Source organism: Chelonia mydas, chromosome 14 (genome assembly GCF_015237465.2).
Source record: "Chelonia mydas isolate rCheMyd1 chromosome 14, rCheMyd1.pri.v2, whole genome shotgun sequence".
In the NCBI taxonomy this organism is placed as follows: domain Eukaryota; kingdom Metazoa; phylum Chordata; order Testudines; family Cheloniidae; genus Chelonia; species Chelonia mydas.
This window is the reverse complement of record NC_051254.2, coordinates 11,795,319-11,867,407: the sequence shown is the minus strand read 5'-3', so window position 1 is coordinate 11,867,407 and position 72,089 is coordinate 11,795,319.

Sequence of the window (72,089 nt, the reverse complement as noted above, 5' to 3'; positions counted from 1 at the left end):
GCTGTAGCAGTTTATCTGCCCAGTCTAGAGGCTCTGGCAGACGGGGGCCCCAAGCACAGTCTGTGGGGCTCAGGTGGGGGTGAGTGCCAAGGACAGTCTATGGGCTCCAGTAGGGACACCCGAGGAGCACAGGCCTCCCGTCCTAAGGAGGGGGAGTTCTGCCACCCCAGCTGATAACTGGGTTAACATAGGTAAAAGAGGAAAAGGAAGAGTTGGTATCCAATTAAGATGAAAAGCCCTCCAGAGATACTGTCAGATAGCAATCAACTATCTACGGGGGTAAGGGTGATGATGAATGTTCAGTGGAGATGGGGAAATGCCATGTGTGATGTGCCCTTATCCATGATGAGAAAGTGGCACAAGGCAGAGATTGTTAATTCATCAGTGTATCATCAGAATATCATTGGAGGCTAATGTATGGGAGTCAGTAAGTGAAACTGCCATGTAAAAATCATGTACAGTGATGGGTAGGGTAAAGACCATAGTGTGCAACTCCAAACAAGATAGACAGTACCTTCTCAAGCACAGAACTTTGAACTGGAGCCAAAATTGGTCTGGATTTCAGAATGCAAGCACGGATGTGATGCCTTTTTGCCACTCTCCCATGTGGTCACCGCTCAGGGCTGGCTGGAGTTAGAGCAAGAGATTCGGAAGTAAGATGAAGACAAGACTAAAATGAGGACATGAACTGTGTCTGAAGTTATACCAGCACCACGCTGGGAAGCCAGCAGATAATAGCTGATTAGTATTCTGACTATGGCCGAAGAATTGATACAGACAGGAGAGTCTTAGTTTGGTGGGGCATGTTCAGGTACAAGAGGCAATATCTTAAAAGAAGGGATGCTAAGCGAATGGATAAGAGAATAGACATATCTTTGGGGGAGTAATTAAATTAGAGATGGAGCGATACACAATATGCAGGAGTTTGTATAGCAGCCAGTCATGAGGGGAGAGATTACCTACAATAAATACAGAGGGAGAAGGTGGAAATTAAAATAAATCAGATTGTTACACTGATGTCTTACTTTCCAGTACCTTTCCTTAAAGGTAGCATAAAAGAGTATCTCGTGCTATCAGAATCTTACTTCTCATAGCACAGACAATTGTTGTTTCATTTTTTTTACTATAGCTCTCTTGCTAAAGTTCATGTGATGTGTACAGTAAAGCACGTGAGGCCCTGATTCTGTACAGCCTTAGCATGTGCTTTACTTCATGCGTAGGAGTCGTCCCATTGATTTCAGAGGGGCTACTTGCATGCTTAAAAGGAAGCACATGCAGGTACAGGGCATAAGAGCAGCAATGCATGCAGAACAGGCTGTGACATGCCCGTTGTGGATTTAAAGGAGGGGGAACAGGCCCACCAATCGGGGGGACAAAGGGGGCAATTGCCCAGGGGCCCAGGCAACGTAAAAGGGCCCCGGGGTCCCCAGCTGCTGGTGTGGTAGCAGCGGCAGCAGCTGGAAGCCACGGGCCCTTTTAAATTGCTCGGGCTGGCCGAAGGACTCCTAGGCACGCGTGAGGTGGTACCAGCAGCGGCGAAGGCAGATGGGCGGGCATGTGGAAGCCCTGATCGTGCCAGAAGAGCGCACCCAGCAACGCAGCTGGCAGCTCGCCGGGCCCCAGCAATGCAGCCGGCAGCAGCTCGCTGGGCACCAGCCAGCACCCCCGCGCGCATGTACACGCACGATTCAGTGAATGTCATTGTCACTTCACATATTTGTATTGTAAAAAATATCTAGCTATATTCAGGAAGGAATCTTTGGCTATGATGTTTTCAGGCAGTTCAGTATATCATTATCAATAAGATTGGTCTCTGTCCAAAGATACAAAGCCCCACATTCAGCACATGCATACAAATGACTTTTTTCCTTTCAAGATCAGATAAAGTCCAATATTTTACCTAGCAATGAACATTTGTGTTGTATGTTTTATTTCAGCTTCCTTTTTTTTAGCATATGTACTGTATGCGATCCTTCGTATCCTATAAAGAATTAATTTTGTACCAGATAGTTGAAGGCTGCTATCAAATCCTCCCAAGAAGATTAATGCTTGTTGCACCTTGGCTGAAACGCCCGGGTGTCAGTGTGAACAAAGTGTTGCATTACTGCACTCTGATCAGCCTCTGGAAACATCCCATAATTCCCTTAAATCAAGTGGCCACTCTTCTCATTGTTTTGGAATCACTGCAGGAATGCAGATATGCCCTTTGAAAGCTCTGTTTCTGACAGCCGGCATGCTTATCTGCTCTGGAACAAAGCAACCATTACTGTGGAATTCTGTGTGTGTGTGAAAGAGAGAGAGGGTGGGGGGAGTGGGGTCTGCTGCTGTCTGAACTTACCAGACAGCACACTGACATGCTCTCAGCCCCCCGAAAACCCACTCTTTCTCCCCCCACATACACACAACACACTCCCTGTCACACTCCACCCCACCCCACCCCACTTTCACCCCATTTGAAAAGCACGTTGCAGCCACTTGCATCCTGGGATAGCTACCACAATGCACAGCTCTCTGTGGCCGTTGCAAGAGCTGTGAATGTGGCCACGCCAGTGCGCTTGTAGCTATCAGTGTGGACAGACTGCAGTGCTTTCCCTACTGTGCTCTACGAAGGCTGGTTTAACTCAAAGTGCTCTACATCTGCAAGTGGCGCCATGCCCTAAAACTTTTCTCAGAGGAAAATGCAGGTTTGGCAACACCCAAACATTTTGCAAATTGATATTGATTTCACTGAATTATTTATTTTGGGGAGGGAAAAACCCCTTAAACGCCAGAAAAAATTGAAATATTTTGACTAAACATTTTCAAAATGAAATGCTTTGATTTTTTGGGTTTGTAATAAATGTTTTTCAAAATGTCCCTTGATTTTATTTATATAAACGCTCAATGTGCAATCAAAATGAAACCTTTCATTTTGGGATGAACAAAACATTTCATTTGACCTGAAAGGATTTTTTTTTTTTTAATTTTTGAAATTCTCAACAAATCTGTTTTCAATTCTAAAGAAGAGGGATTTTAAAAAAAGCAATTAATAAGTACTATTATTGAATATGACTCAATTACATGACTCTGTTGGTTCAGTCTCGTTGTACCATGCTTAATTTAAATCTCCATTGGGGTATCTGAGAAGAGCAGGTGAACTTGGCATTAGAGTGGCCATAGAGAACTGTACCCAAATGATCAGAAGCTAGATCTGTTCCTTTAGTCACCGGTAATTCTTCTTCCTGTCAACATCTACAAATGTATTACAACTGAACACTATGACAAATACAATATAGCACTTCAATGTATCATTAAGTACATTAATTTTAATCTGTATTCTTTTACTTCATTCAGTGGAGCCAAGTAATTGGGTTTCAGTGTCAGTCCTGCTGCTTTTGAACAGTAATTCTCTTAAAAAGAAAATTTCAGGTTGGATGTTTAGTTAGTGAAGCAAAAAACAATTTAATCTATAAGTAGATCTCTTCTGTAAATTAGTGACAAGCTGGCTCATTCGTTAATTTAACTTCAAATTGAGTGAGTTTTGATGAGTCACATGAATAAGTTGCAAGTAGAACACGGTAAACATTCCAGAGGTTCTAGGTAGAGTGCTGTGAAGTTCAGTAAAAGTAGTTTTATAGTAAACTCTTTGTGGATAGAAAAGGAGGACTTGTGGCACCTTAGAGGCTAACAAATTTATTTGAGCATAAGCTTTCGTGAGCTCACGAAAGCTTATGCTCTAATAAATTTGTTAGTCTCTAAGGTGCCACAAGTATTCCTTTTCTTTTTGCGAATACAGACTAACACAGCTGCTACTCTGAAACCTGTCTTTGTGGATAGTTGAACTCTAAACTAAGCACCTTTAAAACTCCCATACCATGTTCACATATGAGACTCAATACTAAGCTCTGAACAATCTAATTTCTAAAGGTAAAACAGAGCTCCTTCCAAAATTGTACTCTAAAGGGTGATCTTAGCAAGTCACTAGTGAAAAGACAATTCTATGCAAACGGCAGATGGAGAGAAGGAGGTAGTTGGAGGAAAGCATAGGAATACAGCTGTCTTTGTCAACATTAGATCAACTCACTTACTGTAGCTATTGACGTTAATAGGCTTTGCATCAGGCCCTAAATATCTACAGCATATATTATGCCTTTTATCAAATGTCCTCCTTAAGACCTACTTCTTTCAAGAATGCTTCCTACCATGTTTTCCTTCCTATTACAGATGCATCCACATCAATAATCCCATAATTTATTACTTGCAATTTTCAAGGAAGTTCCATTTGAGATCCTGGCTTTAGGTAAAACTTGCAAAAGTGTTGAGGTGATTTAGGGCCATCTCTGTTCACCATTAATCTCACTCCATTTGAACTTGTCTTGTCTTCTCTTCTTAAGATTTTAAACTGTTTGTGTCAGGTAATGAGTCATATTCTCTTTATAACAATGCCATGTAGATTTACAATGCTATAAAATTTCTTGATGATGATGATGATGAGCCGCATACCTCATAATCAGAACTCCTGACCTCCACTGCTTTGCTAAGACCTTACCTTGAACAGTATGTGAGGCAGTACTCATGGACAGTTATTTGACCTACATTTGTGAATTGGATACATAAATTATTGGATCTCAATTTTAAAACAACCTCTGTATGTGTAGACCCCAGCACCCACACATTGACGGGCTCCATGTATGTGCATATAAGCCAATCCATAGAGTTGAAACCCTAATTTCCATGTAGGTTAAGAATATCTTAAAAATGTGTACAACATCAGGTTCAGATTCAGAGGCCCCCGAAAAAGAAAACTATTTCTATGAGTATGTAAAATGCAAACACCATGACATCTGCAAGCTGTAACTATGCTACCGTGTCTTTAATTAGTTTCGACTTCACATTTTTCTCTCTCACTTTCTGTTTAACAAACCTATGAATAGATGATAGAAAAAAATAGTCTATGGGAAAAAAACCATGGGAATGAACTAATTCTCCTGTCACTCAAGTAGTTACAAAACAAGCCAAGCATTTATTGAAGGTGAATGTTAATGACTAAGGAGGCAGACAGATGGTTCAACTTTTCTTTAGGTGGTTCATCACGCTTTATTATTCACAGAAAATTGTCTTTGATAAATGGATGCAATGTTAAATGGATATTCAGGCAACACACTGCCACCTTTAATTACGGTCAAACAGGATATCTTTGTCTGATACATTTCTGTCACTGCAAAGACAACTTCATTACCATACCAGAGGCTGTTGGAGTATATTAAAGTGTAGCCTATTTCATTGAACTCCAAAGTGGAGTGTAGTTCAACAATAATCCAGGTGTGTATTAGGGCAAAGTTTTAATGTTTTATTGTTACTCTGTAGCTAAGACCTTTTCTTAGTATGGGCACTGAAGCCGCAAGATCCTGAACATCTGCAGCCCAGTGGCATATTAGGGGGCAAGCAGGGGAACACCAATAATTGGGTTATTAGGCTGTGCTGTGGTTAAAAGTCTACTGTATTAGTGTGAAGCCTTGTGGACATAGTTCTGCTAAATGCCGAGTTTTAGTTAAAAGCTTGCGGGCCCAAGAAGTTAGCCCTAGGTCATGAATTCTGCACTCTCATTTTGAGAGACAAAGTGACAAGTGTATAGTACACTGCAGTATTACAAAAGTAATTCTGCCATGAAGGGGCTTTGGCAATCTGGTAACTAAGCAGTTAGGCCGCCCTAACATATAGGAATAAAAGAAAAGTTTATTAATAGTAATTATTAGAGGTGTGATCATGGACACCGAGAGTGTCACATATGGATAACAGGCAGGTATTGATCTTGTTATGGTCAAGGAAATTGCTCAAATGTGGCTGTATATCCAGTAAGTTATATAAAGAAAGGGTATAAAAGATCCAATCTAGTTCCATAATTTTCAGGTTCCTTGGACTCTTGAATTGGTATCAACTGATCTGTGTCCTCCTGTGATGCTCCACTGACTATGTATTCATCTTCTAATTGTTGTAAGTTTTCTATGATACCTTACAGCTTCAGAGTATTTGCTATGTATGAGGCTTTTCTCTGTTTGGTCATATTGATGAGTGGAATTATATGGTTTGTTTGTAAGGGTGGAATTGAATACATATAGCTCACTCACAAAACAGGTCAATCCAGCAATGAAAGAAAAACATTTCTTAGAGAATCTGCTGTGTGGGAAAGAATCTGTGTTAATCAATGGATAGTATAGGAGTATAATTATTAATATACAGTGTGGAAAATTATATTTTCTTTATTTGATCAGGCTACAGGGGAACAGGTGAAGGGTCTGTGACCAGTAGATAACAGTCCCTTCCAGATGGTTGAATGGAAACTAAGATTCCTGAGTCTCACTATTCCTTTGCTGAAACCCACTAGCAAACTTAGTGTGTCTCATCCCCGAATAGTGCTGGTCAGGATGACAACCTACTATTGCTATCAGCTCCACCCTTATCTCAAGTGGCAGAAGTCTATGCAGTGAATCTGAATGTTCTAACCTTGCTGATATGAATCACATGGGTGCTAATATGATGCCATGTGATGGAATTTCTGATTTTTTTTAGTTTGCTCTTTTTTTAAACCTAGGAAAATCACACACAAAGTGACACTAAAAGACCTTATTAAGATTGCAAAATCAAACACAAAAGTTAGAAAATGCCAAAATTAAGGATGCCGGTGCAAGCTTAATATGCCCCCCTTGTGCATATGCAGTATGATGCAGTCTTTAATTACATAATCACATACTATTTTTCCCACAGAACCCCTGCCTCATTACTGCACAGCTGAATGTGCTTTGATAATGAATTAGGGTTGTGAAGTGATGGAGGCTGTTTGTCTGTAGGACCCTTGCTTCAAATAACCTTAATTCTGGCACTTCCTAACTTTACTTTTGAGTGCTTCATGTTCTTTTAACATAGTTTTTTCTGTGTAATTGAATTAAAATGTAAAGGAATAAAAGAAAGGAATCCCCTGTTGTTTCGTGTGATGGTTAAATTTAATTTATGTAATGTCACCACTGATTTTTTGACTGTCATTTGGAAGTTTGGATTCTGGAATACAGTTGTGCAGAAAGCAATGGAATTATGATGTGTGCTGAGCCTCTGGAATCATCGGGTACATGGGGCCCTGATTAAGATAAACCTAGGGTATTGCTCAGTCTTCCTCAGCAGCAATATTGATGCTGAGTAGCAGGTTCGCCTACACAAGATAGCTGAAACATTTCTCCATGCCTAGAATTACTGAAAAATTACCATTTTCAGACAATGATATAACAAAACACAGTAAGGCAGATCCTCAGCTGGTGTAAGTTATCGTAAGACCACTGATGACAAATATTACATGAAATAACACAGGGTAGATACACTGTAGTTACTGTATTTTTCCTTTTCCTGGTAATGAAGAAATATATACTGGGGCAGATTTTCATAGCTCCTTTGACTTCAGTTACAAAGCAATACTAATTGAGATGTGGTGTGTTCAGAGCCTGGTTTTCCTATAGACACACTGGAGATGCACCAGTGTAATGAACACAGGTGGAATTGCATTGGCTGGCAAAGAGAGCAGAATTTGGCCCCAGCGAAACAAGAAAGAAGTATATTTTCTCAGTGTTTCCAAATTATTTTACTATTCTTTTATCCCCTGCATTCTGACAGCCACAATTAGAATTTAGCTCTAAATCAAGGAGATATCTTACTTATAACTTCTCATTTCTCGGTGACCCTATTTGTGTCAGTCTCAAGTGCTTTGTGCTTTTGCTCTGGATCATGAATCTTTTTCTTTTTTTATAACTACCTATTAAGAGAAACTCAACCTTTAACTTGTTGCACTCCTGTGGCATAAGGTACTAAGCTGTATTAATGCCTAACTGTGTGAAATGTGATTTTTATTTTCTCATTTTTCACCTATTCCTTAACCAACTGCAGCAGATATTTGCTGGCATTGAGCTGCAGCAGTAATATCTGCAGGCAATTTTCACTTTCTTCTTACACCTCTTATTAAAGGCAATCAGTTCTGGATCCATCAGGCAACTCCTAGTCTGGCATTACAGTGAATATGATGAGATATTTAATGTGTATTTCAAAACCCATTGCCTTCATATTAAGTCCAGGACCATTTTCAGCTACCTGATCTCCATTTGCAAGGCAGCATGCACCCCTAAAAAATCCCCCATACAATTGAATTGAAAGCACAAGTCTGAGTATCTACCTTACTTCAGGTGGAAATTAGGTTTTTAGAGGGTGTAAGTGCTCAGATTTGTACCCACAGTTGATTTTGTGAGTGAAAAGCAGGTGGCAAATTTGCAGATGCAAATTGTGCTTGCAGAAAGGGAAGTGAAACCTTAGCTCTTTTACAAGTTTACCCCATCTAAATATGCACACCCACATCTTCAGATTTATAACCAATTTGATTTGGTGAAATATGCTGTGATGCACAAATGAGATATGTGCTATTTGTCCTTTTAAGCAATCAATAACACATAGTGGAGGAAATATTCTGGTTGAGATTTTTCAAAACTCACATTGGCCTAACACTGATTTCATTGAAGTAAATAATTAAACTCCCACAGATTTCAATGGGAGCAGCGTTAGACCAGTGGTGAAAATCCCACCCCCTACACCTGACACAGTTGTGGATGACGCTTTATGTGGACACCCTTAAAAAAAAATCTGGACACCCTGGTATCCAGTACCCATGAATCTTCCACTAGATGAAGAAAAATCCTGCCTTTCCTATATTTATTATGAGGAAGAGAAATTGAATGGTTCCTGTGAGGTCTCCTGGCTAAAATGAACTGACTGAAACGAAAAGAAAAGGTAGCCTTTCCCATTGGATAGAAGATCAGGAGAGCTAGATTTATATGTGCTATCTCTGAAGCGTAAATGAACCAGTTTGCTCACTGCCATAAGGTGATATGATTCAGTTTTCTTCAACTGGGTTGTGCTTGCTTATTCCAATGGGAAATTTTCAGACAGAGCTTCTGCGCCGAGTTTCTTTATAGAAGTCTTTATGCCCATGAAGACTTCAGCATGTTAAAATTCAAGCAAACCTTGCTGCATTTGTCTGTAGATTAAAACAGTTGTTCTACTGTGAAAATAGTTTCTTTGAGGTTGGTCTATACAGGCAGTCCTCAGAACTTATGACACAATTAGTTCCTGAAAATTGTGTCAAAACATCGTAACTCGGAACCGCAGTCGACTCCGTTGAGGGACCAAGCATCGTAAAGTCGAAAACAATGGTTGTAAGTCGATTCAGAGTGTCAATCTAGAAGCATCATAAGTGCCATTCACTGTAAGTCAAATACCATAAAGTCAAGGACTGCCTGTAATCTTCAGTAGTTCTGGACAACATAACAAAGTCCCAGGAACTACTATCTTCCTTAGTGATGTTATTGCTGCCTTGAGAGATGCATTTGCTATTTGTATAATATGTGGAACAGATACACCAATTTGGATAAAGTCAGAAAACCTGTTGAACTTTTGGACCAAACTTTGAATCGCTGCTGAACCAAAGGGGTGTATTGTTAGAATATCACGGCTGGAAGGGACCTCAGGAGGTCATCTAGTCCAAACCCCTGCTCAAAGCAGGACCAATCCCCAACTAAATCATCTCAGTCAGGGCTTTGTCAAGCCTGACCTTAAAAACCTCCAAGGAAGACGATTCCACCACCTCCCTAGGTAACCCATTCCAGTGCTTTTTGTTGTTTCTGTTAGGTTTGAAATAGGTATTTCTTCCCATTATTTTTGATTTTTTTGCACAAAAATGTTTCCAGATTCCTCAATGCTTCCATGTTCTGGAAACGAAATTAAATCGTTCATAGATTTTTAAGGCAAGAAGGGGCCATTATGATTATTATTGCTAAATTTTTTGAAAGCACCTAAAGTGACTTAGCCTATGACCAATTTTCAAAAGTGACTTATGGACTTAGGCTCCTAAGTCACGCCAAAAGTTAACCCTAGGAGTTTGAATAAGTTTCAGATAATCTTTCAGATTTTTGGGTGGTTCTGTGAATCAGGCCTCTAAATCTTTGCTGGTATGCTCATCATCACTAATGTATATTAGGTTAAATGGATATCTATAGAACTGCTAGATGATATTTAATTTAGTTATTTCCATATACATATGATTTTTTTAAAAATAAGTTGTTTTCAATAGCATTCCTTCTGTGCATCTACAACTTAATTTCAAAATAGATCTCCATTTGTTTGCAGTGAAAAATATACATCCCTGATACTAAAATATATTTTTCATGTTAAGGCATATACCAAAATTGTAAAACTGTCCACGCAACCCCTACTGCATAATGTATAACCTCCACTTAATGCATAATATTGAGTTTTGCATACTACAATTTGACTTCTTTTATTAGTCCTCCTATGTAACTGCTCAGCATCTCGTGGGTACCGTATTTCAGACAAGCTGCTCTTTTTCAAGCTGGACAGGTAGATATTTCTAGCTAATTTCATTTATAAGTGGGAATTCAGTTTCCAAGCAATACATTGTCAGAATTACTTCAGAGAGTTGTGTATATAATTGTCTTGTATCATCTTTTCATGGTTATTTTTCCTTTGTTGCACAAATAAAAATGAAACAATTTACAATATATTGGTCATATTTGAGAAAACTAAATGAAGTAGATACATTTTTCAAATTTCTTTTGTCCAGCGTATAGGACACTGGTCGGGAAGTCAGGAGGCATTGGTTTTGCTCATGGCTCTTCAGTCTTCCACTGGAGAATTTGTGTGGCCTTATGAAAAACTCCCATATAATTTAATAGAAAATAACTTTTTAAAGGTATTTGGCATCATTCAAAAATATAATTAACTATTTCATCAGTACATTTGTACTGTAAAATCCTGTGATCGTTTTTTTTTAAATCTTGCTATAAAGGGTGCAATTTTCTAATAAAATCTGTAAGTTCTTCCTTTCTACAGAATCCTTTAAAAATTCTATACTTTATTAGAAGTAATGAAGATATAAATGTCAGCATTTCTATAACTTATAAAAAGAAATTTGTGTGTGAGAAATTCTCTTCTGGTATTTTTAAAATACTTTGCACTAGACCAAAAGTTACATTTTTCTCCTCTAGTGAAACTTGTTCTTTCAAACAAACAAAACAACCATCTCCCCTCCCAATTACACACACAAACACCCTCAACCAAACCAACCAACAACAGAGGAATTGTACTACTAGATATCTGTTTAATATTTTTGAAAATCCCACCTGTAAAACTCTAAAATGCCTAAGACACTTAGGAAAATATGTCCTATTGAAATTCAGTTGGACATCGTTCCTAAGCCATTCTGGGAGAGTTGAAAATCCCACCCTCGGGCACATGGATATGAATTTTGGAGTTTATCTTTAGTCTCCTATTTTTGAAAATGTTGATCTTGAAACCTAAGGGTGAAATTCTCTTGTCACTTACTGTGTTATTCCATTACCTGTAATGAGGTTACATATGTAAATGAAAGCATGTTTTGTTGCAATGAATTTTCCTTCCTTTTTTTATTGTTGTCATACTATCTTTCTCAAGCTACTTGTACTTGACATATTTAACATGGGTAGGATTTTTGATGTGCTTAAGTAACTTAGCTGCACAAGTGCCATTGCAAATTAAATGAAATGGAACTTTTCTTCCTAAGTCTCTTAATTGTTTTTGAAACCACCTCACCAGTTTTTTTGGGGGGAAGGGGTAGACTGGTGGTAGAGCAGAAACCTTTCAAGTCATTTCTATCACAATATTCTAGACCTCTGTGGTAACGTAATACACAAGCACTAATACAGGTAAACTTTTGCTCAAAGTAGACTCATCTCTGCCACTCAATTTTTTAATTTTTAAAGTTTGGTTTAATTAGCACATAATTTCTCTTTTTGAAAGATTTCCTGAAAGTCATTTCCAAACTCTCATATTTATAACTTCAGGTCTCATTCTCAAGGAGTGATGGTAATCATAATGATAAGTCCAGAGTTTGTAACATATCCCTACAGCTTTGGGTGTTATAAAGTCATAAAATATCTTCATATTTCCATTTTTATAGTATGAACAAATCTTTCTGCAGTGCAGGACAGCTCATAGGCAATCATCCCTTCTCATGTTCTCAATCAGCAAATGGACTTGTATAAGTCTTCAAAAGGCTAGAACATAATGCAAATTTACAGGAGAGAATTTCTAACTGCCATGATCAATAATGAATGTGATTTCCCATTGGGACTGAATCCACTGATCCCCTCAGTTTGATGCATCATGTATTCTATTCCACCGCTGATCACATTTTCAATCAACAAAGTACTATACTACAGTGATTAGCAAATGTCAAAAGGGTTGGTCTGGATAAGTCTGGAAGTTAGGATGCTTAGACAGACATCATATGGGATATAAATCCGATAAGTATTTTCTTTTAAGGAGTCATTCTTCCGCTGCCAGCACAACTATCTCTAATTATAGTCTCGGCTCAAATCAGTCTGACACATCTATAATTACTTGCTTGCCTATAACTACCTAATCTGTTTTTTCTAATCTGTCATATCTGTATATTTTATGCATGGGATGGCCATTTGTGAAGTTACTCTTAAAAATGATGATTCATTATTCACTGAAATTACCTCTTCGTTAGTAGAATCCGTTTCGAGAAGCAGTGTAGTTGGTGCCTAAGCATTGGCCTGAGTCAAGAGAGGTTTTTTTCCTGGCCGTGTCACTTTGTGCAAGTCACTTCACCTTTCTGTGCCACTTCCCCCCCACTTCCAACCCCCTCTGTTTGTCCTGTCTGTTTAGATTGTAAACTGTCTTTACGGCAGGGATTGTCTCTCCTTTTCTTTTTGTACAGTGCTTAGCACAACGGGACCGCAATATAAATTGAAGACTCTATTTGCCATTGTACCACAAATACTAAATAACGTAACAAACCATCATAGTCTTATTTACCCACAGTCTCAGTTCCCTAATGACGATGATTATTGTAAAAGCCTGATGATATGAAATCAGTGGGAGTTGAGGATACTTAACACTGTGTGGGAGATAATCTGGACCTTGAAGTGTTGGACCAAACTAATCATTGTGGGCCAGCTTGTGATACCCTCACTCACTTTGATTAGCACCCTACTCCATATGCAGTCCTATTTACTTCAGTGGGGCTATTTCTGAATAAGATACTACTTAGTTCTTTTCTATCAATGATAAAAAGGTCTCATATGGGCAACGGACAATTAGTGCTAATTCAGGTTCTCAAATTAAACTGACCTTCCTAAACCCATTGAAAGAACACCCTCAACTTTTCTCTATCTGGGTCATTTGTAAGAGTATTTTTGACTGAACGAAATCCTGGCATGATCACTCTTTTTTTCCTATCCGGACCATTTTTCCTCTTTCATGCTCCTTTTTTCAGTTTCACACCAATAAGCAGCACAGTACTGAAAGGGGGATTGTGGAAATCTTAGTCTTCATGAATATGTGCCAGAAAAGGCTTTTAAAGTTCAAGGCTCAAATACATGTCAAGTAAGGCTTAATGGCTTATTTTAGGCTTTTTAAATTAAAAAAAACCCTCTTATATACTGTATACAATATATTACTTAAAATATACTGCAACAATTTCCAGGGATAAGACTCCCTGAATTATTTCTCTTTAATGAAAGTTTGTGCCTTAAGGTAATTGTTGTGATGATTCCTTCTTGGTTCCTCCTCTAAGATAACCACAAATAAAGGGTAACAAGTAAGACTTGATTAGGGATTTCAGCCAAAACCCACCAACACAAGATAAGGACACCTTTCAGTATCATTCCAGAGGGTAGGACTGGCAGATTTACAGGCAAAGGAACCGTCAAGAGAGGATACAAATTTGGGGACAAAGGTTAACGTAGCTCAGCCTGTTTGCAAAATTAAGATCAAGTTCAAGGAAGATAGTAGCGTAGACACAGGCACAATGTCAAAAGGCCTTCTTACTAGAGCTGGGCTAATTTTGGCCAAAATTTTGGCCATATTTCGGTTGACTGAAAAAATTCACAAATTCGGGTTGTTTTTTGCTGAATTGTTTTAGTTGAAGGGGAAAGGTTTGATTTCTACATTTTTTTAAAAATGAAATGTTTTGATTTAAAAAATATTTGAAATACCTTTTTTGTTTTGAATTTTACTGTAACCTTTTAAAAATAAAATTGAAGAATCTGAAAACAAAATGGGACATTATTTTTCAGGTCAAACAAAACAGTTTTTGTTTGACAGGAAGCTATTCTAATTTTCTTTTTTTTTTTTTGGTTCACCAAATTTTTTTAAAAACATTTGTTATGGGTCAACCTGAAACAATTTTTTTGTTTGGTTTGACCACTGAACGAAAAAATCTTCCCACCATCCCTCCAAAGCCCCCCAGTTATTTGCATAGCTCTACTTCTTACTTAGGCTGTGAAGCATTCAGTACTAGGAAGTAATAATTAAAGCTGCAAAAATAATTTATTTAATGAATTTAGCCTCTCTTTATGCTTGTGGAATATGTTTGAACATATTGCAGTTTTCTTGAATGCATTCATTATTTGAATATTTGTCTGAATTCTGAACTCTTTATTGATCATGATTATTCAAAATGTTAGCCTCATTGCTTATCTTTGATTGGTCATATCAGTCACATGGGGGTGTGTTTATTTTTTTCAAAGAGCAGTCAAGTAATTCTGTCTTGAATAGTTACATAGGCAATTTTAAATTCTGGTTTCCATGAGTTTTTGCACATGACAGAATTAAGACTTCCTGCATAAGTGTCTTGGAAAAGTGTTTAGGGCCCAATTTAATTTGTGCCTTCAGTTCCCATTGAGCTAATAGGAGATCCTTAGTGTCTGAGAGTATTGGCTCTTAATTTGTATGTCAGACATTTCTTTCCTGTGTTAATTTTGATGATCATTCAAATAATATACCTGTTTCTATGTAACTATCCCTTATAGTGTCTGTTTGTAAAAATCAAGACCTTAATGCCTAGACAGTGTGACGACTGACCCTCTTTAATACTGAGAATCAATAGATATCACCTACCCAGTTTGTGCCTCAGTTTACCTAGGCTTTAATACTATTTACCTCATTTGGCATTTTGACTCTTCAGTATCTACATAAAGTTAAATATTAAACAAGCTACTTCCATACTTGGCTGCATTATAAATAACATACAACCCAAATCAGAATTTAAAAATCCATTTCGTAGTTATGAACAATACAAATAAACCGCCCACAAAAGTGAACTGCATCCGCTTCGCAGGTATAATCTGGAATGAGATGGTTACTTTTATTTTACCTTAAAAAAAAATCACATCACTATTTGTTTGATTCATATTTTTTTTTAAAGTCTCATAACATTTTAATTTTTGTGGATAATAGCATAATTAAAATCAGGCAATGAACCATAAGATAATTATTTTCTTATTGGTTTAAAGTTTCTATCACTTTATTATTATTATTATTATTTATTATTTATTATTTATTTTATTATTGTTGTTTATATTGTAGTAGCATCTATAGGCCCCAGTTGAAATCAGGGTCCCATTGTGCTGTAAGAAAACAAATAAGTAAGAGACAGTCCCTTTCCTGAAGTGCTTACACGACAATAGAAAGGACAGATATTGGGTGGGAGGAAAAAAAAAAGAAGCACAGACAGATTAGGTAACTTCCCTGAGGTCACACAGCTGTTTAGTGGCAGAGGCATGAACAAAATTCGGGTTTCCTGACTCCCGTTCCAGCACACTATCTATCAGACCATGCTGCCTTCTTTCACCAATCCAAATAAAGGCAGATATTGAATTCCTGGTATTTTTGTAATGTTATTGCTAGAGACATTTTCAAGTAACAGAGAGAGTCACAAAAAGAAAAGGAGGACTTGTGGCACCTTAGAGACTAACAAATTTATTTGAGCATAAGCTTTCGTGAGCTACAGCTCACTTCATCGGATGCATACTGTGGAAAATACAGAAGATGTTTGTTTTTATACACACAAATCATGAAAAAATGGGTGTTTATCACTACAAAAGGTTTTCTCTCCCCAGCAGTGGGGGGGGGAGGGGGGATAAACATGGAGAAATAGTTTTTTCCCTATGTTTATCCCCCCCGCCCACTGTTCCTCAGACGTTCTTGTCAACTGCTGGAAATGGCCCACCTTGATTATCACTACAAAAGGTTTCGCCCCCCTCCCCGCTCTCCTGCTGGTAATAGCTCACCTTAAGTGATCACTCTGGTTACAGAGTGTATGGTAACACCCATTGTCTCATGTTCTCTATGTATATAAATCTCCCCACTGTATTTTCCACTGAATGCATCCGATGAAGTGAGCTGTAGCTCACAAAAGCTTATGCTCAAATAAATTTGTTAGTCTCTAAGGTGCCACAAGTACTCCTTTTCTTTTTGCGAATACAGACTAACACGGCTGCTACTCTGAAACCTTAAATTTTAGATGGCATCTGGTGAATAATGCACTTTCTGATGCAAATTTTTCAATGCATATTATGTTAAAACGAATGAAACTTCTTGGCTTTGCACACACTTTCGTGAATAGCTTGGTAGCTGACTGAACACTCGCAATGAGTAATATGACCCCATGAATAAAAGTAGCGAATTCACCACCTTTAGTCATAAAAATATTACCGACTCACTCTTTTTGTACCATTCAGCCAGTACCAGTTCTTATCAAGGTTTTTTAGTCATATTTATCTTAAATTAGAAGGGAAGGAAAATTTATGGAGAGGTTTACTTCCTACGACAAATGGAAATAAAGGAGTATATATCGTGGTGTTTTTGAAATGTATGGTAGTATTGATTTAAGCAACCAGCCCAGGCAGTAATTGTATGTTTAGTCTAAATTGCCTGTGTCTGCTTCTGAAAATTCATAACCTGTAGTAGAAATGAACAATGTCAGAGAAAAGCCAAGCATGTAAAATCAATTGACGTGCTGGCTAGCTACCAAAACATCTTTATTTTCAACAGCATTGTTCAGCCATGTTTTACACCTATTTGTCAATGAACTGATGAGGCACAGCATAGAGGGTGCTGATGTTAATACCTTATGAATATGCATACAATGAGATATATCTAGAGAAGATTCCCTTTTGGTAAAATACCAACATTTATATTTAGGGAGCCTTTTTGGTCTCTTGTATTTAGTAAGAATGACAGTTGGTGAAGTGGGCTAAAAGCACTTATCCACAATGTTCTTCTAGGTATTTTTGACACTAAATATTGATCTTCCTAGACACATGTTAATTGAATGAGATACTTTAATTTTAGCCTATTAAATATTCTTTAATAAGATAGTGGTAAAGTATGTAACACTTGGAAAAAATATCATATGTTTGTTTGAAAGTCAGACCCTTGTTTACAGTGGTATTTATGGGCATTTTGGCAATATCATTTAAAATTACTTGTAGGCAAAGGGCCAGACTCTGTACTGATATACACTAATGTGAACCTAGACTAGCTCTACTGGCTTCAATGGGCTCTTTTTGTATTTACAGCAGCATATGTGGAAATAGAATCTGGCCCCAAACTGAATTGCTGCTAAGCGATGTACTCATATTCAAAATCATATGGCCCAAAGTCCCTGATCAACTGGCTTGCTAAACTGAAATCATTTTCTGACAGTGTTGTTTTTCTTTAACTTTATTGTTTTAAATTTAAATGTTTTTTTAAAGAATGCTTTATTTTATTGGGCTTTAACACTGAGAGAGTCCCATCAACAGGCAGGCTATTTTGCAATGCCTTCATGTAGCATTGTTATGATGCTAACAGCAATGAAGTTGGTATTCTGCTCAATTTGATCTGAGAAAAACATGATGCGACCAGGTGATCCTTTTCGGGGTTAAAAGATAGGAGGAGCTGTTGAAGGAAACACGGTCTGTGTCAAGGTTCCTTCCCCACTCTGAACTCTGGGGTACAGATGTGGAGACCTGCATGAAAACCCCCCTAAGCTTATTTTTACCAGCTTAGGTTAAAACTTCCCCAAGGTACAAACTATTTTACCTTTTTGCCCTTGGACTTTATTGCTGCCACCACCAAGCATCTAACAAATATATAACAGGGAAAGAGCCCGCTTGGAAACGTCTTTCCCCCCAAATCCTACACCCCCTTTTCTGGGGAAGGCTTGATAAAAATCCTCACCAATTTGCATAGGTGAACACAGACCCAAACCCTTGGATCTTAAGAACAATGAAAAAGCAATCAGGTTCTTAAAAGAAGAATTTTAATTGAAGAAAAAAAGTAAAAGAATCACCTCTGTAAAATCAGGATGGTAAATACCTTACAGGGTAATCAGATTCAAAACATAGAGAATCCCTCTAGGCAAAACCTTAAGTTACAAAAAGACACAAAAACAGGAATATACATTCCATTCAGCACAACTTATTTTATCAGCCATTTAAACCAAACAGAATCTAACGCATATCTAACTAGATTGCTTATTAACACTTTACAGGAGTTCTAACCTGCATTCCTGCTCTGGTCCCGGCAAAAGCAACACACAGACCGAGAGAGTCTTTGTTTCTTCCCCCCTCCAGCTTTGAAAGTATCTCGTCTCCTCATTGGTCATTTTGGTCAGGTGCCAGCGAGGTTATCCTAGCTTCTTAACCCTTTACAGGTGAAAGGGTTTTTTCTCTGGCCAGGAGGGATTTAAAGGTATTTACCCTTCCCTTTATATTTATGACAGTCTGTACGTGAAATATTCTGAGTTCACACTGGCAAATATCACACCTCTGAGAATCAGCTGGTGAACAACTGGGAAAATTGTCAAAGAGGACTGTAACAGGGCCTGCCTCCTGATTGCCTCCTTCTTGCCGGAGGCCACTCTGCAGCACCCTGCCTTTGTTTCCTCCTCTTCAAGGCCCTTAAGAACAGTACCTTTCACAGTATTTCAAACAAAAATACCCCTTCTGGATGGGGGCTAGTTTATTTAATCTTGCGATCAGTCTCCAGTGGCCCTCAAGGCCCCAAACCCTTGCCATCTTGACTAATGGAACCCCATGGCCCTCCTTCTGGGGCTTTTGCTGTTCTTCACCCTGGTCCCTTTGATTTGCCCTTCACCAGTTCAATTCAAGCTGGCAAAAAAGTCAGTCATGAACAGATCTCAATGGTGTCTCTTCCCTGATAGCCCAAAACAAACATCAAGTCTATGCCAATTTTAAACTGGGCCCCGCCCAGTCCTTCATTTCCCAAGATGGTCTGCTTTCCTTCCTTTCTTTCAACCACCATTCTCAGGCTTTATGGGACTGAATCTCAGCCTTCTGGCTCTTCCTTCCAAACTCCCCTGGTGTCAGGGACTTCCCTGCAAGAGCCTTTCCCGCTCTCTGCCGTTTCCTGATCCCCACCCCCCCACAGCTTCCTGCTTTTTGTTACAGGGAAATCACCTGATCTCTCTTAGGTGTGGCTTTTTCAGTAATGAGGGTTGGCTAGCCCCAGGCCCTCCAGCCAATAAGGGGCAAGCCACCCTGTTATAAGATCATTCTGCAGTGAGCTCCTTGTGGGCAGTGGTTGACCAAAGGGTCAGAAAAGTCCAAATGGAATATGTTTGAATTTGTGAGGTGCAGCAGGCTCTTGCTTGTAGGCTGCATTAGTGGCTTCAGCCTGCCTGCTGGAGTGCCCTGCATCCTACCTCTGGATTGCCAGTGGAAAAGAGTTATAGGTTAGTGCTGTTTAGTGATGCAAGAGACCTGTAACTGTTTGTTCTTGCTTTGGTGTAACAGTGTGCCTGGTTCAGGGAGGCTCCTGATCCCTTGAATAATTTTGTACTGGCCTTCAAGAATACTTCATTTATATAGGAACATAGGAATTGCCATACTGAACCAGACCAATGGTTCTTGTTCGGAATTCTGTTTCTACAGTGAGGATGGCCTCATGAGGCACAATGCAAAACACTAACCTACCCGTAGGAAAGTTTCTTCCCATCACAAAGTCCTTCAAGATTGGCCTGGGCCTTGGAACATAAGGGTTAACGTTACCTACAATATTTTTAATCTTATATATTATAACTGCGGATTTGGACCACATTCTCAATTTCACGGATAATTATCCTTGATTTACTGGAAATCAAGGATAATTATTTACATTGATTTGTTCTTGTGCCTAGTACCTGAACTATAGTGAAATTACTGTTGTGTGTTCAACTGGCAGAGAGGATAACTATTTAACATTAGAAAGAGATCTTTATTACAGCAAGCCTGACACGGCCCAAGTTTTTATGAATACCCAACCAGAATTAGCGGATGTGCTGTTGGGAGAGACCTACTAACCTTGCTAGAGGTGAGAATACTATTGTCTGCAATGCCTCACTTCAGTCATAGGGATGGAAATGGTTTTTTTTCCTCTTATCAAATCATGAATTTTCACACTTACAACTCTTGTTTGGAGAGGGTAAATTGGATAGAGAGTTCACTGCTTCTTTTTCTAAATCACTTATGGTTTCCAATAAGTGTGTGTCTCTTTTCCACTTTTGAATCTTGTGCTTAGTAGAACTATATGACCTGGAAAGCCACACAGATGCAGACCCAGGGAAGAACACTGATCCTCCATCACTTGATGTATGAAAGACTTCCAAAAGTTACGGAAAGCACATGCTGCTGGACATGGTGGTATTCCACCTGCGCTGCTCAAAGGTGCCTTGGAACCACTGCACATTGGCCTGCATCTTAAAAGTGTGGGCATCAGACAAAGTACCAGCAGAATGGAAAGCTGGCATCATAGTGTCCCTGTAGGAGGGCAAATTCCACTTGTTTTAACCCCTGCTTGTAGTGGCTAATTAAGTGTAGTGGAAGGAGAGGGAACAGGCTTTCTTTGTGGAGGCTAATTTGGCTAGGGGTCCTTTCAACCTACATGGTTTGTTCCCTGACTTCTGAAGCATCAGTACACATTATCCAAACAAAAAAGAAAGATGTCAGAGAGAGGCGAGTTAAAACAAATTAAAAATAAAATAAAATGAGTCACATTCTATAGCAAATGATTCTCATATGTTCTGATGATTTTAAGCGGAGAATAAGACTTGGCAAGAGACAAAGGGTAGACAGCACAGGAGTGGAGTCAGTGGAGAAAAGTAAGCAAAATAAATGGGTTTTAAGGAGCAGAGCAATGATGCTTGTCACTCTGGCAGAGGAATATTGAGCGTGGGAGGAATAGATGAATGGAGCCACAGGTTGCAAAGAGTGGGCAGAGTATAGGGGACTAGTTGGCAATCAGCGAATGAATAGCTGTAGATAGAGCACAGTTGTGCAAAGTCTTACTGGTGAGGATAAGTTTGAACTTAATGGAGAAAGAGACAAGGAGCCAGTGAAGACACTTTTTGGGGCAATGTGGCATGGTCAGTGTTGCAATAGGGGAAAATCATTTTAGCTGCACAGAAACCACTTCACTCACCTCTGTACATCAGCTGTACAAAAGCACTGGTAACAGTTTAAGACAGGAAGTGAAGAAGAATGTTGTATCCAACTGAAAATGCAGGGGGAATTGCTCTAGACAGAATATAATTATCCACACTGATATTTAGCTCTCGTCAGAGATAGCAAAGGAAATATCATGTTGTCAGGCCCTCTGTCTTGTCATGTGAAAGATGACACCTCCAATATCACTAAGTCCCACACTGGGCACACCATAAGAGTTCCACATCCTGGATCACAAATCTCTGATCCTCCTTAGGTTATAAGACCTGGCAAGATTATACAGGGTAGTATGACTACAGGCTTCTACACAATCTGATTAGAATGCAACTTAAATTTTCCAATATAAATGCAATTGTAATGGAAGAAGCTAGGATGAATTCTTTGTTCTGGAGATTTATATTAGGGGAAGCCACGCTTTAGATTTTTAAAAAAGAAATCTCGTTGTTGTAATGCGGCGTGTTACAGTCCCCTGTTTCTGAGAGCATCGCCTTTTATATTTTTAGTGAATACTTCACAACTTATCTCGTTAAATTAAACTCTCAAAAGCTATTCTCCCTCAGCTCGTTAAAAAGACACTTAAGAAAGTGCTCTGGTGCTAGGTGAAACAAAAAGAACACTTTATCAACTTACTGTCTGTATATTTGTTTCAAGTAGCAAGAGGGCAATAAAAAGCGTAAGAAAACACATAGCCTCATGTTGATTCCCCTCCCGCCCAAGAGTCCCCCAACATCTCTCAAGAAGAGGAAAAATATAACATTCGGTAAGTATAGTAGTTTAATAGATGCTGGTAAATTTCGGCATGGTATGTTACATCCTTGAGTACTTCCAGAGCCCCAAGAAATCCTAACTATTCTCTACCCCACGTTAATTATTTTTGTCAAGAGACTATTTGATAAAACCTCCACAAGCTGCCTGATATCTAAAGATCATGTGCGCCCATGATTTTTATAATTATTTATCATGCTCATTGTGGCAAAGTCTAAGGGCCAATGAGATTGTGAGCCCTTATGTTGGTCCTGTACCAATACAGAGTAATAGAAAGTTCCTGCACCCGGGAATTTACAATCTAAATAACCAAGACAGACAGAAGATAGTGGAAAGGGATATAACAATCAAGCAGAGTGAACCATGTGTAATGCATTGTCAATGTCATGTTAGTGTATTTTCAGGGATATTTTTATTATTATTATTTATTTTTTTTAATTTTTGGGGTGAGGTTTTCCAGTTCCACTGATGGTGGGTGCTCAGCCCTCCTGAAAAATCTGACCAAATATTAAGGGCTTTTCTCAGGACTCAGTCTTGCACCCATTGTAGTCAATGGTGACTCTCCAACTGACTACAATGGGTGTGGGATTAGGCCCTCAGTTAGAATCCATGGGAGTTTGCCCAAGTAAAGGATGGGAAAAAATGGTTTAAGAGCCACAGAATTTTTCCTCCTTCTAAAAAGAGGTTCTACAGTAGATTTGTAAATCAAATAATGATTAGAGTGGATGAATCTGATTTCCAATAAACTTCTTACTTAACAAGACATTTCCATATGCAGCTCCTGTTTTAATGCATGATGATTGTAGTCAGATTGTAGTTTATTTTACAAAGCAAAGTAACTTCTCCTTGGCACAGAAATGCCTGCTGAAAACTACTTATTTGATCAATTTCAAGTTGTCTGCTAAGATGCTTTTCTTACAGTAGTATCTATGCAAACCATTTCCACCTCTATTAGAGAAAATGACTTCCTAGCAACAAAGATGCTCAGAAAATGCAAACCTGTTTTATGATTATGCTTGCAATGGATGTGTTCCAACACAGCCAGATTGTTATGATGGTAAAAAGATCCTAAGTGTATCACAAATGCAAATATTTAAATGAAATCAAGATACCACCACCACTGCTTAAATACAGCAGGCAGGGCTGGTACACAGTGGCAAACAGTAAATAAAAGCTAGTCTGCTACAGTTTATAGGAAGTAAACATATTAAATAGAATATGATGTGCAGGTTCACTTCAAGAACAGGAAATCTTTATCACTTTGTCTTATTTTATTATTCCAGTCCCTGACAGCAAAAGGAGACCATAACTAAACTACTGCCAACCAAGTAAAAAGACATACTTGCCATAGAAACAGAAGGCCCCAACTCGCACTCAAAGAAATCTGTGCCCATTTGAGACCTGATCCAAAGTCCATTGAAGGCAATGGGAGATTTTCCATTGACGTCAATGGGCTATAGATCAGATCCTTAATTCCCTTGTACATCCACATGGATATAAAAGTGGGATGATAAGACATGTAGTATGGAATAAAAATCATGAGTAAAGGTACTGAAGATTCATCTAGGTATAGACTATCACAGATGAACTCAGAGTTCTCACATTTTACACCAGTTTTGATTTGGGTTAAAATTTTCAAAAGCCCCAAAATCCCATTGAAAATCAATGGACTTAGAATCTTAAGTCACTCCAGGTGCTTTTGACAATTTTGTCTTTCTTCTATAACTGATTTTCCATCCCTAAGTGACATCAATGAGTCTAAAATAATCGTGGAGGTTGCACATGCAGTTATCATGACTACATGTGCAGACTGACTATTTACATTGGTGAATGGTCAGATAAAAGCTTAATTGCAAGTGCAAATATTCTTTTTTCTCATGCAGTTGCAGTAATGACCTACAAATTAGGTGTTCAGTTGTGTGTGTGTGTGTGTGTGTGTGTGTGTGTGTGTAATTTAGAAGGTCAGATTCATGGGGCACTTATACTTTTAATTGTGTTTGATTGTGTTGCCTTTTGCTGCTACTCTTGAAAGAAGATAAAATCTTAATACTATTGAAAATACTGAGTCTCCTTTAGCTCAAGAGAGAGTCCTGTGTCGTTACTGCGCACTATCCTTTGTCTTGGTCCCCAAGGGGCATGTGTGTACATTTACCTTGTAACTGTGGTGTTAGAGTTGAGTGAATAATTGATTGTTCTGGGTCATAGCCAAATTGAATAATAATAATAACTAATAATTAATAGGTAATTTATAAATAATACATATTTGTGGTTAACCCAAAACAGATTTTTTTTCTTCATGAAAGAAAAACATGAACATTTTGTTTTGGGTCAAACCAAAGTTCCAGTTGACCCTTTTGTTGTTGTTTGGGGGGGGAAAAAACTAGCAAAAGTTTGAAACAAGATTTTCTGTTGACTTCGAAATGAAACATTTCCACTTTTTCAATCCCTCCCCCACCATTTTTTCTGCCACAGTTGCCTTTTTTGTGTGCAAATGAATTATTCATCCAAAAATTTTACCCAGTTGTATGTGGCGTCTGCATGTGCAGGTGTGGATTGTTAGACTCATAAAGGCTCACATAAGGATAGATTTGTATCTGACTGTCCCCCACATGGCAACGAAGTGTATTGTCAAACCAAACAGATGATCATCCCATGCTAGAAACAATTGGGATATGGGTTACTTTAAAGTTGCTCTGTAGAGATAGTTTCACAATCATCATTTTTTTGTTTCGGTTAGATGTACTTTTAGGAGACTTTCATAATAAGGTCAAAACAAGGAATCGGTCTCTAATTTTTTAAAGATGACTGATAAGAGTCCTGGGTACTCCAGTATGTTCCTATGTAATTAATTATTGTCACACTAGCAATTAGTACTTGCTCAGACTGATCATATGTTTCTATTGACTTCAACTGAGTTCCATCATGTAATTTTACACCAGCTGTGGATCTGGGCAACCAGGAGTAATAGAATCCTTTGGAGATAAAGGTGGTATGGATGTTTGAAATGTTTTATGTTGAACATTGTGAGGGTTGGCCCTTGTTCTGAGTGAGAAAGCATGGAACATCCATTTAGGGCACTGCGTGTACTGAAATTTAGCAGATGTTTTATTGGCTCTGTTTGAACAATTACTGGCAGGACTACTGCTGAAGGGAACGCTTATATTAAAGTGTTGCGTGAGTGGGTGTCTTGTACATAAATTCTATGAAATAAACTCTCATCAACATGTGACAATGGAGATGTAGCTGGCATATAGTTAGAGGTATGTCAGACAGAGTGGGTAATAAAGGGCTGGCACTGACGTGAAGAAAACAATGAGCCAGAGTCAATGTAGCTTAGTCCCCAGTATAGGGTCCTGGCAGCAGAAAATCTGCTAGGAGAGGGAGTTGCCGTGACAATCCTACATCAAACTCAGTCGCACTAAGGGTGCAATATGGGTGCTGATAAAGGGATAATGTTAGGCAAAAAAAGTTGGCAGGGATCAGATTGGTCAGGGTGGCCAAGGAAGACTCAGAATTGGCACCTCCAATGAAAACTCTGCTGGCATGACTTGTATGGTCTCTAAACTAAAGTTGTCCACCTGCAGAAATCCCACAGGAGACCAACAGTGGTAACAACACCTGCTGGATGAATCTCTCTTCATATTTATGGGGGCCTCACTAGGCAAAACCCATTGAACCTGGCCCAATAGCTGTCTGTTGCCAAATGTATCAAACATTGACAGAATTTTGCACCATCTAGATCCCAAAGTGATCAACCCCCCCAAGATGAACTGGAACTCATAGGATGCAGAAAATAGCCCAGAATTTGTAAATCTTTGTACTACTGCTACGGAGAAAATCCTTTTGGCAAGCTTCACCTCTTATGTAAAACAAACAAACAAAAATTTGTATTTACCATAGAGTGTGCGGGCCCCTACAACATCAGGTCCCCTTTGTGGTAGGCACTGCACTTAGTGAGAGAAAGTCTCTTCCCCGGGAAGCTTACAATCTAAGCATACAGACAAAGCATGTATTATTACTATTGCTGTTTTACAGATGCAGAAAAGAGAAATTAAATAACTTGCTCAGTATCTCAGAGGAAGTCTGGCAGATCTGGGACCTGAGCCCAGTTCTCTGTCCTGAGTACCAAACAAATGCCTTAACCACAAGGTTATCTGTCCTTCCCGCTCAAGCAGTATGCAGCCCCCTGATGAGGTGCAGAATAATGTGTCCCACTTCTGTTGTTCCTTCAGAACTACTGTAGCTAGTAGCATTCACTGACTTACTCTAGCATGTTTTATACTTTATTCATGTGTCATTTGAGGTGTCCTTTGTGATCCGCTAATTTAATTGGATTTTTTTTTCAGTGTACCATTGTTTGTCTCTGATACGTTGCAAACATAATTAATTGCATTAGGGAGCATTCTTCCTAGAATAATAATAAACGAAATTAGAATATTCCCGTTTTCTCTATCTGCTTAAGAAACTGTGTATTTATACTCTTGAGACAAGGTGGGTGAGACGATACCTTTTATTGGACCAATGCTCTGTGTAAGCTCGAAAGCTTGTCTCTTTCACCAGAAATTGATCCACTAAAAGAGATGACCTCACCCATCCTGTCTCTCTAATATCCTGGGACCAACACAGTTAAAACAACACTGCAAACAACAATGGGCACCATTTATACTATGCGCTTTTTGTTATGCAGAAGCCCTAATGACCACCACAACTTTGTTTAGGTTGCAGAGATGTGCCATAAATATGGACCACGTTTCTCTATTTGGATTTAAATTTCCCTCCTCTTCAAAATTTCCTGTCTCTTCCGTAGTACAGCTTGGTCAGGCTCACTAAACTTTGCGTAACGCTAAGTGCATTCCCCTTTCCTCTTGTAGCTTTTCCACTGAGGTATCTGTACAATATTTCTCAGTGCATTCATCCTAATCTGATTACTGCTTAGTTTGATGAGTTGATGCGCTTAGTTAGAATTCATAGAATATTTTCTGCACTATACCATTCCATTCAATTAATTCTCTATTATGCCTTCAGAAGCAAGGTTACTGTCATATCCCGGCCATTTAATTGTTTTTTAAATTATTTTTTTTGTTTTATAGTAGAACCTAGAAACCTCAGCTGAAGTCAGGGCCTCATTGCGAAGTACACTGTTCGGTTGCATAATAAGAGCCAGTTGCTGCCTCACAGCACATGCAATCTGAATAGGCAAAAGAAAATGTGAGAGGAGAAACTGAGGTACAGGGAGGTTTAGTGATTTGCCCAAGGTCACATAGCAAGTGAGTGGTAGAGCAAGGAAAAGAATCTAGAGGTGAAATCCTGTGCTGCTGGAGTCAGTGGGAGTTTTGCCCCTGAGTTCTTGGGTCCAGGATTTCCCCCTAGGTCTCCTGTCCAGTGCCCTGTCTATTAGCACTGCTTCTCAAATAGGCCCCAATTTTTAAAAAGAGATTAGAGATTTTGATAGTCTTCATTTTTGGGTACTCAACTTGGAACACCTAAAAGGAGGTGCAGCGGCTCAGCACTTCCTGAAAATCAGCCCCTTTGTAAGGAGTTTCAAGTTGGGCACCCAAAACCATTAGTTGCTTTTGAAAATTTAGGCCTAGATTGTTTTGGATTGTGATGGAGAATGTGAGTAGGATAAAATATTGGGTTACATATTTTGCTGTTCTCCAACAAACACATATTTTTGCAGTAAAATTTCTCTGTGGGAAAAAATTATGATTGTTTAGGGGGTGAATTTACATAAAGAAGAATCTTCATTTTTGCAGGGGAATGTCACCAGGCTCTCAGCAGAACTTCATTTATAATAGGTGAGCTCCATTAGATGGCATAGGTCCTTAACTGCAGTTGTGGAGCATGGAGCACAGCTCAGGAGGTAGGTTTGCAAAGTTTGCATTAAGTTACCTTTGTGCTTCCATGATTCTGGGTCAACTGGTCCCTGTAAATGGAGACTGAGGTTCCTTAGGACCTGATGTAGAGCCCTTTGAAGTCAGGATTTGAGATCAAATTCATAAAGCCTGTTTTTGTGCTGCTGTTTCTTTGCATTATCATAGCACCTTGGAGCTCCAGTCACAGAGCATTACCCTGTTGTGCTAGGTGCTGTACAAACAGGCCCCTTTTGTCCTGATTGATGTGGGACACTGCCCCTCAGAGGGGCTCAGAAGCCTAAGGGCAACTTTACAACTAGTAAAAACTTAATACTGTAACCGAGTTACTGTGCTGACTGGGTCTAGGTTTGGCATAGCTACAGACGGAAATAGCACCTAAAGGGTGAGTCTTCTCCAGAGGGGAAAAGACCCCTGACTCAGCAGGAAGGGCAGGACAGGGGAGGCTTCTTCCCTGGGGAAAGCAAAACTGTTTGGGGGGTCTGTCCCCTTTGTAACAATAGGAAAGTTCTAGCAGACGCTTTCAGGCAGCATACTGTTTCCTGGGGGAAAACTGTTTGGAAGCCGCACATCCTGAGGAACTGTCTGAGAAGCCATGAGGCTGAAGAAGCCATGTTGTAAGCAGCCACAGTAGACCTGGAGTGAGTTAATTAACCCTGTGTCAGAATTAGAGATCTGAGATGGTGGATGATCCAGACACAGCAAAGCATAAAACATGGTGGCAGTGGTAATAAAATCCTAGGTAGCAGAAGAGACCATTCAGGGCTGCACTGCCGAGAGCAGAATGCTTCTATGAGTACACAGCTTGTTTTAAAAGACAAGGCTGATAACAAAAAATGGAGGGGCTGAAGCCTCCATGGACATTAAACCTGTAAGCTTAGAATTTAGCTCGGGCATGGAAGAGCTGGAAAGAGAACTTAACCTCTATGTAGATATTTCTGTGGCAGATAAAGAGGATGATGTGAAAATAAATCTCTTTTGTTACCTGATTAGAGAAAGGGGGAGAGAACTAAAGGAGAACTCTGCGCATAGAAATTCCCCAAGCTCAAAACACCTGAAAAGCAATAATGGGCTGTTTTGATACTCAGTGTAACCCCAGGAAAAATGAAACAGTGGAAGGATATAATTTCTTTACTTGGGAGCAAGCAGCTGGAGAGAGCATAGATGAGTACAACACTGATTTAAAAGTGCTAGCAGCCAACTGCAATTCTGGAAATATTTCAGGTTCATTGATAAGAGACCAGATAGCATGTGGAATACGAGTCTTGTAAGTATGACAGCGGTTGCTGAGGGAAGCTGACTTAACTTTGGGGAAAAGATTGGAGATATGCAGGGCTTCGAAGCTATCCAAAGAGAGGGTTAGAACTCTGGAAAGCCAGCCAACAGGAACTGTCCATGCAATACGTAAGAAAGAGAAATCAAAACCAGATACAACTTCAGTAGATGACACCAGTGCAGACATATGCAAATACCGTGAAAGAAAACACGTAAGACCGAAGGAAAAGTGTCCGGCTTATGGGCAAAAATGCCATATCTGTGACAAATTTAATCATTTTGCAGCCAAGTGTTTGTCCAGAGGGAAGAAAAACAAATCCAAGGTACACACAGTAACTGAAGAGAGCAACAGTGAGTATGAGAATATTATGTAAATGACTGAACAGCTGATAACACAATGCAAGAAGACTCTAGTAAGCACCCGAAAGAGTTGTATGCAGCCATGTTACTTGGTAAGAAAGTGATATGATTTCAGTTAGATTGTGACTGAGGTTGTAACATTATCCCAATCAATTGGAAGAGACTAACCAGCTGTTAACAATGCACAACCACACTACATTACAGCCCATGGGGAAATATAAAATTAAATTAAGAAATCCAAGGAACAAAAAGAAATACAGACTGGACTTTGTGGGCCTAGATGATGAGACAGCAATACCAGTTCTGGATAGCAAGGTCACCCAAGCCATGAACTGGATAAAAGTATAGTTCCAGAACATAGTGGATAGTGGGGCAACTGAAGATACCTTGGATGGTAATACCTGGGACCAGGACATAATACAGAGGGAATAGAGATGTGTTTCAGGGAGATGGATGGCTAGAAAGTGTTTATAAAATAGAGATTGACTTCACTGTGAAGCCAGTTAAATTGCCAAAAATAAAAGTACCCCTTGCATTACTACGACCACTGAAAGATGAACTGCAGCACCTACACAATCGTGGAATTATACGGCCTGTAGGAAATAACACAGACTGGATAAGCCGTCTTGTGGTGGTAAGAAAGCCATCAAGAAAATTGAGAATATGCACAGACCCAAAGCCTTTAAATAAAGCTTTGAAACAGAACCATTTCCTTCTGCCCACAATTGAGAATATAATACCAGATTTGTCTAAAGCAATTTTATTTTACAGTATATGGTGTAAAAGAATGGATTCTGGCACATAGAATTGGATGAAGAATCCAGTTACTTGACAACTTTTGCAACTCCATTTGGGTGATACTGATGGTAAAGGATGCCAATGGGAATTAGAGGTATCCCAGAGCAGATTGACCCAAGCATTGGAGGGTGTGATGGGAATCCAGACAATAACAGACGATATGCTGATAGAGAGAGAGGGTAACGATCCAGAACAAGCAGAATGAGATCATGACTACAAATTACTCCAATTTTTACAGAGATGTAGAGAAAAGAATACTAAATTGAACTTAAAAAGAAAAGGAGTACTTGTGGCACCTTAGAGACTAACACATTTATTTGAGCACAAACTTTCATGAGCTACAGCTCACTTCATCGGCTTATACTCAAATAAATTTGTTAGTCTCTTAGGTGCCACAAGTACTCCTTTTCTATCTGCGGATACAGACTAACATGGCCGCTACTCTGAAACCTGTCATTATGCAAGGCAATAAATTGAACTTAGACAAGCTTAGGTTGAGAGTAACTGCAGTGCCATGCACTGGACATTTGTTGACGTCCAAAGACCTAAAAGTAGACCCAGAGAAAGTGAGGGCAATTAGAGAAATGCCAAGACCCAATGATGTAAAAGGAGTCCAGAGATTCCTGGGAATGGTCAATTGTTTAGCAACGTTTTTGCAACCATCTGTCTGAGAGCTGGAAGATCCTGAGATAGCTGAGACATCGAGACACCTTGTGGGAATGGATGGACCAACACAATCAAGTATTCCGGAAAATAAAAGAGATGATTGGGAAGGCTCCCATTTTGAAATATTACAGTGCAGAGGAACCCCTGGTGCTGCAATCTGATGCATCCCTGTCAGGGGCTACCATGCTGCAAGCGGGACAACCTGTTGTGTTCGTAAGCAGAACAGTGTCCGTGACAGAGAAAGGTTATGCTCATTTTCAGAAAGAGTGGTTAGCAATACTCTTTGGAATGGAAAAAATGCTTAAGGTCGCATCGTAGATATACAATCTGACCATAAACCTCTCGAAAGCATTTGGAGAAAGCCATTATTCAGTGCACCAAAGCACTTACGGCAGATGATAATGCGACTGTAGAGGTACAATGTATGGCTCAAGTGTTGCCTAGGCAGAGAATTGCCGTTGGCAGACACCTTAAGCCGTGCATACCTGCCGGAACCCACCAAGGAGGGATCCGTAAGGGCTAAGGTGGAGACAGTAAATATGGTACAATATTTATGTATCTTGGAAGAAAGGCTGAGAGAGGTACAGAGCAAGGCAGAATGCTGCAGACATTGAAACTCATGATCCTACAAGGATGGACAGCAACAAAAGACCAAGTACCTAAAGAAATAATGCAATTCTTTCAGATAAGGGAAAAGTGACAAGTAGCAGATTGGCATTATTTTTCAGGGAAAAAGAACAGTTATTCCAGCAGCTCTTGGGAATGAGATTATGCACAAAGTTCATTTGTCACATGTGGGAATTGAATGTTGCTTAAGGAGAGCCAGAGACACTAAATACTGGCCACGAATGAATGAGCAATTACAGACATTCATGGAAAAGTATGATGCATGCAGGTCTTGGGGAGACTGTCAGCCAAAAGAGACCCTGTGGCAACATAGAGTTCCAGAAAGACCATGGGCAAAGGTGGGAGTGGATTTGTTTACCTTTGAGGACAAAGAATACCTGATCATTGTAGACTATTTTTCCAGTTTCTGAGAGACAGACTATTTACCAGACACAGGATCCAGAACAGTCATACTGAAGATGAAAGCAGATATTGTAATACCAGATATTGTGTGTTCCAATAATGAACTATAGTTTGTTTCAGGAGAGTTCTGGAAGTTCAATAAGCACTGGGATTTTGATCACATAACCTCTTCACTGGGGTATCCTCAGAGCAACAGCAAAGTGGAAGCAGCAGTAAAAACCTACTAAGAAACTGTTGAAAAATGCAAAAACTGCAGAGAATTGACCCATACTTAGCACTACCAGATCACAGGGATACTCCTTCACAAGGCCTAAATTCTAGTCCAGCCCAAGGATTTGTGAGCTGGAGAATGAAGACACTATTACGTACAAGCAGTAGGTTGTTAGAGTTGGGTATGCAGTTCTTTTACTTGGCAAACTATGATGAAACCAACAGAAAAGACAAGTGTTTTACTACAATAGAAAATGCTAGCAGACACTTTCAGGCAGCATACTGTTTTGTGGGGGGAAACTATTTGGAAGTGACACTTCCTGGGGAGCTGTATAAGAAGCCAGGAGGCTGAAGAAGCAATGTTGTAAGCAGCCACAATAAAGCTGGAGTGAGTTAATTAACACTGTGTCAAAGTGAGATTTATATAGCAGATGATCCAGCCACAACAAAATGTACAACACCCTCTTCCACTAATAAATGCATGTTATGTTGTTACTGAGGTCATACCTGTGTCATCATTCTAAGGAGACTGCAAGTTATCCTCGTCTTGGGGGGCCTCAGCTAAATCCTGCTCCCCCTCATTCACAGGAGTCCCACTCAAGTGCAAGTGTTGGGGTACCATTAAAATCAATTAAATGTCAAAGGCCTAAAATAGAGACACCCCTCAAAATGCATTCACAGGAAATCTAATGAAGTTTCTTTGTAATGATTCACAAACAGAACTGAACTTTGAATGAAAAACCCACGTTTAAAGAGGATAAAAATGTTGGCGATAAAGCATCTTCATGGTTTCCATAACTCCCCTCACATTTCTAATAGATTAAGGGTAGCACAGAATCACAAATACTGACTTCTAACATTGAAATATAAAATGAAGAATGGTCAATGATAAGATGAAGAGGTTTGATAGCTATATTTTTAATGATTTGTAATTAAAAATTTCACAAGCTTTGCTGGCATAAGTGTGGTTTTGCAAATTCTTCTTTTACATAGAATTGCTACTTTGCTTAAAATGGTATTGCTGACAGAGCAAAGGTAACATTTTGTGTTGGAACATTTAAGTAAGAGATATCCAAACATGTAAGGATAAATAACCCTCCCCTGAGCGTTTACTGAGAAGATCCAGGGCAGAGGGCCAAAAACAACATGACCTGGACGACTGGAGAAAGGCTAATGTAGTGCCCATCTTTAAAAAAGGGAAGGAGGAGGATCCTCGGAACTACAGGCCAGTCAGCCTCACCTCAGTCCCTGGAAAAATCATGGAGCAGGTCCTCAAGGAATCAATTCTGAAGCACTTTGGGGAGAGGAAAGTGATCAGGAACAGTCAGCATGGATTCACCAAGGGCAAGTCATGCCTGACTAATCTAATTGCCTTCTATGATGAGATAACTGGCTCTGTGGATGAGGGGAAAGCAGTGGACGTGTTGTTCCTTGACTTTAGCAAAGCTTTTGACACGGTCTCCCACAGTATTCTTGCCAGCAAGTTAAAGAAGTATGGGCTGGATGAATGGACGATAAGGTGGATAGAAAGCTGGCTAGATTGTCAGGCTCAACGGATAGTGATCAATGGCTCCATGTCTTGTTGGCAGCCGGTATCAAGTGGAGTGCCCCAAGGGTCGGTCCTCGGGCCCGTTTTGTTCAATATCTTCATTAATGATCTGGAGGATGGTGTGGATTGCACCCTCAGCAAGTTTGCCGATGACACTAAACTGGGAGGAGAGGAAGATATGCTGGAGTGTAGGGATAGGACACAGAGGGCCGTAGACAAATTAGAGGATTAGGCCAAAAGAAATCTGATGAGGTTCAACAAGGACAAGTGCAGAGTCCTGCACTTAGGACGGAAGAATCCCATGCGCCGCTACAGACTAGGGACCGAATGGCTCACTAGCAGTTCTGCAGAGAAGGACCTAGGGGTTACAGTGGACGAGAAGCTGGATATGAGTCAACAGTGTGCCCTTGTTGCCAAGAAGGCCAATGGCATTTTGGGATGTATAAATAGGGGCATTGCCAGCAGATCGAGGGACGTGATCGTTCCCCTCTATTGGATATTGGTGAGGCCTCATCTGGAGTACTGTGTCCAGTTTTGGGTCCCACACTACAAGAAGGATATGGAAAAATTGGAAAGAGTCCAGCGGAGGGCAACAAAAATGATTAGGGGACTGGAACACATGCCTTTTGAGGAGAGGCTGAGGGACCTGGGATTGTTTAGTCTGCGGAAGAGAAGAATGAGGGGGGATTTGATAGCTGCTTTCAACTACCTGAAAGGGGGTTCCAAGGAGGATGGATCTAGACTGTTCTCAGTGGTAGCAGATGACAGTACAAGGAGTAATGGTCTCAAGTTGCAGAGGGGGAGGTTTAGGTTGGATATTAGGAAAAAAATTTTCACTAGGCGGGTGGCGAAACACTGGAATGCGTTACCTAGGGAGGTGGTGGAATCTCCTTCCTTAGAAGATTTTAAGGTCAGGCTTGACAAAGCCCTGTCTGGGATGATTTAGTTGGGGATTGGTCCTGCTTTGAGCAGGGGGTTGAACTAGATGACCTCCTGAGGTCCCTTCCAACCCTGATATCCTACGATTCTATGATCCAGATACTCCAAAACCAGCAGGAAAAATACAGAAGTTGGGTAAATGAACTTTGCACATGTGAAATGTATGGGTTACCTAAAATGCAAAGGTCGATGTGCTAAAAGTCGATTGAATGAAGATTAACTAATCTGTAATGTACAAATGTATAAAAGACCTACATAAACATGGGCCCCAAATGGAGAAACACCAGACCAGAAACTGAATAATGGGACTGAAGGACCAGACTAAGGGATCAGAGAAAGTGACAATTATCATGGAAAGTGGAAGAACTCCTAGGTGCCCCGGAATGTGGTAACTTGGGCCAATTTACTAATTCTGTCTTGTCTGTTGTTGTTTGTCTGGTGTAAATGTATGCCCAGAGACCATAAGTGACAATAACGGTGTCTGAAATAGTATAAATAAAGGTGAAAATGGATTAACCCTAAATTGGACGGACTTGTGACTCAGCAAGCAAGTAACTACTGCTCATGTGAGTAAGGGCATGTAGGACTACACAGATGATGGAAATTCTGTAAACCTTTGAAGGCAACCTGGGACAGGGTGGGTAATGAAAAGAGAAATTAAATTGAATGATTTTGGTTTTTTATATTTTTATTTAAATAGAAAAGCATTGGGGAAGAGAATAGAACAGGCAGAGCAATACACCAGAAGAGTGACATTTAGAGATACAATTTTATTTGAGCATATGCTTTCGTGAGCTACAGCTCAGCTTATGCTCAAATAAATTGGTTAGTCTCTAAGGTGCCACAAGTACTCCTTTTCTTTTTGCGAATACACTAACACGGCTGCTACTCTGAAACCTGTCATTTAGAGATCCAGAAAACAAATTCAAGCCATATGTGGTGCATAATGTATTTGAGATTATTTTTGCTTCAAAAAGTTACTGTCAAAAATGTGGAACAATTAGCCAAACCAGTTTCTATAAAGAGAAATAATTTGGGTTTCTTGAAACATAATGGGTAGAAGTAATTGCTTTGCCTGCAAGGCATCTATTTCATTCCATGCTTTTAATGACATAAGTACAAGGTATTTAAACACCAAAGACAATTTTAAATAAACCCAGGGAAAAATATCTCTGTGTCAAAGAGTTTGAAAAAGAGAGAAATGAACGAAAATGTTGCATTATCTTTTTTCTAGGTAGAGAGAGGATGCTGGCAGCTCAGTGAACTGAAGTGATCCCACTTCACAGGCTTAATTAAGACTTGTTAGGTCATAAGTCTAGATGGCCAGCCAAGACAGGGGTGAATTTCACCATTGGGCTATTGACTCCAGTACCACAAAGGATGACTTTGGCCCAGTGGCGGTATATGTATAGCTTTACTTGGAGAACATAATGTACGTCTCACAATAAAAGTTTTAACCCTCTTTGAGCTTCTTACCGATAGTTTCCAGGTTTATTGTTGCCGCTATAACATGGAACCACACAACTCCCACAAGATGCAATTGTTTTTGTAAATTTCACTATGATTTTTGTTACCACAGAACCTGGAAGCCCCAACTGAGATCAGAACCCCATGGTGCAGCGCACTGAATAAACATGTAGAAAGAGAGAATCCCTGCCCCAAAGAGTTTACAATCTGCATAGGCATGGCAGACAAATAGTGGGAGTGGAAACAGCTACAAGAAGGTAAAGTGACTTGCCCAAGGTTACACAGTAGGCCAGTACCAGAACTGGGACTAGAACCCTCATTTCCTGTGTCCTAGTCCTATGCCCTATCTATTTGAACATGCTGCCTCTCAAAGGATAGGACATTCTTTTCATGAAAAAAATATATTAACCCAGAGCATAGCAAATAATGACCCAAATAGTTAGTTGATATAGACAGCTAAACAATTTTAGGCTGGGAGTTGATTTTTCAAAGAAACCTAAGGGAGTTAGGTTTCCAAATCCCACTGAAATCTGGTTAATGTTCTTATCCACAATCCCAAACAGTCGCTCATGGCTTCCCAGGTGGGGAATTAAACAACTAAATAAATAGCAGAGTGACGGCTGTTCACATTGCACTGTTAATTTTCAAGTTTGTTTAATCCCCCCCCCCTTTTTTTTTTAATTTAAAGAAGCTGCCACTGAATTACCAGTCTGCCAGACCGAAGTGCCAGGGACCCTGATTTGAAGTATATAGCACATTGCTTATAGGTTGCAGAATCATAGACATGTATGACTAGAAGGGACCCCTGGAGGTCATCTAGTTGATCCTTCCACTGAGGCAGGATTAAGCATACCTAGATCATCCATGACAGAGGTTTTTCTGGCATAAACTTTACATCTATAATGAGGGGAAAAATATTATAAATGGGAAAACTAGTTGGCTGTGCCTCTCTGTGCATTTGGTTGGTTTGTTGTTACCCATGCACTAGGGTTATGAGTATTCTAATTTATTTTTATGAATTCTGTCACTATCTACACAATAGCTGTGGGATACCCCGAGGATTAACAAGCAGCCTTTGTGTATGTGAAATTCATTGTGTCCTTATTAATTTTTATTCTTCCAGGAAATGACAGAGTAAAGATAATTCAAAGGAAGTACTTACTTTAGATGTCTTTAACTCTTGGGAGAGAAGGGGGGAAAAAAGGAAAGGCAGATCAATCAATACAGCATACTTTGCTCATTATTTCTTAACCATGACAACAAGAGACCCAATCCTGCTGCCCCTTATTCACATGAATCGTCACAGTGAAATCACCCATTGTATGCATTCACCCTTTCTAGAAAGCATTCCCGTGTTTGGAACCCTAATCCAATTTAAAAAAAAATAATACTGAAATCTCCTGTGAGTTTCTTAGCAATGCCGGCAAGGTAAAATGTTGAAATCAATGAGACTACTTAGGCAAGTACTGTCGAACTGTGACTTTCCAGCACTGATGTAAGAGAGGCTGCTCACTGTGGCATAAAATTGGATAGGCTGGGCTAGATTCTGATCTTCCTTATTCCAGTCTAAACGTGAAAGAACTACAGGAGTTAGCTGAGTTATTCTGGATGTATTTGGCATGGAATCTGGCTCTTCTCACAATAGCTGCATTTGCTTACATCATGTAATTCAAAGTGTGACTATATCTAGTGCCTGTGGTTTTTTTATGGCAGCTACACTCTGCTTTATAGCTGTTATTAGGAGACTGGGGACCGGTTATTGGGAGACTAATTCATGATTGTCCTGCAGCCTACTCAGATGGAAAACGACAGTCGCACCTTCTGCATCTGGCATGCGAAAAAACCCGGTGCTGGGGGAGGAGTGGGTGCAAGAGGAAGCTTTCTTGGGATAAGATGGGTGATTCTGCACCACAGCCATTCCCCACAGGGCCATACACAGCAGCCCTCAGAGCAATGGGTTAAGCAGGGCTTCTGGGCGAGATGTAGACAGGGGCTTTTGGACATCAGAAGTTCCTGAGTGTCTCTTAAAATTTCATACTAAAGCCTCCAAACAGATTCCAACGGCGAGCTTACAGCCTATCTTGTGTGATTGTGATTGGAACTAAAGGTCTTTTAAGGAGTCTAAACCCCACCCCACCCCAGCCATAATGCATTTCATCTAGCGAGCTACTCCCTTACACTGATGTATGTAGATGTGCAATAGACATAAAGGATGCAAAGCAGGCTTGGCAGCTGGTGCAGTGGGATCAGAATAGGGGAGCAAATGTCAGAATATATTCATGTTTTGCCACAAGGTGCAATTCAAGGGAAAATATTATGAAAACGCTGACAAGGGCTGGTGGATCAGGGGCTTGTAATGGTTGTCATTCAGCCCTTTTGGTGTTTCTAAATGATAGTCAAAGAAAAATGAGGCAGCCTGGTGTTTTTGTGATAGAGGGGATAATTTTATATATTTTTTTCGGAACAAGTGGCAGTTCAGTAGTGCAAAGATAACTGAGGGCCGGCAAATGAACAGTGTGCCCTAATGCTTTCCACGGGTTTAGAATAATAATAAATAAAAGCTGAGGAAACTGAATGGATTTCCCAGTGAGTATGACTGTATCTCAACATGACTGAAATGGTGAAAGGACAAAGCATGTGAAAATCTTTCCTGTAAACCACAGCAATGATGAATCTCCAGGGCTAATCTCTGGGATCTGATTTTAGGGGAGGATTGTCTTAACTGACACACCTTTTAAATAGGAAAATAAAAAGGTCCCAGTTACTGCTGGGCAAAATGTTTATCACAATCACACACTTTGCACTGGAATTTAGCTGGCTTTGAATCTGCAGGACTTCTTTTAAACTAGACCATGGAAAAAATATTGCACAAAATATATCCCTCTCTTAAATTGAAAACCCCGTGTGATCCAAGAGGCAACACACTGGAGTGAGGGGTCAGGAAATGTTGGCTCTATTCCAGTCTCTATCATTATTCTGCTGTGTGATCTTGGGCAATTCACTTCCCCTCTGTCCTCCCTGCCACCCGTTGTCTGCCTTGGCAATGTAGGTTATAAGCTGTTTGGGCCTGGGACCCTCTCTTATTATGTCTGTTTGCTGCCTAGCACAATGGGACCTGGGCTTAGTTGTAGCTGTAAATAATAAATTATAGTCTAAGCTATGTGTACCTGAGGTGGCACTCTGTCTGCTTCTAGTGGTGGTGAGGTTCACTAGAACTTTAGGAGCCTGCTACAGCCTTTGGTAAGACAGCTGTGTCCTTTAGCTTAGGCATTAGAAGCTCAGGCATTAAGATCCAGAGATCCCAGGTTTGATCCCTGCTGCCAGCGACCCACCTAGGAGCACTGGTGTTACAATAATAATTGTGCAAGAACTCACACTTGTGAATTTAATTGATTGAGGCCAGTATTTATTTAATTAACCCAGCCTTTGGGGTATTCTACCTGTTTTCTAATTTCCATTTTCTGTAGTCTGAAATTCAGTTTCAACTGTTACTGTCTGGGAAAACGGAGGTGACATGGGACTTCCGTTGACTTCACTGCAGTTATGGGGATTCAGCAATTCTGAAAATCAGTCCCTAGATGTCTCAAGTTTGGCACCCACAATTAATGAACATTTTGGAAAATTTAGGCTCGGATACCTTCCCGTAGCAGGAGCATAAGCAGGAAGCAGGCCCTCGGGTTCAGGTGCATAAATAGGAGGGTTTTGTTTGAAGGACAAATTCAGATAGTATGCTTTCTAATCCAGAATAAAGCCAAACTGAACTCTTCTTCTGTCTTTTTGTTTTTCACTTCTGATTAAATCATTTCCATGCAAAGTTCATCTTGCTATGTCCACCAGCTCAGTTTCAAAAGATGAAAACGGGGGCTGTTATTAGTTTGGTTTGACAGCAGAAAGTTTTGCTAGAAGAACAACTGAATTAGTTTTACTTTCAGACTAATCTAGCCTAGTTTTCACTAAGGTTGGCATAATACCCATAACTTTTCCAGGTAGTAAAACCCCTGCTTTGAACTTTAGCATCTGTTGGTAAGGGGCTGACATTTTATCTTCCTGTGGGGGGGAAAAAAACAGGTCAGCTCTTTCACTAGAAGTGGCTCCTGTGTAAATACAAATCTAAGTTGGAGCAAGGGAATAATTTTTTTCCTAATTTATGGTGAGACCTAAGTCTTGTAATGTCCTTAAGACTTGATTTAATGCAAGCACAGTCTCTGACGTTGACTTTCCAGTTATTGGCCATTCATCAAGAAAATGGATGAAATTTGATCTCTTCTTTTCTCAGGTGGGCCACTGCTCCTCTCACACACTTGACACAAATTCAGAGTTTTTCAGGCCAAAAGGGAGAATTTTCTACTAATTTCCCCTCTTCTCTTCAAACTCTCAGAAGTTTTCTATGTGAAGGTGTAAGTAGGCATAAATGCCTTTTATTCTAGTTATTCTCCAGTTGGACCAGATAAAAAACTTGCTGAACCACAAAGATCTTGAACTTTTCATGTTTGCCAAGACTCACGCATTGCAGAATTGATTAGGAGAAAAAACTGAAGCAAGGAAATACCATGAGAAAAACTGTGGGATTGAACCAGAAGAATGGTTTCCAGTGTCTCTCTTTTTTTATTGAGATGTTCCGGGTCATACTTTTAAATATATTTTGAGTTGACTCATGCCCAGTTTTTTGGGTAAAAAGTGAAGAGTGTACTGGCAGTTACCTTGCATGTAAGATCCAGAAGTACCCACTGATATAAAGTGATTTCCTGCCATGGTATCAGAATGTGACTGCTCTTGCCAATGGAATGAATCATTAACAAACCAGCAACCATATGTCAGAATGACAATAGTCCAATTTGATTTCTCTTGATGATGCTCAGACTGTGATGCTAGAATGTTCTAGCTAAGCCTAATTGAGACTCTTGGCTGGAAGGGATAAATGGTGCCTAACCTCCTCCTGTCTTTTTTAGGGGAGTAAGGTGCTTAACTGCCATTTATGCCTTTTGCAAAATCTTCCCCCTAAATGTGCAGGATAATGTGTTAGATCCTAGACATGAGTTATGTTTAAAACAATACAGTAACAAAAATCAGCTATGCATGATGCATGAACCACATTCATTTAGGAGACCTGGCAAATAGCCAATGAGAATTTCCTGAAAAAATCTAATGCATCACGTTCTTTCTTGATGTGTAAAGGCAACTCTGACAAAACTCCTTCAAAGGAAACAAAGCCAGACAACCAGCTGGCTCACCTTCACCAGCTTGTTAATAACAAACAACAGGGTGGCTAGATAAATATAGCCAAGCAAATGATGGGCTAGAATGACTCTTGCTGCAGAGGGAGGGTCAAATATCCCCATTGCAGAATTTCTGCTGCCAGTCATCCTCTGCCAGAATCTATGCCAGATTCTTTCCTCAGTGTTCGATGTTATTGGAGTTCTTTGATTTATGCTAATTTAGTGTATTGGTCCAAAATAAAACCAAAAAATGAAACTTCCATCTTCTGATTTGCCAGGTTACACATGGAGCACATACTTAAATTTTCCTGTTCCATTACTTCAAGGTCCAATTTAGTTGTTTAGTGTTTGCAAGTTGCAAACACTACTTGTGTGGGTCAGGTTGTTCACATCTGTCTTTTCAGGATTGGGCACAGAGGAGTGTAAAGGACCCAGCTTTAAAATTTGTGGCAAGAATTATTCTTTATGGCTATGCAAGATGCATAAACCACATTCATTTAGGAGACCTGGCAAATAGCCAATGAGGATTTCCTGAAAAAGTCTAATGTATCACGTTCTTTCTTGATGTGTAAAGGCAACTCTGACAAAACTCCTTCAAAGGAAGCAAAGCCAGACAACCAGCTGGCTCACCTCTCCGGGTCAGCAAAACATTTAAGCTTATGCTTAACTTCGTACACGAGTCACTGTCTTAGCTGCTATTTAGCAAAACACTTAAGCACGTGCTGCTCCCTTGTTGAAGTCAATGGGATGGAAATATGTGCTTAAAATTAAGCATATCCTTAGGTGCTTTGCTGAATCAAGTCCTTTAATACCATGCTGCTTGTTGCTCATGGTTCCATTGCCCTATAGATCTGGGGCAACAATTTCAAAAGTGGCTAAGTGATTTAGGAGTATAAGGGTAACATTTTAAAATGTGGTGAGCATCTTGATTTTCAGTGAGACTTAGGCTCCGAAGTCACTTTTGAAAATGGGACTAGGCTGCTTAGTGACTTAGGTGCTTTTGAAAATCTTACCCCTGATATTTTTTCTATGACTACTTGTTCTATTATTTGAATAGGCAGAGACATTAGGGAGATGGCATGGGAATTGCCAAGATGGTCTTGATTTTTTTTCTCCATGTTTGTTTGAAAACCAGTAGTGTATTTATTTCTCCATTTCATCCCAGTTGTTGATTATTTTCAAAATTGTTTTCAGAGGTAGAGGACATTTTGGTACCTAATTCTGTTAATGCTGTAAAAGAGTAACATCCAGAACACCTGGTCTACTTGTGCTCATATTTTTCAAATGTTCTTTCTGCTACACTTTTTGTCAACTTTTAACATTTTTTACAGGGTCTTTTATCCTTATTTACTATATGGACAAGTGAAGGATACATTTTGCTTCCTCTCATGTTCAACAATCTAGTGGAAACGATTTGGTGCATTTGGGCCCAATTCTGCAAGCTGTGAGTGCAAATGCTCTCAGGATCAAGCCCTATATGCAAATACAAATGCGGCAGAACTTCTTTGTAATAATGGCATCTTCTGCCTCCACGTGTCAATAATTAATACATCAACATTTCCTTTGCATGGGAAAAATCTCATAGCTTGACATTCTCAAAGTGCTTTTCAAACCAAGTTAACCCCTACTAGCATCCCCTTTAAGTAGACTATTAGAATACATGTTTTAAATACACGTAAACTGTGGCACAGAGAAATGGAATAACTAGCTCAAGGTTACACGGTAAGATAGTGGCAAAATTGGGAACAGAACCCAGCTGTTCTGGCTCCACTTGCCCTTTTTAATGTCTAGACAACACTGGCTTTTTTTATTTAGTAAGTATTTCTAGTTTGTTTGAGAAATAAGATTCATTTCTAACTTGTTTCAGAAATAAGACATAATCCAAATCCCATTGACTTGAGTGGGCTTTGGCTCAGTCCTACAGTTAACCTACAAATTCCATCTTTGCATGTCTTAATATTACATTTATTTCCTTTTCCCCCCATATAATATCAACTTGAAATCCTCACAAAAGACTCCCCACGTGTGTGCTCTGTATTAAAAAAAAGAAAAAGAAAAAAAGGAAAGGATAACCTCTTTATTTTATTCTATTATAGATTTGTCCCCGTTAAATGTGAACAGAAAAAACAGTTCACTTTCTTCAATAAAACTACGAAGCAGGAATTATCAGCTAAGTCACAGTGTTATGCTATGTAGTTAAAATTTTGTAGTAAGACTAAGAGAGATCTGTGCACAGATGGCACAGCCTGATCCTGCCATATAAAAGAAACAACAAACCCTCATTCAGTTTTATGGAGTGTCTGCCCACAGAACTTACATGCTGTAAGACAGCTCTGCATCATGTTCACTCATTTACTTCATGGTTACCAGTCTGTAACATTTCATACCCACTTCGCACTGTGCAAATGATTAGAGAGGATGTCGGACAAAAGGAAAATCTGATCCTTTGACACAACCAGCTTAAAGCACTGAGGATAAAATTGTCAGAAGTGCCTGAGAGTATGGTTCTATCTACACTAGCACTTTTGTCAGTATCTTATGTTGCTCAGGGGTGTGGAAAAATAGCCCTCTGAGCAATGTAAGTTACACCCATAGAAGCACCAGTGTGGACAGCGCTCTGTTGGCAGGAGACGCTCTCCTGTTGTCAGGGAGTGGCTACATGGGAGATCTTATAGCGGCGCAGCTGCATTGATACAGCTACGTCACTATAAGGTCTCTAACGTAGACGTGGCCTATGTCTACACAGTGTTTTGGAGCCTGCAGAAGTGAGCCTCCCACCCCAGTTAACAGAGTTTGGCTGGCAGGGCTCACCGTAGCATTCTAAAAATAGCTGTGTAGACAGGGCTTTGAAGTTGCAGCTTGGGCTGAAGCTTGGACTCTGGAGACCAGGGAGACAAGTGGGCTTCAGAGCCAGAGATCTAGCCTGGGCTCCAAAATACTGTGCAGATGTGCATGACAGGTGACTTGGGAACCTAAATCTCATGTTCTAAAGTAACTTAAGCACTCAGGAGCCTGAATGTAATCTTCTCAAAATCACGTAAGTGATGTCAGAGTGCAGCAAATGGGTGTTCCATTTTGTGAAGGCTTTCCAGGTTTTGAAATTTGACTTTGTTCTGACTGGAGAGAACCCCAAAATTTCAAAATGGTCTATGAAGAAAAATTTCAAAAACGTTTTCGTTTCAGTCATTCAAAATGTTTTGCTGTAATTTTGATTTTGAATTTTTTTTAAATGAAAAATCATTGATGGGAGTGAGGCAGCTAAGCAATTTGAAAATACCAGTATGCACCGATCTGCAGCTTTAGGTGCCTAGTACTTTTGAAAACCTGACCCTTAGGAATCAAAAGATAATATGGCTTATTCCTTGTTTTTTTTTCTTCACCCGTAATAGGTAAGGGGCATGTTACTGTTAAAGTATCCGATTGTCAAAGATACAACAGGGGATCAGATTCTGCTCCCACTGAAATCAATGGCAAAAACCTTTACTAGCTTAGTGGACCAACATATCCACTTTAATGCAGTTGGTAAATTGTACATGTACCCAAGTCCCATCAGCTGTAGTACTGGTTGGGATGAAACAATTGAGAAATTGTTTTCTGGAAGTTTCCTAACTGTAAAATTAAAACTCAATTTCCAGAAAATATTTGTAGGAAATGATGGATTTATGCCTGTATATATTTGCCCGTAAGATATTTTCCTTCATTTGTTACCAGCTATAATAATTAAATACTGCATAGCTAAATTTGCCCTGCTATATCGACTACGTAACTTATTCACATCCTATCCTGATGTATTATATAGTGTGATTATATACTGTTAATTATGTACCGCTCCAGTGATAACTGGATTCAGTTGTTGAAATGATTGTCTCTCTATAGTACAGACAGTAAGAGTTCTATAATAGTAATTTGAGTAAGAGCTGCAAGGCCCATGATTCGATTAGGTTATGGCCTGATCCTGAGAAGACATCCCTTCTCATTGAGGACAGGCACTATATTAATGATAGCTATTACCATTGTACGTTATTATTGTACCAAATCTCAAGGATGTTGCTGCCAAGTTGTAACATATTATTAGTACTGAATCACTTAAAAATATGTAGAATGGATATAGGAATTTTGCTCCCTCTTTCAGAGTGCTGACGCCTGCAGCGATTTGCAATTACAAACTTCCCAAAAAGCCTTCTCATCATGTCCAATTCCTGAGGCAGATTTATTGCATTTCAGTTTTTCTACTTTGTGATTCAATTAAAACATTTTGCACTCGGGTATTGTATGGCGAGGGCTCTGATCATAGACACTTAATTGTCATGTGATCTGCTTATAAATAAACTATGATAAACTCTTGTTTGTGAGATGCATTATTTAGAAGCTGAGACTAGTGGATACTTAGTAGTGGAAATATTAACAGATAAGTACATAACACATATAAAAACATTGCAATTAAAAATGTAATAAAGCCAAGATGCAGATCTGCCATGAAATGACACTTAATTGCGCATATCTGAATTCCTGGTTGCACAAAAATTGGAAATTGCAGTCAGAAATCTCTCTTTATGAGGTCACACAATTTGGGTCCCAATTCTCTCAGTCCCTATATCAGCAAAACTCCTGTTGATCTCAAACATTCTCATGTGTTTTGGCAGTTAATGTGGAACAAGAGATCTACTTTTAATGGATACAATTTCGCAATGCGTCCACAAGTGTTGTTACAGCTAGAGTGACTTCCTTAAAATGCAATGCAAACAAAGAACATTATAGTTACAGAGCCAAATTAATCTTTCACGTACTTCACTGTAAATACCATGTTGGTGGAGCTGCACTGGATTTACATCAGGGTAAATAAAAGCATAATCTGCTCGACAGCATTGATTTGACACTATTTATGAGGCAAAACCAATATGAAAACATGGGGGGGGGAAATGGGTTTTTGCCTGCGTGTGATACCAAAATCAGCTTCTTAATCTACAAACATGTTTCAAATTGGTGTTCTCATATTACTTTGGTCTGATATTCAGCCTACCTATAAAGTTCAAATTTCCCTAAATTTCTTGGGAGTTCAGATCTGGGTTTCTGACTCACCTCGTTATGGAGAGAAAGGTGAGACATGATGTTCAGATCTAGATTTGCATGTGGATCTGGATCCAGATCAAAGTTCAGGGATGTTGTGTCCTGAGCTTTGATTTAGGCCCATGCTTGATTGTGGCACATTTTGCTTCTAGGCCTGGCAGGAACCAAAAAGTTCAGGGGCATGAGAAAATGGTGTCGGGAAGGAGTAATAAAATAACGAATTAAACTGATTCAAACTGTAAAAAGTTAGAGTTTAGGTAGGAGTTTTCTGGCTAGTTCTTGTTTTATCAGAACTGGTTTGCTCTGACAAAATAGTTATATTACAGCATCACACTACTTAGATGCAAACATATAACTGACACAGTCCCTAAATTCTGCCTGTGAGCTTTTCATCTACAGTGGAATTGCTCTGGGGGAAAAAGGAAGAGTTGTTTCTTTGTGGTGGATTTGGCAATGGTGCATCATTCTTTGGTACATGCCTGTCTTAGTAGATCTTAAAATGGTACTAAGACACAGCTCTAGAATTAGAGAGTGAAACAGTTTATTTGCAGCTCTAGTCATTTGACTGTGTCTGAAAGTTCTAGGGATCTGTCAACTTCTAGAGCCAAAGTTATTTTCAGCAGAGATGAAGGCTCTTAGACACTATGATAATACAAATAATAAATAATAATAATGGGTAATATTTCCCTTTGTATACAGTGGTTGAAAGGAAGAGAGACAGACATTTGCTGCAATGGCAACAAAAGCAGCTATAATGGGGTTGCATCTGTCCTTTCTACCCTCAGTAACTAAAGCCACTTAATACTCATTATCAATAAGACTTTCCTTCTAGAAATTCACCAGTATTGACCTTTTTTCCCTTCTCATCTGGTGAAGATCAACCCAGATAATCAATTTTATGTCATTTTTATTTAAGTTTCTGTTTCACTGGTCAGCGTTTCTGATTCTCCGTCAATCTCCGCTTTCACTCTAACTCTTGCTGCTGATTCTGCCTCTCACTGCTTATGCAAAGAGAAGCAGCTGTGAGACTGTGGCAGTGGGAGAAAGAGTGACTTGGGTGATGTTGGTTACTCACTGATGGCCTTGTTAGTTTTTGGTGGTACACGTTGCAGAGTGCGGGATGAGTCCAGGTGAAGAATGAACATTGGAACTGCTGGAATTTTTTGTCGGCACTTCTTTAGGGCTCTGTGCTCCCCTATGTTGGAGTAATCTGCAGAGCAGAGAGGTTGCATTGAACTTTAATTAATGGAGTTCCCTCTTAGCCCTTCTGAGAGGCCATGTGTGTAGGGGTAGAGATGAAAGGGTTTGGGGAAGGAGGGGTGCCCCTGATGGAATATGCTGTAGGTTCTACCCTCTAAACCTATAGTTCTCTTTAGATGTCAGGGGATCCCCTGAGGAAAGGGGCATCTGGGAGGATGCTCCTTGTCTCTGTTCCGCCCTTTGCCTCCCCAGCTCCTCCCATACCCTGTAAACATGTCTCTTGCAGCTGCCATGCTTCCATGGGGCAGCCCTGAACCATGTCATATGATATGGGCCAAGAAATAAAGATCTTATGTGTGCCACACCCTGAACCAACTCTAAAGGGGATTCCACACACAAATGAAGCCAGTGTGCGGTGGTGTTCCTCCTGAGGTAGTACCCAGAGAAGCCTAGTTAGTCTGTACTCTTCCACCCAACCCATACCTTCGATCATTGTAGGTCTAGAACCCTTTGGAGTCCCAAAGAGGGGCTTCTGAAGGGCAGTGGGAAAGGAGAAGCGTCCACAGTACAGATACAGAAAAGCAGCATAGCCTCCCCTCTACTCACGAATATATGGTGCCTCTTTTTTTTCCCCCCCCTGTAAGGCAGTATCTTCTTGTTAACAATACTACAGTAAAAAGAAAAGGAGTACTTGTGGCACCTTAGAGACTAACCAATTTATTTGAGCATGAGCTTTCGTGAGCTACAGCTCACTTCATCGTTGCATCCGATGAAGTGAGCTGTAGCTCACGAAAGCTCATGCTCAAATAAATTGGTTAGTCTCTAAGGTGCCACAAGTACTCCTTTTCTTTTTGCGAATACAGACTAACACGGCTGTTACTCTGAATACTACAGTAAATGACTCAATGTGGCATGCTGTTAAAGTACATGAGATCATTTTGGTTATTCCTTGATCATTGCAGATTTCAACTTAATTTGTTTCAGGGTGAGTCATAATTGCAATTTTTCATGTTGTGCTACAGTGCAAGTAGATGTAATGGTATCTCTTGTGAAAAGTGGGCTGAATGCATAGTGGGGGTAACCCTATTGACTTCAGCTGCTTATTTCAGGGCTAAACTTGGGCCAGTGTGCCTTTAGAAAAGTTGGTTGATGGGCTAAGTAGTGTTTAATGTAACAAAAGATTTGCCATTTGTTTTGTATTTAAAGATCACTTTAAAAGTTACATAGAAAAATCCTTAATAGAAAATTAATACTTTAAATAAACAAACTGGTTAAGCACATTCAGAGACATGAAAGAAAGGCTATGGCCTTTTCCTCATAGGCATTAAGATTTGGTAATTGCTTTTTTTTTTGTATCTTACACATTGATGCCGAAACAAAAGCTGGACACCACTTAATGTTTTCTTTTCTTTTTGTGAAAGATGAACTTGAAAGTGAATCAAGAATATGCCAAGTTTTATTAATGATGAAAATAAAAATGTTATTTAAAAAGAGATTTTAATTGAATACAGACTCATTAGTGTGGAAAACATAAAAGATACCATCCGATAAAGAAAATGTTTCAAGACTTATAGTATTTTTCATAAAGGGCTTAAATAAAACTCAGAATATCAAGTAACTAAGCATAGGCTCTAAGAAGTTAAATAATGCAATACTATCAATCCCATTTTATAATACCCAGTGTTAGTATTGGACTGCGGGAAATATTCATACATCTGAAGAAGAATTCCTCACTGCACCCCACTGGCACTTGATACTCACAAATTCTTTACCATCTATAATTAATTAAGATAAAATTAGTGCAGTTTCTGTTTAAATTGTCCATCATTTTCTCCTCTTGTGAAGAGCTTGAGGATGTTCTGCTGCATAATCTAAGAAAGAAGTCCATGAGGTTTTAAGGTTCTCCAGCTTGTTCTGAAATGGAGTCCAATGCTCCATTTCCACCATGTGCCATGTACTCCATTATAAGAGGGGCAGAGACTCAGCACAAATAATAAAAAAATAACAGCACTATACCAAATGAGCTGTATATGAAATTGAGAAGAATCAGAATTGACCTTTATGGGTCTCTGAAGAGTTTAAAATTTGCCTACTGTAGAAATTCCTACAGATTCTTCCATAGGTGGCCACTCGCAAAACTTTGGAAGGGCTCCATCTTAACCTGCTTAGTGAGATAACCATTAGGGCTGTCAAGCAATTAAAAAGATTAATCGCGATTAATCATGCTGTTAAACAATAATAGAATACTATTTATGTAAATATTTTTGGATGTTTTCCTCATTTTCAAGTATATTGATTTCAATTACAACACGGAATACAAAGTGTACAGTGCTCACTTTATATTTATTTTTTATTATAAATATTTGCACTGTAAAAATAAAAGAAATAGTATTTTTCAGTTCACTTAATACAAGTACTAGAGTGCAATCTCTTTATCATGAAAGTTGAACTTACAACTGTAGAATTATGTAAAAAAATAACTGCATTCAAAAATAAAATAGTGTAAAACTTTAGAGCCTACAAGTCCCCTTAGTCCTACTTCTTGTTCAGTCGATAGCTCAGACAAACAAGTTTATTTACATTTGCAGGAGATAATGCTGCCTGCTTCTTGTTTATAATGTTACCTGAAAGTGAGAACATGCCATGGTTGTAGCCGGCATTGCAAGATATTTATTTGCCAGATGCGCTAAGGATTCATATGTCCCTTCATGCTTCAACCACCATTCCAGAGGACATGTGTCCATGCTGATGATGGGTTCTGCTCAATAACAATCTAAAGCAGTACAGACCAATGCATGTTTAGTTTCATCATCTGTATCAGATGCCACCAGCAGAAGGTTGATTTTCTTTTTTGGTGGTTTGGGTTCTATAGTTTCTGCATCAGAGTGTTGCTCTTTTAAGATTTCTGAAAGCACGCTCCACACCTTATCCCACTCAGATTTTGGTAGGCACTTCAGATTCTTAAATCTTCGGTCGAGTGATGTAGCTATCTTTAGAAATGTCAGACTGGTACCTTCTTTGTGTTTTGTCAAATCTGCAGTGAAATTCTTAAAATGAACAACATGATTGGTCATCATTTGAGACTGCTATAATGTGAAATGTATGGCAGAATGTGGGTAAAACACAGAGCAGGAGAAATACAGTTCTCCCCTAAGGAGTTCAATCACAAATTTGATTAACACATTGCCTTTTTTTAATGAGCGTCATCAGCATGGAAGCGTGTCCTTTAGAAAGGTGGCCAAAGCGTGAAGGGGCATACGAATGTTCAGCATGTCTGGCACATAAATACCTTGCAATACTGGCTACAAAAGTGCCATGCGAACATCTGTTCTCACTTTCATGGGACATTGTAAATAAGAAGCGGGCAGTATTATCTCCCATAAATGTAAACAAACTTGTTTCTCTTAGCGATTAGCTGAACAAGAAGTAGGACTGAATGGACTTGTAGGCTCTAAAGTTTTACATTGTCTTGTTTTTGAGTGCAGTTATGTAACAAAAAAAAATCTGTACTTGCACTTGCATGATAAAGAGATTGTACTATGATACTTGTATGAGGTGAATTGAAAAATACTATTTCTTTTGTTTATCATTCTTAAAGTGCAAATATTTAAAAAAAAAAAAAAAAGTACTGTACACTTTGTATTCTGGGTTGCAATTGAAATCGATATATTTGTAAATTTAGAAAAACATTCAAAATAGTCAATAAATTTCACTTGGTATTCTATTGTTTAACCATGTGATTAAAACTGTGATTAATCATGATTAATTTTTTTAATCTCAATTTATTTTTAGTTAATTGCATGAGTTAACTGTGATTTAATCAACAGCCCTAATAACAATGTACTGTGTAACTTCCAAGCACTGGCAGAAGGTAAGTTCATTTACACATAGGAAGAAAGATTTTTTTTCTTACTTTTCATAGTTTCCAAAAAATGCGATGCAATAAAAATTTTTTGATTTAAGATGTTAAATAGGTGATAAAATATCATCTAAGAGAGGTCTATATTTTAAAGCTACCAATAAAAAATAATTATACTGAGGGCAGAGTATATAAAAGTCTGATTAAAAGTGGGGCCTTTTCATAAATTTAATGACTCAGCTGTTGATATGATTCATAGGATTTTGTAGCATGCTGAAACAATTTAACTCTATGTGTTCAAGGAAAGAGAAGCTAGATGTTTAAGGACATTTTCAAATTAGACATGGGTGTTAACTGGAACTTCAAATTTGAACACTCTAAATTTTAGGGGAGCCAAACAATGTCTGAATCTGAAAGTTCCCGTGTCCTTGTTTGTGAATAAGGGCAAAATTCCCTAGCAAGCTGAATGCTAAGTTTTGTCAGCAATCTGTCAGGAACCCAGAGGTTTGGAGATGCTTTCAATGGAAGGGGAGGTCGTTAGCTTGGCTAGTTCTTCAAAGCTTTCCTCCCTACTGACCAGCACCACTTTGGTTTTACCCAGTCTTATTTTAAGCCATGTGCTCTTCATCAAGAAGCCAATATTCTGAAGATATTGAGTTGTCCTTATGATGTCATGGTAACAGTGTCATCCGTGTTTTGTTAGCAGTATAGCCCGTGTTGTCTCACTGTCTCTACATGTGGTTTTACGTACATAGTAAAGAGGATGAGGGGAGAACAGCATATACCTCAATGAGACACTATCCATGGGAGCTATGTGAATAAGATTTTTTTTTTTGGTTTACTGGCAATGCTAAAAAATAGGAAAAAATTATTTAGGGTCAAATGGAAAATGGCATTTTCTGCAATTTTCAGCTAATTGAAAAGTTTAAGCCACTTTTGTTTGGGTTGAACAACATTTTTTGTTTTGACAAACTTGAAATCTTCTGTGTTGATTTTGACCATTTAAAAACATTTCTGATTGTTTTTTAAAGAAAATTAAAGGAAATTTTGAAATAAAATGTCATTTTTTGAAAGAAGAAAATTGAAACGTGTTTACAAAATGTCAAAACCAAACATTACTTTATGAGCCAGGCTCCCCAAGTGGACTACACCTCCCTTGACGTTCCATGGCCAGAGACTCCCAAGATGCACCATGGTGGCTCAAGAAGAGGGGAGACAATGGTGCATCATGAGATACATAGTCTTACCCCTAGAGGAGAATGGGTTTATGAAGTGCTTGAACTACAACTCATATGAAACAACATGGCAACATTTCTGAATTGAAGATTTCAGCTAAAAGTTTTCAGCTGAAAATTCTTAGTTATAGACTTTTCACTAAAAAGTCAAATTTTTCAGAATAAGGTTGGAGGGTGCATGTAGGAATTTTCCAACTAGCTCTCGTATATAGGTAGTTTTGGACAAGTAACAACAAACTTGACCACCCTACCCCATGCTGAAAAACTATGTAAGGTTTAAACCCTGCAGCTTGGAGGACAGGGACCAAAACCAATACATATTAAAATGGTACGGCAGAAGAAACACCTCTGTAATCTAGTTTGATGGCTCTTCTTAGAAAACAGGGATTTTTAAAGGTCATTGTATTTGGATGAAAATAATGGGACTGTATGCTAACTACAGCTTACAATGAGTGAGTGAGGAAATAATAGCTGGACTGAGGAGAGGATAAAAAAATCATAAGCGTGGTGAGATTGAAAATTAAAAAAAATCATTAGGCCAAATTTTCCTCCTTTACATTCATTCTTCCTCCTTAAGTGATGGAGGCACTAATTTACAATAAGCAAGAGGGGAATGTGGCCCATTTTATTTAACTTTGCAAACAAAATTGAACTCAGAGGGAAGCTTCAGTTTATTTTAGGTCATGTTATTACTGTAAGTGGAAATCTCTCTAGATTACTCACCTTAAACAACTCTGACAGAGGAAGATATGTTTTTCACTTACCTGCCCGTTGTTGCAAAAATATTAGTCATTTTGGATTAAAGAACTGAATGTGTGATTGATTCAGTTATGTTTCTTATATAAATATTTTATTTATTTCATTCAGTTCCTGCATGTATTTTTAATGGCATCACTATGAAATAGCTAGTCAAGAATGACTTAATTTGGAAATGAAACTTAAAGGGGTTTAAATAGAGGAGGGCTGGAAAGTGTGGTGTGTTCAGATCTGAAGTAGGTTCAGGCTAGGCTTTGGGGGTAAGAAGGCAAATTGATGTTGAGGTTTGGGTTTGGATTCAATGGCACCTGAATCTAGTTAGTTGTTATGGTGAAATTGAAAACCTAACTGGTGGAAAGCAGTGTAATCAGCTGATCCCATGAGATTTCCATTCGTTCGGGATTAAATCTTGAAGCTGGGTCAATTTTGTGAGATTTTGACTACATTCAAGTAAGAACTAGAAAATAGGGTCCTTGAGATTGTGAATGTGACGTAGAACCTTTCGGGTGTGTTTGAAATTGAGAGGGGTTTGGATTTGGCCTATCTGTAATATAAAATCAGGTATGCACACATTGTTGGATTTTCTCACAGTTTATGGCAGTATGCACTTACGTTACTCCTTCCTGCCAAAGATCTCAGGTTAATTCCTATTTTAACAAAGCATTTAAGCATTTTCTGAAGTCCCAGTCACTTGATGATAAACTTAAGTATGTGTTGAACAGTAAAATTTTCAAAGTCCCATTTTCAGACAAACCCAAGTCTAACTAAGCCCTGATTTACACTTGGGGGTGGGGGGGGGGGGTTCGATCTAAGTTACACAACTTCAGCTATGTGAATAACCTAGCTGAAGTTGACGTACTTAGATCGACTTACCGTGGTGACTTCACAGGAGTTGATGGGAGAGCGCTCGGGGGTCTATTTATCGCTTCTAGACTAGATGCAATAAATCGATCCCTGCTGGATCAGTTGCTGCCCGCCGATCTGGCGGGTAGTGAAGACATACCCTGAGAGTCAATGAGATTTAGGCTCTTAAGTCACTTAAGTGCTTTTGAAAAATTTACCCCACGTGTTTTGCTGAATCAAGTCATTTAAAAGTAAACCTGACTTAAAGCTTACAGAACTTGGAAAGTTATAATTTTATTTATTCTTCCAAGTGGATTTTAGGTTTTGGTTCAAAACAAACCTAAACATCTATTAATATTTGGATAAGGAGACTCAAGAGTTGAGCCGAACAATATTTTTCAAGTTAAACTTTTTGGGGGTGAAAAGTGCAGATCAGTGACATCAAAATGTGTGCAAATGTGTTAGTTTCATGGAATTTTTCAGTTAAAAAAAATTCTGAAAAATTTGAAATGTTTTGTTTTGACATTTTTCAAAATGAAATGTTTTTCTTCCAAAATTTCCTTTTATTTTAAAATATTCAAAAACATTTACTGTGTCAAACACAAAACGAAATGAAACTATCTTTTTGATTTTGTCAAAACAAAACATTGTTTGACCTAAAACAAATTTTATGTTTTTATTTTTTTATTTGCCAAAAATTTTCCTTTTCAATGTGACCTGAAATGATTTTTTTTTCAGTTTTTCAAAATTGCTAATGAATCATAAAAGTAGGTATTCACTTGGCTCTACACAAGAGACCTCAAGCAGAACTCTGGGTCACAAATGCCTCTGTTCCTACTACAGTGTGTTTCTTCCATGTCTCTGCAGTTGGCTCCCTTCACCAGCTTCTTCCCTTTTGCCTCCAACTCCCCCATTCTCCTCTGGAAACTTTTAAAGAGGCACTGTATGGTCCAGGTACCTACCTTTGCAGGCAATTCTAGCATAACCTGGTGCTGGATACATCTCAGGCATCTTCATATACAACGGGCCCAACTGCTCTCCAGAATAAATCAGAGTGCCACACTTACCCAATGTGGTTTGTAAATGGGACTAAACGACCCACAGGCTCATCAGTGTTGCTAAAAAGATTCCACACTTGAGCCCAGGAGCCTTAAGTAAAGCATCAGTCAGATCCGAAGGAGAGGGATTCTACAAGGAATCTGTAAATGTGACTATGGTTGTGGTTTCTGAAAGGATAAAGGCAGGCGGGAGTGTGGGGGTAAAGGGCAGGAACCAAGGTGAGAGGAAAGACCTATATGGATTATGAAATTAGGTTGAAGTTCAGAGGTTCCACCTAACAGCCACACGTAGAATATATTCACTCATATGCACAATCACATAGCAAGAGAGACTTCCAGCAGCATTTTCTTCTCTGTTCCTTTCTATCAGTATGCATGTCAGGCTACACCAGCACAGATATTGGTCAGCCAAACAGATGTTCTCTGATAAATTACCAGATTTGTTTTGAGGTTTTTACTGGATACATTCGCTTCTCTGATATTTGTATTGCAGTGGGATTTCCTTTGTCCTGTCTTGTTATTTCAATTTATATTATTTTCTGATCGTTTCTATTCTTTTTCATTGCTTGGTAGAGTAGTCTTTTTTCTCATTGCTGGAAAACAATTCATTTTAAGACTTGATCCTGTTGTCCGATATAAAGGATCAAATTAAAATCAGCTACTCTGGGGAAGTTAAGGCCCAGATCCAAACTTTGTGGCTCAGATGCATAGATTTTGTCCTCATTTACTACTGTGTAAATCTGAGTAATTCCACTGTAAATAACTCGTTAGTCATTACATTTCTGTTCCTGACTCTGTCTGCTACACTCATGCATCAGGTTTCTAGGGCAAACACTCATGATTATGATCACAATGTCAGATCCCACTAATAGTCTGCAGTATTTCCTGAAATTTTGCTATTTCTGTGAGTATCCTGGCTGTATGCTTGTTAGCATATTACCAGAAAGTAAACAAAAAGGGGACACAAAAGCAGTCAAAGCTAATTTGTTCAGAGAGTGGGAGGTTTGGTGTTTTTAATCATGATTCATATTTTGCCGTATTTTCCAAGTTTTAGTACTAATATTTTATACTGAAAGATTGTGTTGTGGGGTCAAAGTACAGGTAGATACAGGAGTTAATATCAGAAATTGGGCTAGGCTGGGTAGTTGAGTTCCAGATAGGAGTCTAAACTTCCCTAAGATATATAGGTTAGATGATATTATCATGGGTGTGTACAAGATTCTGCTTTGAGTTATACTGGTATGAATCTGGGTTAACTCTGCTGATTACAATATGTTTTAAGCCTGATTCTCCATTCTATCACATCAGATTTTGAAAGTGTGCAGTAGAGGGCCATATTCTGCTCTTGTTTACCTTGGTGAAAATTTGGTGCAACTCCATTGACTGCAGCAAAATGTTGGCGAACAAGCTCTAGTCCAAGAATTGCCCACAGGAATTATTTGACATATAATTTTGAATAACCAGTACATTTGAGAAAATCATTATCTATTCATCCACAGCTAAAACAAAAGAGAGAAAGTGTTTGCATTTATTAAGGAAAGTATTCATTACCAATTATTTGCTCAGCTCTAATCACTGAGTACAGTATATATGATTTACTGTATTCTGTGAGTAAAATTATGTTAGAAATGTTTATCTTTAATGAACTGCAAAAAAATGTCTTCTGTTGAATATTCCTAATGATATTGCAGTATCCTTATCTCCTGGCTTTAATCTATGTATTTCTCCTAGTTTTTTGACCAGTGCTGATACCAATTTCTATGTACATTAAATGGATATTATTTAGCTCATTACAAATTTAGGATTCTGGTCCACCTACCGTAGCCCCCTAGAGCTGCTGACTCATTCCAGTTAGTTATCACAGTGCAGCATTAACTCTGGAGTTGCTATAGAGACCTTCCAACCTACCGTGGTTTGAGCATTGGCATTGGCCTGCTAAACCCAGGGTTGTGAGTTCAATCCTTGAGGGGGCCATTTAGGGATCTGGGCAAAAATTGGGGATTGGTCCTGCTTTGAGCAGGGGGTTAGACTAGATGATCTCCTGAGGTCCCTTCCAACCCTGAAATTCTATGATTCTATGACTTTGCTGACTGCAACTTTGTTTTTTTCACCTGAGTCTTCCAGCATAATTGTTCTTGAATCTGTGCAGTCAGCTGAGGCTAGAATTTGGTCTTAAATGATTTTTTGATGGGATCTAAATTTAAATAGATTTTTTTTATTGCAAATTTTTGTAGGTCCAAAGTATTTGTGTACTTAATTAGCCTTCTGGCATGGGCCTCATGCTGCCAAAATAAATAAATCAAAACAATCAGATTTCTGCTATTAAATAGTTTTCATCCACATTTTCTTTCCAGAATTTAAACAGACAACACCACAAATTCAAGGAGACAACACAGGTTCCAACTAGGAAACCCAAAGACATGATATGGCATGTTTGCAAAGCAATTCTGAAAGCTGGAGACCAGAGAGTAGCAGGTGAAATCTCAGGCAGGCTTGAAATAAATCAGGAGCAAATCAGACCAGTTTAATGAAGTACGAGAGGATGAAGCAGTGTTTATCAACTTAATCATCAGATAATGAACTGTCTGATTCACAGTCACAAGGAGATGAAACATCATTACAGAGAACTATGTCAAGTGAGGAGCAAGAGGAATTTGAAGCCACGAATGATGAAAGCAGAGCCTTACCATTAAGATGAGGGACAGAAACTGACACAGACTCAGACAATAATCAAACCAGAGAGCCTAATTTTAGTAATGTGAATCATTTTAGGCTATTTGCTTCAATGCACTGCTTACCCAGGGTTGCTGCTTTACAAGTAAGTCTTAGCCAGATAACGAAGGGAAGGGCACTCCTTGTATATTAGATTCTTAGGGTGAAATCCTTGTTGCCTCAAAACCAATGGCCAGGCTTAGCAGGGGTCATACCCTGCTTTACCAGTGACTTCTTGTGTACCAGGATTTCACCCTTGGATTTTTTTTTTAATATGGAGATATACCTCTCTCATAGAGCTGGAAGGGACCTTGAAAGGTCATCCAGTCCAGTCCCCTGCCTTCACAGCAGGACCAAGTACTGTCCCTTATTTTTGCCCCAGATCCCTAAATGGCCCCTCTCCAGGAGTGAACTCACAGCCCTGGGTTTTGCAGTCCAATGCTCAAATCACTGAGCTATCCCTCCCCCCGACTGTAGATTGAAATACTTACCTTGTAAAATCTTCAGAGCAGGAACCTTTCTTTTGTTATGTGTTCATTCCGCACCTAACACAATGAGGCTTTGATCTTTGACTGGGGCTCTCAGCCCTACCACAATAGAAGTAATAATAGTAAGCCATAGTTAGAGCTGTGCAAAATCCCAACAGTTTGAATAGAATGGGTTCAATTCATCAGGGTTTGCACCACCTGAAGTTTGTTTTGACTTACAGAAAGTTTGTCTGGAGGTGTAGCAAAGAGGCATGGCCACCGTCGGAGATTGACAGCAAGGGACGGCCAGATGCCCCCTGGTGGGTGGAACCAGGGAGGCCATGCTCACCATGCCGGAAGCAGAGGGATTGGACAGGAACAGGAAGTATAAAAAGCGAGCCTTGTAGCTCAGTTGGCCTGGAGCAGTCAGGGGAGACAGATGCACCCCACTTGCTGCTGGAGCCTGAAGAAGACCCTGGCTGTACTGAGGACTGGTGAGCACTCCCAGGGCCGCTGGAGACACCAGCGAGCTGCCACTTGAGGACTGGCCAGAGCTCCCAGAGCTGCTGGTTGACCGAGACACCCTGAAGCTACTGGGGCTGCTGCTGGCCATCTATCCAGGGGACAATGTAGACGTCCTAAACCCTGGGGATGTAGGAAGTAGCCCAGGGAAACTAGACAATCTGGTTGAGTGCTGGCCCGATACAAGGTCAGCATGTTGTGGGCAGATCACTGCTGACCCAGTGGCAGACCACTGTTAGGGCCCTGGGCTGGGATGCGGTGGAGTTGGGTGGGCCCATGTCCCCCATCCCACCCCTGGGGTGGAAGCATCTGCACCATAAGCCAGGAGGTCTGTGTCTGTCTGCTGTCTGCAGAGCTAGAACACTAGACTGTGTTTGGTGCTCACCTCTGCCTGAAAGGTGCACTCCTAGACTCTTACCTGCTCTACCCTGCTTGAGGGTTGGAGCCCTAGATTGCTTGGTGCCCTGCCCTGCCTAAGTGCCTGGGCCTCTGAGCTATTCACTCCTCTACCCTGCTTGAGGGTTTGAGCCCTAAGAGACAGCAAATTTTCCCCTTCTACAGATGCCATTCCAGGTGCGTGACTGTCATAAATATAAAGGGAAGGGTAAACCCCTTTAAAATCCCTCCTGGCCAGAGGAAAAATCCTCTCACCTGTAAAGGGTTAAGAAGCTAAAGGTAACCTTGCTGGCACCTGACCAAAATGACCAATGAGGAGACAAGATACTTTCAAAAGCTGGGAGGAGGGAGAGAAACAAAGGGTCTGTGTCTGTCTGTATGCTGCTTTTGCCGGGGATAGAACAGGAATGGAGCCTTAGAACTTTTAGTAAGTAATCTAGCTAGGTATGTGTTAGATTATGATTTCTTTAAATGGCTGAGAAAAGAACTGTGCTGAATAGAATGACTATTCCTGTCTGTGTACCTTTTTTGTAACTTAAGGTTTTGCCTAGAGGGATTCTCTATGTTTTGAATCTAATTACCCTGTAAGGTATCTACCATCCTGATTTTACAGAGATGATTCCTTTACTTCTATTAAAAGTCTTCTTGTAAGAAAACTGAATGCTTTTTCATTGTTCTCAGATCCAAGGGTTTGGGTCTGTGGTCACCTATGCAAATTGGTGAGGATTTTTACCAAACCTTCCCCAGGAAGTGGGGTGCAAAGGTTGGGAGGATTTTTTGGGGAAAGACGTGTCCAAACTACGTTTCCCAGTAAACCCAGTTAAAGTTTGGTGGTGGCAGTGGATCCAGGGGCAAAGGATAAAATTAATTTGTACCTTGGGGAAGTTTTAACATAAGCTGGTGAAAGTAAGCTTAGGAGTTTTCATGCAGGTCCCCACATCTGTACCCTAGAGTTCACAGTGGGGAAGGAACCTTGACAGTGACAGAAAAGAGGTGTGGCTGCACTTGGAGATTGACAGTAAGGGCCAGCTATGCATGCCTACAGGAGGCTTGTTGGGGTGAGGGGGTTTGCACATTTGTAAGCTTGTCTTGTGAATATGGTTGGAGCCTGGATGGACATACCGTTAAGATAAGACTGTTAGCATTGCTTGACGTATCTTAACTTTGCATTTCTGTACTTTAAAACACTTTTAAAAAGTGGGTCCTTAACTTTAACTTCATAGCTCTTTTAAGGTTTCCTTCTCCATTGAGTTATTGATTCGAAAATCACATGTAACTTTAACGCCATCTTAACAGTGTTTTCTCTTAAGGAAACTTCTAATGTGGGGCTTAATTTTGGCCCAGGCATAGCTCCATATCGGGATGACGTGAGGTCACTTCACTTCAGCTGGAGTTCTGAAAGGCATTGTGCCTCAGATGTAGTACCCCCTGGAGCTTCTGGTGTACCACTCTTTTAAAGGGTGCAGTGTATGCACCCCTTTAAGCTTGGCCAAACCTTCTTGTGTGTGTTTGTGCGCAAGGGAGTGAACTTGCCATGGCCATTGGGCAGGTGGCAGGCCTAGCCAAGAGAAGTCTGTACATTTGGGGGAGTGCAAAGGTGTGTTGTTGTACTCTCTTCTTCTATGGGGGCACAAAATGGAATGGACTCTTTGACTCCTTCCCACAAGCTCCTCTTCTGTGCAAGGGTGGGTACAGCCTGGCCCATTGTCTCTGACCACTGAGAGCAATTGACAGAGGATCATTTGACAGCTTCATGTGAATTTATGTACTGTCCCTGAGTGTGGATTCCATTGAACCTCTCTCTCACCACCATCTGTTGGGAGTGCTATGCATATCTTCTCCTTAGTCATGGAAAATTTTATTCCACAGAAAGCAATTAAAGTCTCTGCAAAGCACAATGTCATTGGTTACAGAAAACAAATGCTTAATCTAATTTGTATTAAACTATAGAATTTATTTTTCTAATAAACATCCTCTGCATTAATATGATGTATGACTTTTATAGTGCTACCTACCTTTAGAAACGTCATTTAATTAATCAAAGACCTCCTATTTCTTGTTTCCTGCTGCATTATTTACCTCCTTGGCTTAGGGTATATCACCACAATTATTTACTTCTTTAATTAGCTTTGAATAATTAATTTGTGCTGCTTCTTCTCTTTCTTTGTGTGGAGTAACTTACTGCATGTGCTTTTGAGGGAGCTTAATAGTCATATTCCACTGCATTTTTCTTGACATCTGTTGCCAAGATCTTCTGGTGCTGTAAGACTCCTTTGTGCATAGAATGGATGTAGCAGATCTTATGCCACCCCTCTCATGAGTGCTGGGAGAGGGAGCAACTCTGGAGTAAACTAAGTATGAACAGGGCTTCCCCATGCTGATGTAAGTTAGCTCATTCTTCAGGCCAGTCCAATCTGGGCTTGGAGAATGACCTCATGCTTGGAGGCATGGAGATGATGAGAGAGCATCATCAGTTTTTGAAAGAAAAATCCCTTTTTTTCAAAGGGTAAGATCGACCTTCCACAAGAGTTCAGACCAGCCAGCTGACGGGAGCCCAGCATGGACAATGCTGCTATGCTTAATGTGAACAGACTCCATTTTATTGCAACACATAGTAGGCAGAAAGGCTTCCCTATTATCTTCTCAGACTTCCCAGGTCTTTCCCTTAGTGACAGTGACAAACCTCCCCTCTGAAGAATTGTGCTAGCCATGATCTACATATAATCTATAGCTCAGAGGGAAAGCTGTGGACAAAGAGACATCTGGGTACAGAGTCAGCATTTGAGGGCACAGAAACCAATCTCCTTGAAAATGTCAAAATAGTTGGGCCAGCATCTCCGATCCAAATTTGAAAGTATCATGACATAATCCTGCACTTTTAATGATGACATAAATACTATTATGCCTTATATTACATATCGCCTGCAAAAACACTTTCTCCTCTTAACGCACCTCATTCCAAGGTAGTACACAAATAATACAAGCAACTACTGTTGAACTGAAGGTTATTAAAATTCATACATAACTTGCTGCTGTTCATCTTTAGGGAAAGCGATCTGATTAGTTCCCCTGGCACAGTGCTTGGAAACCAGTTGATTGCACCTGGAGGTAGTAGATTGGCTGATGTTGGTGATATCTTGGTATAAGCCAGCAGCTAGATAGCCTAGAGGTTATTTTATTTTTATATTTTTTTAAATAATAAGAAATGCATAACTTCTGTTAGTAACATCCTCTCATATTGCTCCCATTTTTATATATTTAAGCTGAATTTTAAAAGCCGTCTAACGGGGATTTAGATGCCTGACTCCCATTAATTTTAATGGCAAATACCTTTAAGCAGTGTTGAACATCTCAACCTTATGGGTTGGGTTTTATTTTTTTTTTTTTAACATAACATATTATTTAATACAATTAACCTGTAGGGCAGGAATTCCCCAGAGAAGTTTAAGGATAAACTGAAACTCCTGTTATTGTGGTATTAGTTTATTTCAACATTCCTGACTTGATTCAAGATCACAGCTCGCAGTCAGAGATGGTACATGCAATAAGAAGACTGCCGAGGAAGTTCAGTCATGCATGCAGGTTAGAAGAGCTGCTATCGCAGCCGGAACAATTTCCTTTAGAACAAACGGTGAGCAGGCACTGCAGGGGGATGTTACTCCAGAGTTCACAGTCCACATCAACCTTGGACAAATTGTTTATATAGTTTAAATGACTGTGTACATATCCGTATGCCCGAGGAACAATCAATTTCTGCCGTTGTGCCCTGCTGTCTAAAATGGATGAAGCACTCTTCCAAAATTGGTGCATTACATTCTACTACTTAGAACCACTTGAACCTGCTATTTTGATGGACCTATATTTGGTCAGCCTTATTCTCCTCTCCTTCACTTCTGTAAATCAGGAGAAATGCTACCGAAGGCATTGGAATCAGACCTGAGTGAACTGGTATAAGTGAGATTAGGATGAAGAGGAAGGATGATCCAGTGGTTAGGGCACTAGTCTGGGACTTGGGAGACCTGGATTCAATTCCCTGTTCTGCCACAGTCTTCCTGTGTGACCTTGGCCAGTCTCTTACTCTCTCTATGCCTTTATTTCCTCCATCTGGAAAATGGGGTAGTAGTATTTCCCTACTTCACTGGAGTGTACATTAAGATTCTGAGGAGCTCAGAATTTATGGAACGAGGTCCATATAAATACCTTAGACAGATTTAGTTTCTATCTTTATTTATGTCACCAGGGAATTTATCCCATTATCACTGGCACTTCTTTAATAGTTCAGTAACCACACTTGTAAGCTTAGTGCCAAGAACCCACAGCTGTGGCTATAATTTAGTGTGGTCTGTAGACCCCAAAATGGCCCTGATCCTGCAACTGGATCTGCCTGAGTGGGTTCTTGTACCCATATGGAGCCCCATTGAAATCATGCGGGCTGTGCATGTTTTTAACTCATCTTTCTGAAGACACATTTTAATCTTGAAAATTTGTTCTTTTTTTAAACAAGCTTATCACAAAATGGCACATACAATATTCTCTGCCTTTCCCAGTGTTTTATTTTATTTTATTTTTGCAGAGAAAGTAAGCAGTTCTAATACTTCAGGATATTGCAAGTACTTTTTGCTTAGCTTTTTTAATTTTGTTTCTACTCTTTTTTTCTAACATGCGTTCAAAAGTTAGAAAATTAAATTCCTTTTCTTACTGAGTTTTTCATTTTCATGGACTCAATCCTGCCAGTTGCTGAGCATTTCTGTCAGGTGCTCACTGACTAATATGGCTAATTTTAGCATTGACAATACCTTGTGGTCAACTAAAGGTGGGTGGTCATTTAGTGAAAGTGGTCTGGCATAAGAGACTTCTCAAGGGAATTCTAAAAATCAGTTGCTTAAACAAGATCTTCTAATAATGGGAGAGCAGAGTGGTGCTCAGTGTATCAGGGGAAAATCTGAGGTGCTCTCCTTAATAATGAAAAAAATAAAAGCCAAATAAGGGTGCTTTCATTGTGGGGTTGGCCTTTAGTAGTTGCAGATCACTTCCCCTGCTGAGCTGGCTGATGTATTGTGGGACAGAACCAGAGTTCCACCCATTCCCTGACCAGCCTGTCCACAGCAAGAGAATAGTAACTCCACAGAGCCTCCTCTTTCCCTGTCCCCAGAGCAACAATATGGGAGAGGCTGAATACAGTCCCCTCCCCCAGACAAACACAGTCACATCACACATTTTCCCCTTCATACTTCCCTTTGATTTCATGGAGCAATGAGGTTATTCAACTCCATATGTACTATATGTGTGTTACCACGGCACGAAAGAGAACATACTTTCTCTTCCACCCCATCTCTCCCCCCCGCAAAAAAATCTCACAGTATATGCTAGACTTCTTACTACTGTATCATATTACTTAATGCTCATCTTCTGACTGATCATAATGCCATTCAGATCTCATTACCTGCCACGCTAAGAGTACTCATTGTTCTTGTTACTAAGTGATTGTGCCCTCAGTCCCTTACAATTCATATTTATTGGAAGGAACTGTACTCTCTCCTATCCAGTGTTGCTTCACCCTGTCAGAAAGCTTACTTCTTTTCCTTTTAAGTTTATCTCTCTCTTCAGTTCTCTCTTGCCAGGGGACCATTAATTCTATCATAACCATGTGCTGACTATTTGTCACCGCCACACAGTCTGTTTTCAGAGCAGAACTGGCTACTTCTGCTGGGGACCAGACAAGGGAGCAGAACTGACTTCTTCAAATGTATTTATTTTTCTGATTTGCCACTGTGCTGAGAATTCTCCATGCTGACTTCTTCACTATTTTATCACCCTCTGCAGTGAATCTTACCCAATCCCAGCCTATGTAAATCAGCATTCCCAATTCTCCTTCACTTGCATCTTTCCTTACCTTCAACTTTTCCTTGCTTTCTGCACCATGTTGTGCGTCTCTAGTGACAATACTCCTGAGTTAGTGGCATACTATACCCTGTCAAAACTATTCTGAAATGTGCGGTTGGATTTCTCTTTTGTATGCAAAAACAGGAAGTAGGCATCTTTTTCCTCATCTGGCTTCGCATGTATTTTGATGGAAAATTATGTATACGGGGTAATTTTTAAGTTGGTCCTACTTAGTTATTGTGGCCATGCGACCATGGGTATTTCTTATGATTATATTTTGTTGTTGTTTTTTCAGTAGAACTGTAATCATTTTAATGCTTGCATATAAACTTTTCTGATGGCAAATACAATGCCTAGAGCCATATCTTGTGAAATGGAGGTCGCCCACAGGGCCTGACGGATTAGACGCATGGAGAATAAGATATGCCACTCTCAATAGTAATGAATGTTTGAAGTTCCTGGAAACTGACCTACAGCTGCTTTTTAAAACTGTAGAGTCAATCTCCTCTGTGTTTTGTTGATTTTTTTTTTAACCAAAATTACATGTGAGCTCTGTGATTAAACCAATTTCCTTTTGGCTCCTGACCAAGTCATCTTGTCAGACTTTGCTTCTACAATAAGAAACATTGGTAAGACAAGGAGGTATGTTAATTCCACTTTTGCTTTCAGATACCTTATTAAAAGGGACTTAAACAAAAAGTTCCCACCTCCCTTTCGTTAAATTATTATTCCTTAATATATGGTTTGCATTTCTTAAACATTGTTTTCCTAATTTCCCATCCTCCATATATATTTTTTCCTCTCTTGGCATTGTCCTTTATTTTTCAGTTCTATAGATACAGTTCACTGATATTCAGAAGGTCATGGTTCAGTGGTCTTAGTGTCAGTGAAACAAGGTGGTCTGTCCCTTTAAAGGCTCAGGAGCCGGAGGCCAGCCAGCCCTGTTCTGAGTCAGAGATCCTTTAAAAGCAAGTGTTTGGGCCTGGTAAAGAGAATTATTAGACTATTAGGGAAAGGGTCAGATGATTCCTATCAAGGATGAAAGAACTCAGCTGAGGGAGGGGAACTACAGGAAGCAGGCTTGCTCCTGTTGCAGGCCCTGGGCAGGGTGACTCCCAATCAGATGGCCTATAAGAGAACTATGGAATAGCCTTTTGGGAACATAATGCGTAAAGTAAATGTTTAAAGTAAACATGATCTTTAAGTACAAGATTTAGGGCCAGATCCTGCAAACTCTTCTGAGTAGATGGACCCTGGGTGGAGCTCACTTGACATCAGTGGGGCTTGGTGTAAGCCTGGAGGTCTACTTGCCTGGAGAAACTTTCAGGTCTGGGGCCTCAGTGCAGTCCTCTGAATTCATAAATGAGTATCCTACATAAGACTCAGAGAAAAATCAATGGAACAACTCACAAGGTAAAGTACTACTCAATGAGTAAAAGGGGTCCAGAATTGGGGCATTTAATGTCTAAATCTCAAACTAAAAAAGTTCTGTAGTTTGATCATTCACACTTTATCAGTGATGTTGTTATGAGCACTGTCCTTGAAGGCAGACTACAAACAAGCTGATTGCTTTTCAAATTGAATGTCTCACCTGCTGTTTGTAAACGTGTTCTCCTCTCGTTTATCCTGTTACTGAACAAACAGACATTGATTTCTTTCACACTCTTTTTTAAAGCAGCAACATCCAACATACATTGGTTACAAATGCAGAGCCTGCCTGGTTAGTAAATTATCTATCTGAAACTCACTGGGAACATAAGAATCTGTAGCCAGCCTTTGTTATATTTATTGATTCTGGTAATGAGCAAAATGAACCTGGTTGAAGAGAATGCACAGGTGTGACTGTGTGGAAACCTGGTATTTGAACATTACTAATGACCTACATTTGTGGTATGTCTATACTAGTGACTGTATATGTGCGTGGTTGTGCATGACCCCCTATTGCCCACATGTAAAACCCAGAAGCATGTCTGTGTAAAGCTGAGTAGAGGGCAAATAAACTAGCACACCTGAAAATACACCTGGGTGAAAATACACACCTCATCTGTGGCACAGCCCCATACCCATGCCAGTTTGCAGTCTGGATGGGGCTAAATGGCATGTACCAGGTTCAAGTTCAAGTAGTCCTGCACCCCTATTCCCTCAATGCCCTGAACCCTTTTCTTCCTGACCCTTACCCAATCTATAAAGGTCTCTGTCCCCCTGTTTTCACTGGTAGTAGCAAGCTGCTCTGACAACATCAGAACAGCCTTCTACTGCGCTCTGGACAGATCAATATAGGTGAAAATGGATCCAGCTCCAAGAGTAGCTGCTTGGCCCACCAGCCACAACTGGTTGCTGATCAATGTGTGGTCAGAATCCACCTTTGTTCTCAACTTTTCCCAGCGTGGCAGGAACATACACCAGTACTGGGAAATTTCATGGAGACTGGAGCAGGCAGGCATTGAGTGGACTCCAGCCCAGTGCCAAGAATGAATCAAGCACTTGAGGCTCCTGCACAGGAAGACCAAAGACTTGAATGATCACTCCGGGAGGGCTTGTCATACATGCCTCATCTATGAGGAGCTCCCACTACAGAGCCCGAAGTGGCTCACGACTGCTTCCTCAAGGCCGCTGGCTTCATTGTTCTTGAGGAGAATGAATGGTTCAATAATAAGTTGGCTCAATAGATTTGTCAAGTGCATGGTTATGCATATTCATATCTATTTTTCAATCACCTTGTTTTGTTTGCAATCTATGATTCTCACAGTGTCTCTTAGAGATACCCTGGGCAGATTCTCCTTTGCATTCTGGTCCCTTTGCCCTGCCCTGGAATATTTATATTACAGTAGCACCTAGACACCCCAGACAACGTTAAGATTCCAGTGTGCTAGCTGTTGTACAAACACCTAATAAAAGGCAGTTTTCTTCTCTAAAGAGCTTGCAGTTTAAACAGACAAGACAGAAAAAGGGTGAGAGAAAGGGCTGAAACCTGCCAGCAGAAGATTGGGAACCGAAGAAAAGAGAGACTAGGTCTGGGATTTTCAAAGAAGGCTTAGCTTTCTTTAAGCAACCTTACCAATCCCACAGACTTGCCCAAGATCACAGAGCCTGTTGCTCAGCCAAGAATCAAACCTCAGTATCCTGAGTTCCAGACCGGTGCCTTAACCTTCCTTACTCCACCAGAGCTATTATTTATAAATGACCGCTTCTGTTCTAGTGTTAGAAGGTCTTGATTTTAGACTGAGTCTGCAGTTTCAGTTTCCAAGTGTTAGCTTTTCGTCATAAGAATATTTATTTGCATATATGTTTTTGGAGCAGAGTAACCGCCCAGATGTGCCTAAAGCGATCCTTATGTGAGCTTCATTTCACATCTTCAAGAATAAAGACTATTACAGCATTTTCAATTACTTGCTTCAGGCCATAAGCCAAATCCATTTCTTCACAATAGAGCTACTCCATGCAGCTGATGAAATAATGTATAATGAAGACTTACAGAGTTACAAGCAGTTTTACTAAAGAGAATATACAATAGCTTTGTGTAATTTTATTAAAAGATGACTCATAAGCTCCCTCAGACAAATAACACATTAGAAGGTGGTGATTGATCAATTGCATTTCAGAGTCAGTGTCATATGCTTACTGGGCCAAATGAGTCCTTGGCATAAATGTGTGAAACTGCCATTGATGTCAATGGACCAGAGACCATTTACACCAACAGAGAATTTGACCCACTGTTTTTCCCTGCATCTGCACTGTGTTGCACAGTGCTGTTTATATAAATCAATGGGTTCAGAGGGTTGTACCAGCGACACTGCAGCATAGAATGTATATGACTGATATGAAGGTATGGACAATGTAAACTACTCTGAAGATCTTATTTTCTATATATAGCTCTGATGGGACGGCGAGGCCCCACACCAGCAGAGAAGGGGTTAAAGAGAGCCTATGAACCCAGTTAGCTCCACCCCACTGTACCTGCAGACAGTGCTAAGTCTGGAGGGGGAGATAAAAGGAGAGAGACTGGCCCAGTTGAAGGCTGGCTGGCCAGGAATAAGGGTGAAACTCTGCCTGAATGGAACTTTGTCTACAGAGTTGTGGAAGGATGAGCCGGCTAGCTGGAGCAGCCACTAGGGAGGAGCAGTTAGACCCCAGGAATGAGGACACCAGAGTAAGAGACTGGGAGATAAGTGTGAAGGGAAGGACAGGGTGCTCCACTGGAAGACTGGGGGATGGGCCAATATTGAGTTGGGTCTGCTTTTTTTCTGTTTTCGAACTTTCTGGGGCTGAGCCTCTCCAAACCAATCCCACCTCCCCACCACCACCATCAGGATAAGACTGAAGGGTCAATTAGCTGGTGGGCTGGGACCCTGCTACAGTGGGCACCAGAAGTGGAGACTTTTTTCCCCTTGGAGAGACTCATGACTGCATCGGAATACCTGGAGGGGCCACAAGAGAGTGCTGCTCCTGCTACGGATACTAGAATAGCACAGGTGTCATGATGTTTTTCAAGCCAGCAGCCCTTACACAGATAAACAAGACTTGTCAGCCTTCATCCTTATGCCTTTCTTAGCCATGTTTCATAGGGGATTAGTTGTCTTGAATTGGAGAGTTGTCGGTGAAAGCTGTGCTGTGGAAAATTCTTATTTGTACTGTTACTGAACTAAAATGTATTTAATTATCATCCCTGAACATTAAGCCAGTAGGTTCAACATCTGAACATTAGCTATTGGACAGTAGGTGAAGTCTTTGTGCTCCACAATACCAATTATATCAATATCTCCCCGCTACCCCCTTACACCTTTGCACTGTGAAATGGATCTGGTTAGGAACAGATTATAATTTGGCCCATTGTGGAATGGGCATGTCATCTGTGTAGGTTCACATATGACATCCATACTGTAATCTACCAATCAAGCTTTTCACAGTAGGGCATCTATGTATAGCATTATAACAGTATGAAAAATAGAGCAGATTGGATTTTTTTCTGCTGTAATTTTTTTTAAGAAATTAAAAACTTCCACATTTTTGGCAAAAAATCAAAAACTGATAACTTTTTGCTCCCTTATCCTGGAGTCCTGCCTGAACTACATCTCCCATGATGCATTGCAGTCTCTCCTCTTGCTGAGCTGCCATGGTGCATCATGGAAGATGTAGTCTGGCTATAAAAAGCATACATAAAGAATTAGGGCACCAAATAGAATGTTCTAGATCTAGCCTTCTAGTTACCTCTCTTCTTAAAATAGTTAGAAATATGAATTAAACTTTTATTCCCCTCCATAAACACATCTACAGAAAGGAGTACTTATCTGTCTGGTGCTATTTCATTTACAGTAACTACTGTCTACATTTAAGTTGACAAGTCCTGGTTGTCCAAGTAACTGCAGATGAAGTCAGTTGGACCGAGAAGAGCTCAGCCTCTCTGAAAATCATGCCATGCAGTAATTGCTTACTGCACAGTTTTCCTTTGAAGGCGTTATTGTAATAGGATGGATGAGAACAATGATCAACATTTGAAAAGATTAACTTTGCTTCCTGGAATAATAATAGTGTTCCTTCTTTCAGCCTCGGAAGCTATGTCTACACTACAGAATTTACAGTTGCACCGATGCAGCTGCACTGCTGTAGCACTTCTGATGAAGGTGCTCTAAGATGATGGGAGAGAGCTCTCCCGTCAGCTTAATAACTTTGACTTCTGTGCGAGGAGGTAGCTATGTTGGGGGGAGAAGCCCGCCGCCAGAGCACTGTCTCTACAGCGATGATAGGTTGGTATAATTTACACCATTTAGGACTGGGATTATTCACACTCCTGTGCGATGTAAATTATACTGAAGTGATGTGTAGTGTAGACATAACCTGACGCTACAGCCCAGCAATAGCTTTTGGTCTGGTCTTCAACCATGGTCGAGAAAGAGCTTCTGACCATCACCGATCTTTGCTGTCCCAACAGTAATGCCATGACATGTAAGATCATGTGAACATACTTTTTGTTCTTTAGAAATTTAGTGCCGAAGCTTTAGTTACGTATATTCATTAGGTATTACTCCTAATGCTGATATTAGAGGCAGTGATCAAGTCAGTTAAATTCAGGACCAGTGCTCACAGTGGAGCCAGCTGATGAGACTTCTGCATATACACTGGCTTCCTGTGCCAACCATTTAACTGAATCTAAAATCAATTTTCAATTAGTGGCAGTTTGGCACCTCGTATTGGCTGTTAAAATTGTGACTAAAAGAAAAGAGAAAGGCATGCAAATTTATAAGTACTTTTACTTAAATCAAATGAACAATAACAACTTACCATGAGAGAGAGAGAGAGAGAGAGAGAGAGGTGCTAAGCTACCTAAAAGAGTTCAAATGGGTAGTTAACACTGACATGTCCATGGAATTAACCTTCACCACACTGTTAATATTCTGCACATCTCTGTATTCATTAAATCAATGGCTTAGCTAAATTTAATTAAATGTTTTAAGAAAGCAATGGTTTTGGTTGCAATTTCACAAATGTAAGACTTAACTCTTTTCTGGATAGTGAAATGTCCTTGTGTTGAGGGTAGTTTATTTCTGAAGGCATGTACTAGCCTATGATAGATCAGTAGTTAAAGTA